The sequence below is a fragment of the Sphaeramia orbicularis genome, chromosome 16 (assembly GCF_902148855.1).
Source record: "Sphaeramia orbicularis chromosome 16, fSphaOr1.1, whole genome shotgun sequence".
Classification (NCBI taxonomy): Eukaryota; Metazoa; Chordata; class Actinopteri; order Kurtiformes; family Apogonidae; genus Sphaeramia; species Sphaeramia orbicularis.
Window position 1 is genome coordinate 32322568 of NC_043972.1, and position 72089 is coordinate 32394656.

Sequence of the window (72089 nt, forward strand, 5' to 3'; positions counted from 1 at the left end):
ATGTTGTGTGACTAGTTTGGGTGGAGGCCGAACTGTGACAGATCCACAGTGCTACATCACAGTTTCAACAGAACAGCTCAGTGTAGACATTTTGTTGACTGAACATAACACACTACTAATGTAATGTAAGAATCTGTTACCCGACCAGACCGGAATGTGTGCCCACACTGGTGCTAAGAGTCGTGACAAAGCACTTCTTTTGACAAAGCGGGAAATCACCATACATGTTTGGATCATGTGATACAAATGCATTGGATGCCACAGATTGCAGCGGACTGAACTTAATGGCAGTTCCCCTCATTTTTTGAAGTTCAGCTGGCACTGCCACCTCATATGGCCTGGTGTTAATCTGCCATGAACAAGCCTGCATTATGCCAAGAGTCTCGTAGAAGTAAGTGGGAAACAGGTGGCCTCGACTCTCTCTCATTCCTGGTCTGAGCTCTAGCTTCAGGACGCAAACTTGGACAGCTCACATGCTTGGGGAGAATTTCCTCCAAAGCCACTTTATTAGTGAAGGGAAATCAAACCTCATATATTACCCGACTATTTATATCTGTACATTTTGTGCAAAAAGACTGGATTTAAAGCATGTACTGGCACATTTCATTGCATTCTGAACTGACGGGATAAAGGATTTATGTTAAAGCTACTGTAAAGTGCACATTCAAGACACATTTGGTGGAGATATAAAAAAAAACGCAAAGCATAAAGATTGTCACATAAGCAGCTGCGGTTATAAAATGAATGGGTAACATTATATATAAGAAAAAACAAAGATCTAACACTGCTGAGGTTGATTTACACAAATACGGAGGAATTAGAAAAGTGAATGGCAATGTTCAGTTCTTCCTCTTGTACACTCACTTCTCCAATAATGTTTAAAGAGACACTAAAAATAAAATTACAGAGAGAGACTTTTTTATGTTCAAGCATAACCACATACAGTATAAAGAAGTAAAAATATGCGGTCTGGTTATTGTGCTGTGTAATACTACCCACTATGAAAGAGAGATGCTTGATTGCGTAGATCTTTGTCATCTGAATACATCTTCAGCGAATAAAATGCTTATTGTTATACCTAAGATAAAAAGAGAACAAGGATATTTCTGTACATAAATTTTCCGTCTATACATGAAAGACAACAGACATTCCCCTCTGAAGAATTGTCCACATCATATCTTCAAAAGACTTTGTCTACTGTTATCACTTATATCTTGGCTGCAGCACAGAGTGTGATTCCATGGATCTGAAGAAATTGATAGCAGATTGTCTGCAAGTCTTCTTCTGGCACCGAGGTAATGGGTAGTAACACATCACGAACGACAAAGAGGTAAAAAAGCAAAGGCTCATTTAGTTTGTGATTTGATGAGGATGAAAGATTCGAACTGTGTGGGCTTTTGGAAAATATTCAAATGGGAACTTGAGGAGAGTAGGAAACGTGTTTTGGTTCTATATTCAGATGGACCCAATGTGAGTTACAATTTTAGGTTACAGTTTATTTGATTGGCTGCTACATGAGGAAAATCTCTTTTATCCCCTATAAATGCAAAAAAAAAAAAAATCATTGGCAACTGCAGAAAGTGAGTATTTCTTAAACGATTGCTGGGCCCTCTGCATCATTTCTGTACAGGTACTGTGTTGTAACTCCAGCATGTCACACTAATAGACACAGTCAGGTGTCAGTCAACAATACCCAGACAGCCTGGGGAGTCATAGCAGGTCCAATCCTCTGGTGCTGCGCTTGGACTGAGATGAGAGAGCAGCGGGAGAAGAAAGAGGTCTGCTTTCCATAAAGTTCTGGTATCCTGTGAGGCAACTTCACTTCATAATCATAAATCGTCTAAATGGAAATTGGGGGTTCGTCATAACCCAGCATAACAGGAAAGTTTCAGAATCAAAAGATGGAATGGCAGTTTAATATCAGAGGAAAAATGTTAAATTTCCCAAGGTTTCTTTTCTGTTTCAAGTTCTGCAACAAGAAAAGACAAGCTCAAACGTTTGGAGTTCAACTCAAGTTCATTTAGTAAAAGCCACTCTCTTTTCATGATGGACATATATCACATCTCTCCCCCTCAGATCTAATGGGTGTAAAATTCCTGATATCTGTGATTCTGTTTATTGTATGTCCATGTGGTGACCTAAGTCCTTCATATGTCTCCTGGAGGCTGTGAACGACCCAAGTCCCCAGCCTTTCCATGGGTTGTGCTTCAGCCAGCTCCAGCCCATGCGTGTAATGCTGTTTGTAATGAGAAATCTAAACAGGGAACAGCAGTGAGGCATGACAGGAATGTGTTTCCATTGGAGAGAGAAGAAAAAAAAATATAAGAAGAAAAGTTTGAGGCAGAGATGTGTCCAGAAGGAGCCCTCACTTGGGCCAAAGCGGAAGACTAATGTTATTGTACATTGGCTGTCACTCTGCCAGCCCTCCCTCACCAATTGGTTCCTGGTTTCCCTACCAGTTTCTCCCTCCCTCTTTCTTTGCTTCCCGGGTCTGTTTGCTCAGGTGGACAGTGACACAGTTCTCAATGAGCCCCAGTCGTCCCCCATCTGCACGCATGGTTGTAGACTGTGTCATCAACTCAGGGTCCGGAGGGGCCCGCAGAGAACTGGAAGTTGAAGCTCCAACCCAGGTTTACTCTGGGCCAGAGGGAGCAGGAAGCTGTGGGACAAACACTGGAAGTATAGGCAAAAAAAATGGAGGGAAAATGCAAATGTAATGACACGAGGGGTAGGAGGCGACAGGCATATAGAGGAGGAGAAAAACAAGAGGAGAGAAGAAAAAGGGGTTAAAAAGTATAAAAGGAAACAAAGAACGAGTGAGAGGAGGGAGAGATGAAAAAAATCCGACCACCCATTTTGAAAATTAGAGAGGGGTGGTTTTAGTCCGTGGAGGCTGTCTTGGTTTATGGTCCATGGAGGATGTCTTGAAACACTGCTGTTTAGAGTTTATTTTATCATGCCACGCCGTCTCAGACCCTCTGTCAGGAATCTCATTCTGCAAAGACTAATTACAGTGTAAACACTACATTAAAGTCCGTAGGCCACTCCGCTTCACTATTTACCTTTTCTTCCAAACAATCCTGACATCCCTGCACAGATTGATTTTGTCCACACAAAACCTCCTTCGCCTGTGTTTATTTGTTTTGAAACTGGCATGCAATTCATGCTGAAATAGATGGATACAGATTTCAGTAAGAACGTGGATAACAGCTCAGTTTGAGAGACAGCAGAGTTGCTCCCACCTGCAAATGCAACTACATTTCACTCTAAATCTGAGAATAACCAGGTTTCTCCACAAAAAAGAATGTAAAAAATACTAGCATTAAACTTGCCAAACATTCAGCAGATACAGTCCATTATATAACTGGTGACTGTCAAAGTTGTCCAACACTCAAGGGAGGCAATCGCGCACACAACTGAATATTTCAGTCTTCATAAGTAAAAGAAAACCAGGAAACTGTGCTGTTCCCGGCTTCATTAGCACATGCATGGGTGCTGAGGAGTGGTCACTCAGTGTCAGTCACCTGCGTGGCTGAGTCAAGGAACTTAATTACAACCACATGGGCCCAAAGGGCCGGAAGAGAATGCTTTTAAGGCAGCCGGAGAGTTATGGCCTCCCAGATCTTTTAGCATATAAAATAAACAGGGGACTGCTACTGCGTGCGAGTATACTTGCATATGTCACTGTTTGTGTTTTTTGCATTTTATTTCTAATTTTATGGTGACTGTAAGGCATACCTTACTGGGATGGATTGTCTGACAACCACATCACAATTTTTGAGTTCAACTTACGGTGGACTGACAGAAAGTTACCACATGTGGTAATAGAAGAACTACTGAGATCTTTAATTTCAGTTAAAGTAGCAAAAATATATACTGTACAAATGTCACATATGTAATTTCACACATTAGAAGAGCAGAAGTATCAGCAGTAAAATACCACATTTAAACACCAAATGTAAAAGGGCTGTTTGATGCTGGAACAGATCTCATTATGGTGTTATTTTCTTCATTTATCGTTCATGTTCTACTTATGTATGTGAGCAACACTTTAATGTTTGTGACAAGGCCATTTCATTTTGACTGAACTGAGGCACTATTATCTGGTCTGTTAAGTAAATCTGGATCTTAAATTTATTAAGTAACTTGCTCACATAATAGCACATGAATAAAAACTCCATTGGTGCTAGAAGTAAAAACTAGCATAGCAAAGGGCAGTTACCTCAGGATTCATTTGTTTTGTTGGTTTATTTTATAACTAGTTATATTTTAATGGAGATTTGACTGAATACTAGTAAAATATTTTATGCTGCCAAACAAAAATGCAACATCATCGTTGTATTAAACAAAAATTTGGTGATTCACTGTAATTGTAGTATTATTAATCATACTTGTCTTTATGTATCTGCTTCAAAACTAAGCTTAACCAAAACTGAAATGACTAGTGTTGGAGTTTGCTGTGTAATTCTGACACTGACACCTGAGGAGTGTTGATATTCAGGCTGGGCCAGTACACCGGCAGCTGCCTGGGAGGTGTAATAGGTTGTCTTACAAAGCATAGACAGGAAATGAACCCTGGTATCTAGCTTGAATAAGCTACATCTGGACTCAATTATTCATCGTGGTTGTTTTTGGCCAGTGATAAATGATTTAGTCACACTGCTGACACCATTTCTCAAGTACAAATATAGCTATGATATAGCTCAATGAAAAAAATGTGGAAAATGTTGAAGTAATTCACCTGCAGCTGCAAGAACTATTTAATTAAAGACAAAGAACGTCTTATCATTACAGAGCAAGGTGATTGAACGTTTGTTAGGTTGAATCATCATAAAGTGTTCTCTGTTGTGTGATTTGTGTGTTGTTTCTGTTGTGAGTAACTATGCTCTTAGACAATAAATCCACACTATGCCTTCTGTAATTTGAAAACAAAGTGAGCACACTATTATCCTTATCTTGACTTGATGATCTGATGAAGCTGATTTGAGTATTTTGTTGCACTTGCACACAGGGTGGAGAGGAGCAAAAACATTCAAATACCTTTCCAGGCCAAATCAAACACTGGCATTTTCTGGTGTGACCACAGGAGAACGTTTAATAGCTCCTTGGAGGTTATGAACTGTTGACAGTTAATAAGTCATAAAATTTCCCCTTGAAGAGGATGCTAGATTCCATCTGCAGGGCACCCAGTACAAAGAACCGGAAAATAAATATCTCGCTGTGGAAGTGGACTGGAATCTCTCAGTGGCTGCTCATGTCAAGTCTCTAGAGCATGTCCCTCAAGGTTTCCTGATTTCTAGACACATGGGGGAAAAATGACCACATTACTGTGTAATTTTCCCTTAAAGTATGCCGACTTTTTTCACTTTTGCTGAATATTGAACCTTGAGTGTGGAGGCAGAGCATTGCAGGCAACTGACCTTCGTGATTACACCTCATATTATTGTACTTGTCAACTATTTTCTTTGGCCCTCGGGATGTTTGCCATGGTAACGGCACACAGTGGGCTGTCTGGGCTGACCCATGCTGTCCTCTGCATTTCCCAGCTCAGCTGTGATGAAGGGAAGTCTCTGCCCATGATCCCTAACCCCTGATGAGAAGGGTTCTCAATTTCAGCTCCAGGTCCCGGGCCTCATATCCCTCTCTGCTCCTTTGCCACCAACATCCCACCCCCACCTAACCACAAAGGGCATCCCTTTCCGAGTATAAACTGCTATTTTTTAAGCCAGACTGTAACAGATTACCCAGGCTGTCCCTTCGGTCCTCTCAAAAGCCCAAGTGGTGCTTGAATGGTGCCGAGTCTGAGCCATACTTGACGTTTTGTTTAATGGTGCTTGCTATAGAGCATGACTACCTGGACTTGATTTTTCCTGTCTTTCTGTCCAAAGTAGCAGTGCTAAGACTATAATTACACTGTACATGGTGCTTTGACAAGTGTAAATCACTGGTGATAAAAAGTGGACAAACAAAGCTCCATGATGATGACGAAGCACAACAGATAGGACCAGGTTCCAGACTTACATAATGCATTTACAGCATAGATCCAACTGCTTAGATCAGCTCACAAAACTTTTCAGTTCAAGACATAAAAGATACATATGGCGTCTCCAGAATAGATCATGAATTGCCACACTTGTACATTTTAACTGATTCTTCCATCATCAAAACATTTCATTTTCACTGAATACTAAAATGTCAGTCACAGACAGTAACGTAATGTCAACAATAATAGTGTTGTCTGGGCAGCAGCACACTGTCACCAACTAACAGACATGTGAAACAAGCTGTTTAAATGCCAACACGAATAAACAAACACATGACTGACTGACTTTTCCTCTGGTGTTTCACATTGTTTCCATCACGTTGCAACTTGTCGGTTGGTTTTGATTTGTGACATTATGACATTTTCATTTTGTTATGTCTCTTGCATAATTTAAATTAAATTAACCCATAAAGATCCAGTGCTACTTTTGTGGAGGTTCCCAATAGAATTTTTCTCCAGATTTAACCTTTCTTAAGTGATTTATCACCAATTATTACCATATTATCTTCAGTATTTTGAATTTTTTTCAGTGAAAATCATGTATTTTCCTGTATTTAATTCACTGATCACGTCGAAGTTCATAAAAGGTCAAATTAAAGTTGAGGATTATTATATCAGAAACAAATAAAACTGAAGAAAAAGTGACTTTTTAGACTTATTATTTACTAAACATAAAAACAAGTGTCTCCATCCACTGTCATTGATCCAATTCCATGGAATTTACTGGTGAATCAATGTTGTAGAAGATGACTGTGTTTCCATGCTAACTACGGAGCCTCTGAATGTCCAAATGGGTCATATCTGATGACCATGAAAAGATGAAAAACTGCATTTTACATTAATTATTTACATGTATTGACAGGATTAGTGGATCAGAAGTTATTAAACATTTTAGATCAGTAGATGATTTTGGTCGGTGGTGGGTGTTTGGGCCTTTATGGGTTAAATTGCATCTTTTGTTGTTTTCGCCTATAATTGTGTTTTTTATGACCAAGGCATCTCTGCATTTCACATGGTTTTGATGGGGTTGGCGGTTATATGATATTTACTCCTGAGAGCACACCTCCTCTGTTTTAATTAGGAAAGTAATTCACATATGTTATTGTTATGTATTTATTTGACAATCCTGATGATATATTTTGGAAACTCAGGCTGGGACACAATGTATGATGATATTATGGCATCATTTGATACAAAATTTCAGGTAAATCTCATCAGTATCAGTGCATAAAGCATGCACATAAGGATCTAATGGCTTTTTTTTTTTTATTAATCACATTGTGTTGACAAACAGCTTCAAATTGTAGTAAAGTGGTTTAATTTTTTATGTCACAAGCTGCTATGAGTTCATAAAAATGAGCTGAAAAATAAACCGAAGATTTGCACTAGAACGTGTAATGTAATTTTCTTTTTGTTAAAATTGGAAATTGGCTTAAAAATAGTACTGTTTAGGAAGCTGTACTGAACCCAAAGTGTGTCAGAACCGATATTAAAAACCTCTGAATTGTACTCTGCCAGATCCTGATTCGGGGAAGAGGAAATCAACAGAAAAACAGACTCACACAGCTTCACCTGAGATTAAAACTAACAATGTTTTGGCTGACTCCTCTCAAATTTTAAGACATCCTTATCCTGGGATAGCCAGAGAAGAAAAGTTGTGTTTTTTATGTCCTGTGGGGTTGAAAGAAGAAAATCTATTTACAAAAGCATGAAAATATTTTATCACTAGCAGCAGGGGCAGGAGTGTTTTAATGACCTGATCCACAGGGCCCTGGCTGGCTGCAGGCTTTCTCAAACTGCAAAGGGCCCACTGGTCTGCCTGCCAGCCCTTGGGGCAGCATTGAGATGAAACAGATAAGATAATTGTCTCTAATGAAATCCAGATCGCTAGGTCTGTCTGGACTAGGACTAGCTAGGCTCTTTCTCCTTTTTTTCCCTTTTTTGAAGGGGCTGTTCTATATTGATCTTGAATTTGAAGAGAGGCTGTGGAAGTCAGTCGCTAATTCAATCCAGATCTCATGTACCAGCCCTGGTGGAGCTTTGATACCGTTTGAAGTTCTGCAAGCGAACACGCCACCTTCAGCAAGCTCAACCCTGTTGTCATGACAACCCTAATTATCTTCTTTTACGGCCTAGTTTTTACACAGGAAAGGAGCCATTATGTTCTTTGGGTATTTGCATATCTCTGGGGCAAGTGTTAAAGGTCAGGGAAATGAACCAAAATAACACATAATATGAATACAAACTTATGCATGTGTGACTCACTGCAACACTTAAATACTTTGGCAGACATTCCTTTGTTAAACATTTCTTCAATTACTTACTTAAACATATGGACTCAAGGACACACTCCAAGTTTCTGCACTGTACTTTTTTAGAAGGTTGAAATGAAAAGCCTCTGCAGTCCATTAGATGTTATTTTGCATTGTCTTGCTAACTTTATTGTACAGTCCTCTTATGGTCTATTGTGCTTTTTTGTATTTTTTCTCTCTGGGCATCAAAACATTCGCGTCCGCTGAGACTCTATAAATTCCTCATCCAATAAAAAAAAGAAAGAAAGACAGAAAAAAAACACAGGAAAATTCATGCATTGTGCAATAATCAGCCTTTCCCGGGTTCAGTATTATTTTATTAGTACTTTGAGTTTTGTCCTAAAGAAACAGTGGTCTAATCACAATACATTATTCATTCTTATAATGTGATAATATACTTGTAATACAAAATAAACACAGTGCTGTTTTTCCTGATGGGTTTCCAGTCATGATCAGACGCAGCCCGTGGAAAGTTAATGTGCCACATGTATTTCTTTGCTCATGGATAATGTACACTGGTACCAGACTGTTTGGTTCAAAAACAGCAAAACATGGCCCAGACTAAACTACTGCTTTCACATGCAAGGTAGTGTCATTTTGACATGTTGACATCAGACAGAGAAAAATGAGTCACTGAAAATCACCTGCATCAAAGTAAGAAAGTGATCGCAATGACTGGATGCGTTTCAGTTTAAAAAAAAAAAAAAAAAAAGTCACCCACAGCTTATGACTATTTTATACAGTAAAAAATTATGTAATATTTTAATATAATCATCAACACTTCAATGTGTTGAATATAAAATTTAAAAAATGATCTTATGTGTTCAATTCTTCCAAGTAGGAAGTACGGTGTCGCTCGTAAAGTCAGAACAGTTTTATTTTCAGACACATTCCTCTTTTTTTCCTATTTATACACATCAGTAATAACCTTTGACTTTGTCTCAGTTTCACTTAATCTATCAAGCATAAGTCACATGGACACAATCATTTCATAAGAAGCAAAAATATTTTATTCCAACTTTATTGGCAAGAGTGTAATTTCTTTTGCAAATTGAGCTTGATTTTTGCATTTGGAAGACGAGATATAACCAAAGATTTTAATGTCTTATCAAATACTTAAAGGATTTAACCATCAGGCATTTAACGTCAAATCATTTAGCACCCGAAGCTTATCAGAGTGACCAGTGTGTGTCAGAATGTGAAGCCTTAAGTGTTGTCGCTCTGCCAGAGGTCACATAGAGCTGCGAATCAAAGGGGGAGCCAGAGGTTGACCAAACACACTGTTCTCCCACTGCCCTCATGTAAAACTATCTGCCAAACACCAGTGGTTCTCTTTGAACTTGATTTAGCACTAAGGTCACAAACAGCCCGTCCTCTTTTGTGGAGGATGAAGTCAGCACCCTGATGACACGCAGATATAGGACACAAGACGAGGTTTATGTTGTCTTACACGCAGACCGTTAGTGGCTTTTTAACAGGGCCTAATAAAGGAATGAGTGGATGAGCAGACGTACTCTACTGTCGGTGTTTATTCCTAGAGTTCATTATGTTAAGCACTTTTTCTTTTTTTTCTTGTCACTTGCTTGTTTTATAACCCCAAGTTGTTCTTGAGTCCAATTTTGACCCCATTTGACACTCAACAGAAGGAAAAACACCAGGAATTGTTTTTTTATGCCTGAAATTTGATGAGTTTTCCTCCAGTGGCTCAAAATTAGCAAAAGAAAAATAGTAAAAACAGCACTATTTCCTTTTGTTCAGGGGCTACACATTATGCATCAAGGCTATTGTGAGTCATATTTGTTGAATTAGTATCAGATCCAATGGTGTGGCACAAAGTGAAGGGTTCCTGAAACTGTGAAGTTGTACATGTACAGCTTTACTTACCCTGTTATTCCCATTAAATTAAAAAAAAAAAAAAAAAAAAAAAAAGTAATTAAATATTAAGGAAAAGTTATTTATTTAGAAATGTTAAACACTGGGTTGGATTGAGTTGACCCTCAGAATACAGCAGCAGAATTAAAACACTGTTTTACAAAGTTAATATCATCACAGTTACAGAATGTTCTTGTTATATTCAGTGTAAGTTAAAATCTTTATATGTATGTTTTCATGTCTTAGCTAAAAAGGACATGATATTGTACAATGGTATTTTTTTTTTTTATCCATGAATAAGTTTTGTGCTACACACACCCTGCTCTGTCAAACATTCATTGAGGATGAGTCACTTATTTCTAAAACAGAACAACTCTGTGATTGAAATATGGTATAGAGGGTATTCTTTAAATCATGTTAAACTGAAAATGAGTATCATGCAAGAGTTAAAGTAACATGTATATACAGTCCGTTAGTTTAGATGGAAAAATCCAAAATAGAAACATTCAGTCAATTTCTTTTTCTCTATTTTGCTGATGCTGATATATAAAATACATCTATAACAATCAAATAGACAAACATAAGAAGGAAAAACTGCGACATTGTTGTTCATATTGATACTTCTGTGTTTTTTCCTTGTGCTGTTGGGTGGAAGGATCCAGATGCCACGTGTGAAGAGTCAGCGTCCTGTAGCAAAGCCCCTGCTGGGATATGAGAAAATACAAGATGAGTCATAACATATATAGAACATTAAAAAATTGCCTAAAGCAACACATGTCGAAAGTGATCCTGTTTATTGCTCAGAGACTTAGTCTTTGGCACAAGAAAAGAAAAAATGAACCCATTCTTTGCGCACAACAGCGAGGTGTGCGGAACAAAACACTGCTGCCTTCTAAGAAATCATCCAGTGAGAATAAAGTATTTAAGACGGTTCTGGAGGAATAAAGGGATCATTGTAAGTTGAGGTAACAACACATCAATTCTAAGTGTGACATTAGAGTCTTGGTATTCAGTATTGATGGGATTGGTGGGCCAGCAGGTTAATGAAGGCAATGGGATTAATACCCAGGGAGTGGAGGGCCCTCAGGGCGCTGCATCATTAGAGCTCTATTAACCTACACAGTACAATACACAGGACCTGCATGTTCCCCTCAGTGCACCATTAGGGGACAAATTGTGCTCTGCCCCTTCCTCACAACCAGAAATTCACCTCAGACCATAAAGTTTCAGTTTTAAGCAGTATTATGAAAAGTGAAAGTTCCAAAGTAAAAGCGTTTTCATGCACATGTGGCAGAATGATAATGAATGAATAATCATCATGGAGTGAAATTTCACTGTTTACGAACGTTTACTCAGACTGAGCTTTAACTCTGTGTGGTTCAGTTTCCAAAATAAGTGAAACACTCATCACACAGTTTACATTTTATAGTGAGGTTTTCTTTTTCCCTCTTCCTTCAGAAAATAATCCTTTGTATTTCATGCTCAAATTGGGGCTACAGTTTTATATATACATATATATATTTTCTCCATCTTGATTGAACATAAACAGGAACGTTTGAAATCACTGGGTTGGACTACAACTGCTCTCACTTCATCTGTATGTTTATACTTCCTGTGAGAGGCCCTCTATTTATGGACAACTGAAGAACACAAATAATCATCCCCCTCAAGTAAAAAATCTGCTTTTATTATCTGCAAACTTTTGCAATGCCTTGTGTACGCTCACACTGCCTTCTGATTGCCTGTTTATTATTACAGTGTTTCTGCTGAGCCAATGGGGATCCGGCCAATTCCATAAGGTGCCAAGCCTTTTCCAGCCTTTTCTGTCTGTGACATCATTGTGTATTCCCCTAAAACACACTGATCCGTGTCTTGTCTGCAGCTTGGGTGGCACACATCACACGCAACAGAGGTTCAACACAAGGTGCACACATTTTGACAGTGCACTTCGACGTGTAAAGGGCATTTCTGGTTTCTGCACACAATCAGATTGCGTGCCTGAATTATGGCGTCATTCTTCATGACCAATGTGCCTTTCACCAGAATGAAACACTGACCTGCTATGGCTTCACATCTTCAGTTGAAATATGTAATTTGCCAACTTAAACACCATGTGTGTCCAAAAGTTGTCATCCTGCCTTAAACACACACACATTTGACTTATTTCTTCCGTTGTTTTCACTTTCATCCAAATATCTTGAAAAATCATGTTTTGGCACAAACTGACATTATTGGTTTATATTAAATGCACAAAAAAAACAACTTTATATTGATATATTATCTCAGAATAGACTGAAGAGGGAAACGAAGGAAGGAGGAGTGAGGTATTCTAAATAATTGCTTTAACACAAAAGTACAGAATGTAAACAAGTTGTCCAGGTTTTGGAAAATCAGGGAAGTTTGAGTTTATCTGAGAGCAAGAACAAACTGTAATTAGTAAATCAACAAAAAGAGAAATCTGTCAATAATTCAGCCAAATGCTTTCAAACCATAAATCCACTCACTCTTCACCATTGTGTTCCTCTCATATGTTTACATAAATCAGAGCTCCACAGGTGTCTGCACTGTTTAAGCTTCAAATGCAGCTGAACCTGTACAGAAATGTCTGACATAAACTACTTTTCTCTCTTCATGCCAGGTAAAGACAGACTATGGGCGCCTGTTTCTGATCACGCTGGTAGGATTTAACTTAAGGAAATACTTTTGGGAGCCAGGTTCATATGTGTTTCAGCTGACAAATTTGTTGAATATTTCTTTTAGAGTAGATTATCTGCTGTTTTCTCAAGGAATCACTTGAGACCCACGTATGTGAAAAAAGCGGAATTTTTGGAGCTTTTTAATGTAAATTAAACTGCAGCAAATAAGCAGCTGTGATTTTAATAATAATGCTTTATTATTATAAGCGTGTTTTGTTTTGTTTTGTTGTGTGTGTTGCATCTCTGACACACCTGTGTTTGCACAGTAAAAGGAGTCAAACTGCGCATTAGTTTGATTTAAGAGACTTTTTTTTTTTAACACAAAATGCAAATTCATCTTCATCTTGCACCTGAGACAATGGGGACAAAACCACTTGAATAATGCAGAAAAAAATCTATCAATACGCTCTACAAACTTCATCACTATTTTCCTGTAGCGACTAGTGAACTGAGAAAAGCAAATAAAAATACTGTTTTTTTATTATTTGTCACAGTTTGCACGGTGTAAACCTCAGATCTTACAGTGCTGCCATGTAATTTTGTCTCTTATTTTCCATCTCCTATCTTTTAACGGTAAATGCAAGTAAAAAGGGATGTGTTGCCAAAATAAAGCCTGTCACAAACTTCAAAAAAACATTTAAATAACAGACTATTAATGTTTCACTCCTTTCATCAATTTTATGTAAAATCAAGCATCTCATTCACGTCTGCTTTCAGTTACAGTCAGTGATGCACACTATGGTCCCTTTTAACTGAGATATTTTTGTGGACAAAGACTAATGTTTCACATGTGTATTAAATAAAATGCCCTCTCAACAAAGAACTGCATTATAGATGTAAATATATTCAAACAATCAGCAGAGCCCAGATGCAGGAGGCATGCACTGGAGCTGTCTGGTTCTGTTTAGCTTCTCCTCTGTTTCCTAGCCTCCAGTGCAGTAACTGTACACTGATTTTGTCTCAGTGCACTTCACCTACTCCTGGATTTAATATTCACTTTCTGTGGCGTTGTTAAAGGTGTGCATGAAAAACTGTGTGTGGGCCTCTGAAGGTTTTATTCCCAACCATTTCGCACTGGAAACCCAAATGGAAAATTGTGCAGTTTTTAGCTCTTACTTGTAATCACTGAACCTGGCAGCCAAATCTGCACCTGCTCTGCTGTGTTTAGTTACAGAAAAGCAAACATATTTATATTAAAAAATAAAATTACTTTTAGGTTGTCTTGAATAGTTGCAGATCAAGTTAAAGCAAAAGACTCTAATATAATAATTTATCTTTTATTTGTCTTTTTTAACAAGGCCTGAGTTACACTTGCATAAAAAGTAATTAAATAAAACTTAAAAGACACGTTAACGTAATTTAACATCATCTGATTCAACAGAAATGTATTTTTAACTTAATTTTTAATTAATTAATTAATTTATTTATTTATTTGTTTTATGAGTAACCTGTCGTGCATAATTTATCACCTACCGCTGCGACACACACATGTTTAATGTATCTAAAAACTTTAAAAATCGTATGGAGACAGAAAACGCATGGTGCAATACATGCAAAACAAAAAAAAATTAAGACAGCATTATTTAATTATGTGCATTAATTAATTAAACGCCAATAATAATAATAATAATAATAATAATAATAATAATAATAATAATAATACTTTTTATTAAGATCACGGTTGAAATTGCTGTTTTAAATGATTTCCATAGTAATAACGCAGTCGTAGATTAAGCTGAAATTAACAGAATCTACTTTTTCATTTAGTTTTTCGTTTGACTTATACTATTAGTCAGAGGTTTATATGTGTCATACTTTTTTTTCTCTCTCCAAAGAGCCGGATGATAAATGTTCGTTCGTTTCTCAGTTACTCCCCTCCTGTAAGCCTCCTCCTTCCTCCCAAACACACACACACACACACACACACACACACACACACACACACACACAAACAGACACACAACTCCTCTCTTCAAAGAAGTCTGAAACTTTGACGGCTGTAGGCCTGTTAGTGCTGCAAGATACAGAAAAACCGTCCTGATATTCCCATCTGATCTTCCAGCTAAATAACACAGTTTTCTGTGAGCAGCTCCACATCTTACATAAGCACACGATGCCCCTCTGACTAGTTGTGCACATTATTCTTATGTCCTACCTCGGTGTCGATGGAGTCAGATGCACGGTCGGATGCAGGTGGTCCTTTTCTTGTTTTTGTTTTTTGTTTTTTTTAATCCGTTTTAATGATCAGACTTAATGCATGAGCTGAATGCACACCTCCAGACTGTTGTCGTGTCTGAGGCAAACGCAGCTCCGAGCTCTCTCCGTCTGCAGAGTAATGCACTGCACGGCCAGTCTCTGCACAGTCTGAACATCTGCTCATTTCACGTGACTTTCTTAAAAATACTAACATCTGTTCTAAATAGGTTTCATTCTGTGCCTCTGCATCGTGTCAATTGCCAACTCCTCTACTCTGAAAAAACTAGAGGAAACTTATTTAAGACCATAGGAGTTGAATTAGACACTGTTTTGCAAAGAAAATCCGGAGGTTTTTTTTTTTGCGACACACATGCCACAAATGGACTCCAGATTGTTGTTTGGTTTTTTTGTTGTTGTTGTTGTTTGTTTTTGCACACTTACATATTATTTATCTGGTATTATGCAAAATCCTTTACATTTAAAAGCGTTTTTGAATGTGATCTTTCCGTCCAGGTTGTGTTTGTGACGCATTTCTCCTCATTTCTCTTCCATGTACAGATACTTGCCTGTACCTTCCCGGCCTCCTTAAGTTTCATAGACATCTGGGAATTCCATACATGCCTCGCAAGTCAATTACACACCTTCAAACGGACACACTCTTTGATTTGGACAGTGAGAAACACTTTCCCAGATCACTGAGATCAATCACCGCAGGATAACACTATGAAAGATTTATTTAGTGACAATAATCAGGAATACCTTTCATGGCTGCAATAACATCCACAAATACTCTGAAAACCTTATCACGTCATGTTTTACATTTTCAACTGGGATAAAAATCTGCAAAATTATAAGGTTTGTTTTTAATATAGATAATCGTACGAATTATGCATTAAACGTTGCTTTATTTTGTCTTCATATTGTATTGTTTTGCTACAGGATAATAATAATGCAGCATGAAAATGTGATATTTTCATTGAATAATTTTGTTCAACAAAATGATTATTAACTGTGCATAAAAAAAGACAGTAGCATGTGTGGAATGGCAGGTTGATATGACCTCAGTTTAACTTATTTTCTAATAATGGTTAGTTTAAGCCCAGTCCTTAATCCAACTCTAAACAAATCAAAGGATAGAGAGACTCAAAGATACTTGCAGGCTTAGAGTTTGCAATTTTAATTAAAATGGAATTTTAACAGAGTTTATATAGACTGGCTTTCGTTTCTACTGTTATTTATTTATTTATTTTAAAGTTTTTCTGTCTTAAAAGTGTGCTTTGAGACTGGATTTATCTGTTTTACTTGTTAAGAAAAGAATTTGTCAAGTGATAAGCTTAGCCTTTTTTTTTTTTTTTTTTTTTTTAACTTTTTGGATTAAAAAAAAGCTGCATGTTTCTGTTTCCCTCCCGTTTTTCCTCGAGCCAATAATAACGCCATCTGTTTTCCCAAGTGACTGGTGATAGTGGAAGCTTTTGTCATAAAATCTGATGTAAAGTGTTGTCCGTTTTAACTAAGACAGAGAGCTATTTATCACAGTTTACATATAATCTACGTGCATTTATTTCGTTTTCAATCTGATGCATTTGTAGAAAGTATGTGAAATATCCTTACTGTCGAATAAAATAGAATTAAACTCACATTCAATAAGACAAAAAAAAAAAAAAAAGCCAAACACAAGAAATGTCATCGTAATTTTCTTTAATGCAAAAAAATACAAATATTTACAAAAATGATAATAAAAAATAGGAATGTATTTGTATTTCAAACACAGGATTTTTTTCCTCAATGTAACACGTTTCACCAATAAATAAATAAATGTATTCTGAAAATATTTTTTGCACAGGTTAGATCCACAAGTCAGCCTAATGTGAGCTACACCACCAGTTGACAGTCTCACACAAAAACCGCTTCAAATGCACTTTGACCTCCACAGAAATAAGTCCAAAGGCATGCATTTAAAAAAAAAAAAAAAAAAAAAAAAATCCCTTGTCTTTTCATATTCAACATTCGTCGTCAACAGTATGAAAACACACCATGGGATATGGGGTGTTTGGAACTATAACACACGGCTGCAAGTCCCACTCGGGCCTCTGCAAAATGATCCCCAGAGCCTCTGTCGTCTTTGGTTTAAATAGTGATCCCATGTATCCAGCATTGGACTCCAGATTTGTCCCGTCAGAATAAAGAATCAGCAGTCACCTGTAGGGTTAGACATGAATGAATAAACTCACACAGAAAAAAAAAAAAAAACACTGATCAGATTTAAAACAAAAGTGTGTTGGTATAAGTTTCAGTCCCATCATAGAATTATTTCATCATTTAAGGCTTGGATTTATGCAACATGGGTCAAACCAAATCGTACCATTTTGGGCATAATTCCTCCAGGTGCTAGTGAGATGTTGACATGGACCAAGCACCCTCCATCCTCCAAACAGAGAAGGCGTAGCTCAGCCTCTCATGAGCCACATAACTACAACTTGACATTTTGGAGTCCAGCTCGTCGCTCTGCAGCACCTGGCACAGAAAGTCGATGTATCTGGCTGCAAGTTTAAGAGTCTGTATTTTGCTGAGTTTGTCCGAAGGCAAAGTGGGGATAATTTTCCTCAAAGCTGCAAAAGCCTCGTTCAGAGACTGGGTCCTCTGTCGCTCCCGGACGTTGGCCATGACGCGCTGAGACTGGAGCTCCTCGAAAGACTGGGGGCTGCTGCTGCTGGACTTCTTCCCTCTTTTCCCAGGGGTAGGGCTATCTGAGTCCTCCCCGTTTTTCCTGCTCGGTCTCCTCTTCCTCCCACATCTCTTCGGCTGCCTGTCCAGCTCCCCCTCGCTGTTGCTCAAACTGTCCACAGGAGAAACAGGGGAGCTGCCCGAATCTTCCCCCATATTTTCCTCAGACATCACCACTTTGGGTTGATGGCGGCTGCAAAAGCTCCCAAAAAAATGATTCCCCTCTCATGAAGTCAAAGAATTAGTCCACCTGTAGGGCTGTGTGACTCTAAAGACACCAAAGTATCCATAGATGGGTCCCTGGGAGGACAAATCTTTTCTGATACTTGAGAAACTTAGGCAGTTCTTATAGGGTGCATGGCGTAAACTTTTTGGGGAGGGACAGGATTGGCTAAGACGATGCATTACGTAAATCGAGGGGTGGACGCATACAAGGAACTATCAGAAAGGCTCTTAATACAAAGTCAGAGCTGGAAAGGATAACTCTTCTGTTTCACTTCATTACATGATAAGCAAAAACACAATAAAATCTCACTTTTAACATTATTCACTTTCACTCGCAAGTTTAAGACATTCAACATTAATGGTTATTTAAACGACATGTGTAACAAAATAGAAAGAAAATAACCCCTCAAATCCACTTTTTTTTTTTTTTTTTTTGCTTTTCTGCGGTTTAAAGCGTTGACAGTGGGATCTTTTCTCATTCATTATCCTCTGGCATTCAGAAATATGCCCACTGCCATTTCACATAAACTTATGACAGCATATTTATAGCAGCAGTGATGTGTAGAATTCATTTACTGCTCACAATAATACACATATAATGTTAATCTTGCATTGTATTGACTCAAAAAGCAAGTTCGCAGGTCTTTGTAGAGCAAAGCCAAATGGATTCTGAATTTATGATTCCATATAGACCAGCAGAGATAAAAGAGTCCTATAGGTAACATATGAACCAAATCTTATTTTTGACATACAGCCAGTACTGCTGTTATAAACCTTTCTTTGCTGCATGCTCTGATTATATTGCCCACAAGGGGGCATGTTTTAAGAAGGGGTCATTGCAATTTGCCACAGCAGCAACATGCATAAATCTAACTCTATATTTCCATTTATTTTATTTGCCTAAAGAAACAAAACAAAAGGTAATTATTCCCTGTTGGTGAAACGAGGAGAGAGGATGCTCTGTGTGCAAATCTTCCAGATATTTACTAGGATGGTGATACAATATCCATCTTGTTTAGTGGAGGATTACTTTGTTTAGGTTGAGACGGCTGTGGTCCACAGGAGCAGCATCTGGTTCAGGAAACAGGGGGGCAGTCAGGGCCAGAGGTCACAACACCAACGAACATCCATTTACATCTTCGTGGAGGCCTGAGACTGAAGTATTGTTCCAAGGAAAACCTCGGGGTAACACAACACACAGGGTTGTTTAACTGGGATGTGTACTGTTTCTATTTTAACTAAACATGTCAAATCAATGAGGAGACACACTTTAATTCTCAACCATTTCAAAATTCTTTATTATTTTTCTGCAAGGTTAATTTGGATCTCTAACTTGAAGTTTAAGTGTTGTATTAATGAACATAAATGGACAAATAACACAAGAGACGTCATATTCATCTTCAGTCTTGTCCAGGTGTGTGCACCTGGTGGCCCTGTCCATGGTGCTGATCTCAGCACAGACACTCTGTACCTGCTCTACATCACACCATAAAGCTCTGTGTGCATTGGTTTTCTCTAAATATTAAAAATAGGGAAATATTTTCATTTAATAGTCATGTTTGAAGCTAAAAGCATATGTTGACTTTTTATATGTAGATATGTAAAGAAGTTAAGCAAATATGTAATTGTATTGTTTTGGAGGTAATTCTGTCCTCGTATAAAACAGATCATATATACAATAATATTCCTATGTTCTTTAAACAAGGGCATTTTGTGATATTGTGTCTCTTTGGTCAATTTCATTGTTAAAAGTGTAACTCCACCTCTACCAATTGTCCACTCTTCTCCTATCACAATATTAATAAACAACAATAAAAGTCACATATTATGACCTATGTTGTCCCCCATGTTGTCAGTTTTGGCCACTAATTAGTTTATTACTGTTATTTTTTTATTGTAATTAAGGGAAATAAATTTGCATTTTATCTTAAAGAAGTAAAATAAAATTGGTATTTAGTACATTATTTGCAGAATAATCATAGTCTTAAGTAGAAATATACATATTAGCTCCTTTTACACAGCACTTCTGTTCCGGGAATATTTGGCCTTTATTCCGGAACAGTGTCTGTGTAAACAAAATGGTGGGATCATTTGGTCCCACCTTTATCGCAGCTTTGTAACACCTCTGGAGGTAGTAACAGAGCCGTGATAAAGGTGGAATCATGATTCCAGATTATGTAAAAGGAGGAACACCTCTCATTCCACAACCAAGGTGTGACATTTTGATGAAGTTTTGCGTGTGTGACCCCCGTGCCGAGGGGATTTAAAAATGAGCACAGGCCATGTACAGTAAACAAACATATCAACATGACTAGAAAGATGTCCAACTGGGGAGATGTTGAGATCCGTGAGCTGTTGTCACTTTGGGCGAAGGACTCTATCCATACTAAAATTTGTGGAACGGTGGAAGACTCTAGAGAGGAGCAACACCACTATGCTTGGGGTATTTCCGACGTGGAAATTATATGTCACACTATACCCTGCGCTGCATCACCGCCCCTTTGATTCCAGAACGCAGGGTCGCTGTGTAAAAGTCCAGCCTGTCTCACCTCTGCTACTCCTTTGGCTTGGCTGTGTAACTTGGTCAATGGTGGAAAAAAGGAGGGATCACCATCTTGCCTTTTTTCCAGGATCTCTGTGTAAAAGTAGCTGTTGAGTCCAGTTGTCCAGTCCAGAACTTCACTGTATCTAACATTGACAAGATTTTGTACATTCTGATAGGAGTTATTTAAAATGTAACTTTAGTTTAATTTTACACAGGATTTCCAGAGTTAAAAAGGGTAAAACCTAATCCTAGCATCTGGCCTTTTTCATAAACATTGTCTAAAATCTAAGTGGTTGGTTCTTGGCCCATGCCCTCCTCTTCCACTATGTTTCATGAAAATTGGTGCTGAAGTCCACATGTAATCCTACTGACAGACAGAGCAATGAAAACATAACCTCATTGGTGGAGGTAAAAATAATAATGAAGCTAATATTATTGAAGCTAAAGCTAGTAATTAGCCACTCTCCATTTACATTTATTGGCAAATTTCTCTGTAGAGCTCAGCTTGTTGCTGCTGAAGTGACTCTGAGAAAACACAGCTGCTCCTTGAGAATATGATGTCATTACAGGACAACTCCTCCAGTGTTGATCTTTAATAAAGGCAAAACCTTCATCAGTCAGTTACAGGCTGTCACTGCTTGACAATTACTAAAATGAAGAGGAGATACGCTGATTGTTTTCCAGTGTGAGTTAATGTGGATTTCTGTCCTTTTGGTCTGTAGCAGCAGCAAATACTGATGAAGAAAGTCTTTGTCCTTATCGATGAGCAGCGAGTGGGTGTTTTGATAAAGTCAAGTGTATGTTAGTGACTCATGCAACTTGACACACCAGTCATGAGTGACCCCAGAGCGCCATTAACCACCCCTCCCCGAGGTCACATCAAGGCAGACACAACTCAGGTTCTCACTCAAGTCTGAACCCGAGCCAGATCCACAGAGACCTGTCTATTTTCTCTGCTCGAGCCTTGGAAGGCAGTGTTTCTCTATCAGCCTACTCATATCTATTGAAATAACAAACCACAGTCCTCCACATGTACGAGGCTCCCACCATTGACAGTGATATTCATGTTCACTCCATTAAAGTTTAACCGCAAACAGTCCAATGCCAGTTCGCCAAGATGGATCAGCTGCACGCAATGAGAATAGACAGGGGTGCGTTCTTCAAAGAGCAGCACCAGATATCCTCTAATCAAGCTTCAGGACTAACAAGGTCAAGCAGCACGGCTGGATGATAGCATGTTTCCTTGTTAGATTCAGTAATAGCCTCAAAATGTCCCATTCTGTGGAGAAATCCAGACACCATATCAGGAGGTTTTTGATAACAGCCAGTCCAGCGGTGGTGAGAGAGGATCTGGGGTGTTGAATTGGGAGGTGAGGATGAAAACAGGACTTTATAAGCTGTCTGGAGCCAGGACTCCTGAAGTTAGCTGTAAAAGAAAGCCTTTGAAAACCAGGGACTTTGAAGTTGCAGGTTCTAATCGCAAGTTCAAGTTGGTACTCCAGTAGCAGAGCACAATTTAACTTTGTGAGGGAAGCCATTCCTGCTGTCTTATCTCACAAAAGTATTGATTTTTATAGAACGGCAGACACTGGCTTTGTGAGTGACTATTTACTCGTGTATTCTTGTGTGTGTGTGCATGTGTGAGCGCAATAGATGCTCTGTTTAATCTATTCACGTCACTCTAATGACTCTGTGGGATATCACACAGCTCTACCGCACAATGACACCTTATTAGCCACTAAGAACCAACAAACCTTCAGTATGTTTTCACAGCTTGGAAGTTTGAGGTGATGTGGGGTCTGTGGAAGAACTGGCATCCCAGCAGTATAATCTGTTTAAAACACACACACACACACACAAAATAAACAAAGGCCTTCCACTGAGAGCTCGAGAAAAAGTTGCACTGGTTTGACTTTACTCACTAAACAACAACATGATATTGTGGTGAAAACAAAGCATATGGCTGTCTTTCTGGGTTCTACATATTTTAACCCAAACAGCCTCACTTGTAACAATCTGTGAAGACCGTTACTTGAATATCCGCTCATATATTTCATGCCCCTGCCAGTACTAAAACTTAAACCTCAACACCACTGAGCCATGCCTTCTGCTGCCTATAAAGCACGCTGCCACCCTGCAGACCACACACACTTTCAACCAGGCCACGGCTGCATGGAGACCAGTGCAGTGACCCATGCAATGAAAATATCTGTTCACAGAGCTACAGTAGCTTTACCAGATTTTGTCCGGACGAGGAGCTTGACAGGTGCTACTGCAACTTTCTGCATAGTTCATGAGGACAATTGTACTAATATGCTTCCTTTTGGTACAATGTGTGATAATTTAGAGGGGGTTTCAATGATATTTATTTTTTAACCGCCTTTGTAGGTACATTGTTGCCAAAAAAGTTGGAATTAAATATTTTTACCTCTTCTCATGAAATGATTGTGACAATGTTATCTATTCTTAACAAAGTGTAATGGACTCAGAATGTCATTGCACCTGATCAAAGGTGGTTACTAATATGTATAAATAGAAATAAAAACAGGAATGTGTCAGAAAACAAAATATATTCCAACTTTATAGGCAACAGTGTATGGTCATTTTTGCATGCTGTTATTGTAGAGCAGTTTAATTGCATGATTATACCAAGAGGTGTTTCTTCTAACCAACGAACTTTCAGAATGAGGACATTTTGAGAAGTAGCAAAAGCATTACAAAGATGTATTTGACTGTAAAAGTATCATGCATTCAGTGAAGGGCTTTAAATAGGAGTTAAGAGCATTTTAAGAGGAGAAAATAGTGTTGGCTTGCAAGTGCTAAAATTACCGAAACAACAAAAATACCCCCAGTGATAGATTTGTGTTGCTGTGCTCAACTTTAAGATGTTTCTTGCTGAGATTTACCTTAACACTAATAGAAGACATGTAGTGCATAAAACATCTAAAACAGTGTCTTGCAGAAACAGTGTCCCAGTTACTTGCTAATACACCACTGTCAGCAGATTTACAGTTGTGTTCTGGAGATGGAAATGTGCCAGTGAGATGTATGTAAATATAAAAAGCATATGTCACAGTTCATCTGATGTGGATATAGTTACCGTAAAATTAAGACTCTGCTTAAAGTCAACAGTTCATAGTCACTATTTCATTTCAAACAGAATGTGCTGGAGTCAACACAGTAAAATTACTGTCCAAATATGGTTTCATTCTAACTACCCTTAAATTCTACATTGAAAACATCACAATAAACTAGAAAAGGCACCCAGAGAACACAAGCCCCTATTATGGCCAAAAGTCCACTATTATTGTTTTTCTACAATATTATTAAACTACACACAAACCATAAAATATTACCTATGTTTGCCCCTTTTTCTCACTTGGTCTTATTACCAGGTTGTAAGTTTGCCTGGGGCTCTCTATTGTTAAAGAGAGTGAAAAACACATTCAGCCTCCACCCTTTTTTCTGGATGTGCTCCAAAATATAAAAGGTTCATCCTTGGCCCATGCCCCGCTCTTCCAGAAAGTTTCATGAAAACTGAAAATGAAAATTGAGTGATCACATAATGTCCTTGGCTGAGATAAAAATGTATGGAATCTTCCATAATAGCTGTATATATAAGTTAAAAAACTGATCTGTGCCTCTGCATTAATCTGTTTGTTTGTTTTTTCTTCTTTTATTTATATATATATATATATATATATATATATATATATATATATACAGTACATAACTCTCTAAACTCACATAAACTCACAAAAAAGTTCTGCTGGTGCATGCTGGGTAACAAATGCTTTAATTGTTTCATATTGAAGTTTATCAGACCACATGAGGTTGGAACTGCCATCGCTCACATCATCAAAAATACAAGAGAAAGACAAACAGTCTGGAATGTAACAGCAATGTTTTTTTTGTTGTTTTTTTTTTTTATCTTAATCTGTGGCTTAAAGCCCAGAGAAATAACCCTGGCAGTGTACACACTGGAAAATGCAACATGCCTTGTCACAAATACTTATGCAAGTGATGAGCATAATGTCGGTAGTCCAATGCGGTTCTTCGCTCTAACCACAAGTGCTGTGAGGTGTCCCACCACAGTCCCTGTTAATAAGGACTGTGTGAGGAGAGAGGAGGTCAAACAGAGTGCTGCAGCTGTGTATGAGGATGAATAGCGTACAGGGAGATGATGGGCAGAGGTGTGGGGGCGGGGTGCGAGGACCTGGGGAGTGATCAGGACAGAGGAGGGTCTCCGATCCTCCACCAAAAACAACAGGAGAGCATGGTAGACATACACACATAGATACATCTATATGCATTATTATATTTTTTCAGAGGTTTGTATTTGTTTGTCGGATGTTGTTGTTACATGAAACTGTATTTTGGAGAGGAAATAATTAATTCATATCAAGTCTAAGTGTTTTGTGGTTAAAGTAGTGCATCATCTGCTAGGATGTGAATTAACATTGCATATTATACAGGGTGGGGAAGCAAAATTTACAATATTTTGAGGCAGGGATTGAAAGACAGTGTATGACCAATTAGTTTATTGAAAGTCATGAGAATTTGCCACAAGAAAATTGACATAATAGAAAATGTTTTTATTCTATGTGTCCTCCTTCTTTCTCAGTAACTGCCTTCACACGCTTCCTGAAACTTGCGCAAGTGTTCCTCAAATATTCAGGTGACAACTTCTCCCATTCTACTTTAATAGTATCTTCCAGACTTTCTTGTAATAGTTTTGCACATAGTCATTCTCTTCTTTACATTATAAACAGTCTTTATGGACACTCCAACTATTTTTGAAATCTCCTTTGGTGTGACGAGTGCATTCAGCAAATCACACACTCTTTGACGTTTGCTTTCCTGATTACTCATATGCGCAAAAGTTTCTGAAAAGGTATGGATAATAGTGTTAGGTATGATTATGACATCAATATATGCTTGGTTTCAAAGCAATTGACGTAGTGCCTGCTGAGAAAAAACAACTAAATGTTCATTGTAAATTTTGCTTCCCCACCCTGTACATATTATATAAACATGCCTTGGTACAATAAAATAAACTTAGTTCTAGAAAAATAGATAGATAGATAGATAGATAGATAGATAGATAGATAGATAGATAGATAGATAGATAGATAGATAGATAGATAGATAGATAGATAGATAGATAGATAGATAGATAGATAGATAGATAGATAGATAGATAGATAGATAGATAGATAGATAGATAGATAGATAGATAGATAGATAGATAGATAGATAGATAGAGATAACCCCAATACCCCTCAACCCTAATGATCTATTTTCACTATCAGATACTAATATATTCCCTATCCACATTCCTCCAAACAGACTTTATGCAGATAGCTTTAAACCCAACACTGCACCACAATAAATTAAAAGACTCTAAAACAACCTTTGCAGGCAGTCATCTCTGAATTATGTGAGGTAGTAACAACACTAACTCTCCTCTCAACCACAGCTGTGTTCCCATCTCCCCCAGATTTCTGCTCACCTCTGCTCCTCCCAGTGTGTCAGTTAGAGGCGACCTCCTCCTCCTTAAGTCAGACCAATCTGTCAGGACACAATAGGCTACCTCTCCAGCTATGTTGTTTTTGGAACAGGAACCTTTCAGCCTTGCTTGTTCTCCCTCGTGGTTGACAGAAATTAGCCAAGAAGACACTCTTTGACGGATTTATCTCTCATTCTCTCTCTCTTTCTCTCTCTCTCTCTCTCTCTCTCTCTCAACTCAGCTGACTGTAGTTTCTTTTGCTCTCGGGGTATTGTTTACTTTTGCTCATCAATGTGGAAGTTCTGTGATCACGGCCACCCAGCTGGGGATCTCTTCAAGATGTGAGACGATTTAGCTGTATCTCCCTTGAACAATTACTCTAAGAGGAGAATAAACAAAACAAAACAAAAAAAAAAAACCAACAAAACGAACACTAGTCTGCATGTTGGACTGCATCATTATCCTGACTTCACACATGGGCTGTTTCCTTTACATTACTATAATCAGGTGCTGTTATGATGAGTGAAGGTGCTTGTCTTTGCTTTATCCAGATACTGAAAGATAAAGTCTGTCAAAGTCATCAGCTTATGTTGTGAAGCGCAGACACCTGCAGTTTATGGCTGTTCTCACCATCTGCTCTCCATTCCAAAAGAAATAACAGGTAAAACAGAGAACACCTTTATCATAAGGATCTTACAGAAGAATATAATCCTGACATTATGTGCTACTATAGAGGTATTTAGATTTATTTACATGAAACAGAGGTTAAAATGTGGAAAATCCCACTAAACCTCGAGACACATTTTAAGCCACATTATAAAAGGCCTAGTTGCAAAATGCTCATTATCTCAGTGATGTTCTATTTTTGCCATCCCTGTGTCTCATTCCCATTCCTCCTCCATCTGGTTTTTAGGTTATTGACAAACTGTGGGCGTCACGGTTGGTATATCAGCCTGTCAGCAAACACGTTCTTTGCGCCTCCCCCACACCACCGTGCTTCACCTGACAAAACTCTTTACCACAAGATAGCTTGTGATCACATCAACAAAAATAAACCTGTCTCCTAAAAGTGGGGACTGGATAAAAGCAGATATAACGTGTGTCATTCCACTGATGGCAAAGTAATCTCAGTAAATCAGGGACTGACTTTGTTGTGGTCTGAGGTGCAGATGCATCCTCGGATGTTTATCACAAAGCGCACCAGTTATTTGTGTGTTCTGATTTTCTTTAATCTTTATCAAAGTGTTTGTGCCATGACGAAATTCAGTTTCTACAAGGTTGGTCGATGGAAAAAGTGAGAGTGAGAGGAAAGCGAGGTGTCCAAGGATGTGGATGGTGATTACTCACAAAGCGGCTCTAAATGCTGCCAAACTCTTCAGGTTGTTTTTTTTTTTTCCCTGTGAGTCATTTGGTCGTAGAGCTTCCTCCTTCCCAGTGGTGGTCATGGGAAGAGGCTCCGAGCAGACTGTTAGTCAGAAGAAAGGTATTGAACTCTGAGCAACGTTCGACACCTTGTAACACACACACACACCACTAACATTTCCAGCTAAAACTTGAAACATCCAAATCTTTAGGAGTTTATGAACCTGCTACAAAATCAAAGAAACATCCAGGCATCAGGCACAGATAAAAATAAACCATGAATTGCCAAGAACAATTGGAATATTATTCAGTTTCAGTTCGGTGTGGTTTGGTAAAGATTTTCAGACATCATTTCCGTCTTGGTTGATTTGCTTGGTCTTTTCTGTGCATTAGTCCACCCTTACTGCAGGTTGTTGTGGTCTCAGTATATAATCCTTTACTGACTGACTAAAACACTAGTGATAAATGAAGTGCAGCCATAGAAACAGTAAACCCAAGCTCTTTTTTTGCTGTCTTTTCTAATTGCTGAACTTTCTCTGCTTTCACATCATCTATTACCAAATTATAAGGGTGCAATCTGAAAAGGGTTGAGGATGGGGGGGTAGGAGACACCAGCACCTCTACCTTTGCAGGATGCATAAATCACCAGGCTAATAAATTGAAAGCTAAATGACTTCTTGCCCTCAACATATATCATGGAGGCAAACCAAATGAAGCCTTATATACCCTAGAGGACAGAGGAATGCTTCTGTTCATAACAGTGATTTGTGGACGGGTCCCATGGCTGCTGGCGTCAGAAATCAGAGTCAAACTGTTTGGGCCACATGCAGCCTTACTTATAGCTGTATGTTTATGTATTTCAGATAAAGATAAAGAAAGATAGAAGAGTCTGTTTACTTTGTTTTTTAGTGTTTTGAAGAAAATACAAAAAAAAAGTGTTCAACATTTGTAAATGGTTGAAAATACATAAAAGATGGTCACAGATAATCAATGGTGTCTTTGCTTTATCTATTTTCATTTATTTCACACCTCAGTTCTTTACACATTTCTTCCAACAGCTTTTTTTTCTCATTATTTTTGACACACTATAGGTCCTACTTCTATCATTTTCCTTCCATGCTTTTATGTTTCTTTATTTCTGTTAAAGTTACATTTCTAATTGCCTTTTTTCACATGAAGCTAAAAAAAAATCTGATAATGTGTGGCAGTTTATTTCATTATAAATACTGACAAGGTTATGAAACCAATTTCTTGTGTAACTGTCATTTGAGAATGTTTTTCCTGATGTGAAACAACATGAATAAACAAGCATTATGTGGGTGTTTTTTCTCCCTGGGTAAGTTTAGAATGGTAAAGGCACATCACACAGTGAACACAAATATGCAAATTAGACGACTATGGTTAACCTTAAGATTGATACAATGACGCCCCCTGCAGGTTTAAAACTGTTGAATATTCGCCGTGAAACAGAAGTGGATTACAAATACTGTGACTTTTCTTTATGTTTGTTCTTTAAATCTAAAACAAAACAAACAAAAAAAAAAAGTTGTAATAAAGATTTAAAATATATATTTATATTAATAATGAAAACATCATAAACATGGGGCAGAAAAGTAATTGTGAGAAGGTTAATTCATCTTTCATTAGGCAAGTTTGTTGGACATGTTACTAAGAAACTAAACATTTTTAAGAGGGGAGGAAATTTTTATGGCACCAAAATAATATTAATGGTAGTCAGCATCCTTTCAGGAGAGAATCATCAAAATTTTCTTTGAGAAAATGAAAAAGCAGTAATGGTCAACATTTGTCTTGGCAGATAGCTGGGATGAGAGCCAGAAGAAACAGCAATTTCAGCAACTTTTTCTTCTTAAAGAAAATAAAATCCTGCCAACCTTCATTTAATCCCACCTGGATCACCGCAGCAGATGGAGCAGCTGAGATGGGCTTTGTTTGTGAGGTCTCACCTTGTTCATCGTCCTGATGAGGAGTAGGATCTGTCTGGTTCACTATGGGATCTGTGGTTAGTATTTGCACTGGATAAAGCATTCAGGAAATATAAATGAAGTATGTTGTGCAAACATAGCCAATCTCAAACCTCAGCATCTTGGACGCGTGCCTAGCTCAATACATTACTGGAACTGTTATGCAGCCGTCATGTAATGCACTTCAGATATGGCTGAGAACATTCTCAGTTTGCATAATATCACACTCTTGTCTGCAAAGAATTCACATCAGTGAGAAAACACTTGAACGTGTATTTGCCTTGATATATTTAGAGGCAATACTCAGTATTAGTACAGGTTTGGCAGGAGCTTCAGGCTTAATGTGTGATCTAATTAATGTGTTAATGTGTTGATGTGTTATAAGGAACAGCAGTGGCTCCTGTTTTTCAGGGTAAAATATCATCAATCTGGAGATGCACAGATATAAACATATACTCTGATGTTCATTTTCTGTCTTAAACATTTAGTTTCATAAAAGTAAAAAGGTTTTTTTTTTTGTTTTTTTTTCCAGTAAGACGCTTTGAGATGTTCTACTCAGCACATCTTAAAGCTAAAAAAAGTAGTTTTGTGAGGCAGACGGTGGTTAAATGGACAAAAACTATGGTGACATGAGTCATTCTTCTGCCTATTCTCTACAAGTGGATGAGTAAATGTGGTATGTTAGAAGAAGTTTGATGCTTCAAGGGAAGTGTTGTGGTGGAATTGTTGTGGCATTCTGTGCATTCTCATGGTTTGCATTTCCTGGTGAATAGACTGGGTAAATACCAGAAAACTCCAAGCAATAGTTGTTTCTGATTGAAATGGAGTCTTTCACAATAACAATGTTAATGATAATAGTGAACAAAGGCTCACTTATAGTAAAAAAACAAACAAACTGGACTCTAACAAGGAAACAGATTCTGTTCCACTTTACACCACCCACATCTAAGAGGGATTAGGCAAGCAATGTTTTAAAGTACATTTTTGCTGATGATTAGCTATTGTGTACAAATAACAATGATTTTCTGGAATTAGAAGTGTAATCACACTGTACTCTTTTGTTATGTAATATCTAAAAATCGACCATGGAATTTACTGTGGGTGCACAAGCTGCTCTGAAAGACAGGGGGCGACATGACGCTTTGTGGCTGTTTGGGTTTATCACTAACATGCAGGTTTTGTTTATGCAAATACTATGCATATGGTGCACCTCAAGAGGGTTCAAGCTCAACAGAATAGAAAGTAAAAATAAAAAACAAACAATCTAAATAAAATTGAGGAAAGAAATACCTGTTATTTTAATACATGACACATGACCTTACATTACATTGCAATTTACAATATTTATGTAGGAGGAAAGTGAATGTAAAGCCCCTGGCAGGCACCAATAGTCACTATAATTAACTATCTGCGCTCACATACTGCTGCCATAAAATGGTCCCAAAACAAAAGTGGTCACATTTCATTAGTTGCAAAGTTTAGCGCCTCACTGCCTCTGAAAAATGGAGACCGAAGACGGCAGCAACCAACATGCAATTTTCATTTGTATTCCTCCTTTTTTTTTGGAAAATGTTATAATCTGTTCTACCATTAAAACTAAAACTACATTCTTTGAAATCTATACATACAAAATGAATACTAAAGTTAATTTACAAATCATCCAAGCAATGCTTATACAGTGACTACAGTGACATATTTTTACGATTAATCCTACAGTAACAATTTTCAGGTTTGACAGCCTAGTTTGTCTGATGTCTAAGGCACATAATTTGACAGATAATTCCTCCACTGACCCTCATTCATCTCTGACTCTCATGAAAACAGAGGATCTTTGTCCTGTCTGCTCTGCATGAGACAGAGTGAGTACAGTGTAGTGTCCTACAAATGAGTGCAGCTCCATTTGTCATGTTTCTGAAATCTTTACAAAATGCACTTTTAAACTGCATTTTACATTTCAGCTGTTTAAAACTATAACTGAGCAGGTTTATATTTCAAAAGACACGCGAATGTCCATTTAATCTTCATATTCTTGTCATAATCAGGAAATTGTTTTTATTTTGACAAAGTGCATGTCAGTAAATTATGAGGTCCATGCAAAGATTTTTCTTTACTCACTGCCAGAGAAGTGACATAATGTTGGCTGACGAGGAGGCAAATGGGAAATTAAGGAGAGAATTGAAAAACAATATACTCACTTGATCTGAGGGATGTTTATACATACAATAATAAAATAATATGCAAAACCTGTCTTGTTTTGCCTCTCCCTTCTATTCATACAATCTTCACTCATTATAAATACATTAAACCCAATGTTTTGCATCACTGGTTTAGCTCTACACATAAAATCATTTTACATTGTTTATCATTTGCTCTTATTATTTGAACAAGCACTGTGTACATACTCACTCTCAGTTTGGATATTGAATCAGTGCACTTAGTTCCCAGACATTGCTGGATACCACTTCTCTTATTTGGTTTTTGTTTCATGAAGTGCATTTTCCAAGCCAAAGTAAAGTCGGTTCAGGATTTTTCGCTCTGTTTGATAGGGAACAGCACACAATGCTCTCAACTGAAACTGGCTAAAACAAACAGTGAAGAGAAATGCAAACAGTCAGAGAAAATCAATGGAAAGCACTTCAGTGAAAACTTACTGGATTTCATGCTGTGATTTCACTGTTAAAGTGGAAAAACTGCACACACACACACACACACACACCATGATGTTCATGTTATATTGAATGTTAACTAATAAATATGTAGTTTGTCATCACTAAGTTGGGGCCAAAAAAGTGTAAGATACTTTATATTTATTTATATACATTTACATCTTCATTCCAGTGTGAAATACATTCATCATCATTTAAAATGACAGTACTGTACATGGCACCACACTGAACACTGAGGCTTCCATTTGGCATCAAAAAAACACAGTTAATATGCACCAGTTACTCTTTATATCCCATGAAATAATCTGATTTAGACATATAAAATACAGTATAAAAATAGCAAATCCAGTAATATTTAGGACAACAATAGTTTATGACACACATACATAGTTACAATTTGTTTACTGGCAATGTGAAAACAGAAATTTCACACAGGTAGAATTCTCACTCTCAGTGAGATGAAATATATATTAATTAGAACTGACAGAATTAGCAGACTGTTAGTCAGCAAGTGTTCACATTTAAAGGTTACCTTACTATGCATTATTCTATGCTCAGAACATGTTCCTAGAGAAAACCTACAACTTCCACTGATACAAATACAATAAAATAATTTATGAACTTACTAAAATTATGTATATCATGTATGAAAATAATAAAGTCTAATATGCACTACATAATTTATATGTATAATATCCCAAATTAGATCCAAAGATAAAAAGGATTAAAGAATACCTGCTACCTACTTCTACTAGATCCTCTATATACTGGTTTGTACAATATTGTATCTTCATGACTAATCTACTTTGAAAATAGTGAAGTCATAGCAACGTACCTCATTAAGATAAATGTGTACAAACTCATTGGTAGTGATGTCTATTGGTAAAGCTCACTCTGCACATGCAGGAAGCATTTCCAAAAATGAAAATGATCTACCAAAATGAAATTTTACTCTGAGGACAAACATATAGAAAAAGAAGTTGTTACTTTTTCTCATATTTGCTGAGTGAACTGTCATTCATTCATAGTCACTCAAGTCAGATTTATACATATAGTGCAAGTCTTCATAAAATAATCCTCCTGCTTCCAGAGCTGTAAGACTAAACAAAACTCAAAGGTAACATCTCCACAAAAAAGTTGTTGTGTAACAAAACTTTCATTGTACTCTGCATTTTTAAGTTTTGGGGTATGCAGAGGCACGAAAGATATCGAGGCAGTTCACTGTGATGAGAGCACCAGTCAGGTGCCTCCACTGTTTGGTTACTGGGTTTTTCATTTTGTCCAAGACCAGGTGGAGATCCTGGATCATGTCTCTGTAACTGTCTCCATACCTCAGGCTCCAGGAGTACAGGAAGTCATAGGCAGGCTTCCACATCGACTGCAACAAACCATAAGTACAAGAATTCATTAAGAGTGCACTGGTACATATCAGTAATGTGACTTTATTGGTGTTATGTACAGTTTATCCATTTATGCTGTGACTGAAACTGACCTGAGGTCCCACTTCACCATTTTTGCCTCGGTGCGGAGCTTCATAACCTGCGATTTGAGCACTGGAGAGTTTCCCGATCTTCTCTGCGAGTTCTCGCCACCGAACTCCAAGTTCCACAGCGGTGGATAAAATGACTGTGGTCTGAATCAGCTGAGCCACAAGATTCACAGAGTCCATCTTCAGTAGACCCTGTGATGATAAACACATGGAGGCTCAGGACGACAGAAGCAGTCACATGGGTCAAACTGTTCTGGATTTTACACTTGGACATTATTTTGTCAAAAAAACTGAGCTGGAAAACATTAGATGGAAGGGAAGCTCAAATTCAACACACATCAAATGATACCCTTTATGGCAATTTTATTCATTTGGAAGATGCTGCATGTTCTTCCACATGGCAGGGATGCAGGTAGTGATCTGATTAATATACTTCATCTGAGGAGCCTTGTTTTGTTTCTGTTCTGTGTTTATACTTGGCTGCTACAATCCATTCAGTTTAACTGTTCTATATGGGGAGCTATAAGGAGTTCTGTGTTTGATTTTGGTATTTTAGGCCACATCAATATCCATATCTAATATTTGTAATCAAATACAAGTAGGTACCTTAATTTGTCAACATATAGTGCAGCATATAGCGAAATAAGCCTACCCATGTAGTCATTTTTCATACTATTACATAATATTAAGAATTTATTCAGTGAATTCCCTGAAAATATGTTGCATTATGATATGTATCTCTAACTGGAAATTAAGTAGCTTATGTTAGGTTGAGATTTTGATCATATTACATATCCCTATTTATGCATTCTCTTTCATGAAACACATGAATTCAGAAAAAATACAAAAATGCTGTCATATTTTCTACTTACAACCATTAGCTCATGCAGAAATTTTTTCTTGCTCTTCTCAGCGTGACAGTCTTCCTTCAGTTTTTCCAGCACACTGGCCACCTTGTCAGCCTCGGTTTCAGCGTGCCTCCGTGTGATGGTATCCAACAACAGGTTACGGTACCCTAATGAATTGGCAAACCCTCTCCAGCTAGTTATGTGTTCAGTTACCAGTGTCTGGATGGCAGAGTACATATAAGTGAGCTTCCTAAAGGGGAGCGTCATGTTGTCCAAGAGGACCTCGGTGGTGATTTGAATCCCAGTGAAATCAATCACCTGGTCTCTGGTTATGAGCTTGACGTTTTTGTAGTGAATCAAACCAGTCCTGCCTCGGAGGAATCCAATATACCACTCCTTTACCTTTGAATTGCCCACAGATCTAACACTCTCTCTGGAGAGGAGGGCCACTGTGTCCCCCTTGAAGTACTCTAAAAGGTACTCTACACGTGGCTGACGGAGAACAGACTTCAGCGCTACACCGTACCACTGCACATTCACTGGTTTGTCTTGAAATCTGGGGAAATCTGGGACACTTTCCTCAGGAATTGGGGATCTTCTCGCCATTTCAGCTCGTCTGTCTATTTGCCTCGACACTCGCTTTTCTGACCGCATTGGTGCTGCTGGTGGTGATTGGACTTGAAACTCTGCAACTGTTACAGCGTTTGATTCCTGTACTTGTAAATCTAAAGTAAATGGGGTCATTTCTGAATTTGCAGCACATGATAATGCCACTGGCAGATGCAATACTGTGCCTATTTTAAGCCGACTTTGCCTGACTTCTTTTACTTTGTCCTCGGATTTGATTTTGAACATTGATCCTGTGGTGCTAATTGCAACATTTAGGTCATTCAATTTGTCTGGTTTTATCTGATGCTTTCCCCACAGCTGCAGCACAAGTGGAGGCAGGTTTTTGTTGCCTCTGCAGATGTCAGAAAATGGGAGCTTAGGGGGAACGTCATCATGACAGCAGACCACTATTACAACCTTGAAAGATGGATGGATGTACCTGGGACCGTAAACCGCCACAGTAATTTGGCGGTCAAGGTAATCCCACACTGATGTAGCAGGTGTCTGGATTGCAGAAGCTTCTGCCGAGGCAATAACATAAAAATGTGTCTTTAGCTCCTGTAGTTTCATCTGCATCATGTTCTTGTATAGATAACAGTCATTTACAGGGAGATAAGGTCCTTCTCTTTTGTTGGACACTAACCCAACCACATTGGTCATCAGCTGACTGGAGGGGTCACTCTTTACCTCTGCAGACAGTTTCATGTCAACAGATATACACTCCTTTGTGTTGATGTTGCTGAGGACCACTTCTAGGAGTGGACTGATGGTTGTCGTGTAGTTGTTGTTGAGTCCAGGAGGAGGGTCGAGCATGGCTTTTAGTGTAACTTCCTGGATTTCCCCTGGAGGTACATGGCCCTCTGGGAAATGGATGCTGATTTCTGAGTCTGGTAACTGTACCGAGCCTCCGCTGTGGTCGATCTTACAGATGACCTGAAAGGCAGTGGCTTGTGTCTGAGCCCACCCAGGACTTTGGCTCATCAGGTTTAAGTCCAAACATGAGCGGGTTAACTGCCTGTGGCTCAGCCAGGCCATCTTATAGGCCTCTCTGTCATTCTTCAGCCACTCAAAGTCTGGGTTCAGAACCGGCCGAGGAGGTTTGAAGCTGTTCTCCCGCTTTGGCTGCTTTCTCTCCAAGTCGTCCAGAATATCTGAGGCGCTCCTCCATCTCCCAGAACGATTGCTGGCTTTGTGCTTGTTCTCCAAAAACTTCCCCACATTTCCTTCATCTGAAGATGTACTTATGGCATCATCATTACTTGAGTCCACATGTTTTTCAGTGTGTAGTTTCACATTAGAAGTGTTGGCATTCTGTTTGTCTGGGCTGCTGTGTACAATGTCGTCTAAGAAAGGATTAGAGCTGGAAAGTTTGTTCCAAAAGGGATTTTTTAACGGAGATGATGGTGTGACTTCAGGCTGTAAGAGTGGCCACTCTGAGTTCTGGGTCATTCGAGGCACATATCCACCTGAGAAAATATTAGCATTTGATTAAGATGTCTACTAACCCCCTTACTGTTTGTGTTTCGAAAGGAGATTTTACCATTTATGTTGTTGGTAGTTGGGATATTGTCATCCAGATCAATCAGTGTGCCCTCAGATTTACTCCTCATGAGACTCCCCACACGACGGAAGGATCTTGTTCTTCCAGCTGCCATGTTTTATCTGTAAAATATAAAATTGTTTTATTGAATTTCTCCCTTCTTTCCCTCTTGATTTACGCTTTGTTAGGCCTTTACATCAGTCGATCCCAAACATTTTCAGCTTGAGATCAAAAAAGAAAAACTGTATGTTTCCTTGGGACCCAAATTTACAAAAAATATGAAATGAACTACTATAGATCTTCTCTTTCTTGGACTCTTCCACTGTCATAGCATCTTTTGCAACTGAATCCCCTCTGCATTTCACACAGCTTTAAGTCTTTATTTATGACCTCTCCTAGAAAACACTGTTTTAATTAAGAAGATAAATTCACAAATCATATTGTTGTTGCATATATTCACAATTGGAGACCCATTTTACATCTCAACCCTCAATTTGGAAAAGACAGCTTTAGATCATTGATTCCCAAAGACTGGGAAGGGAGCTTCCTTTTTTTAAACACTACCCCTCACTACCACTTTAACCATAACAAAAAAAAAAAACTAACAGGAGAAAACAAGACAACAGAACAAGATATGCTGTTTTTAATGATATAACATGCCCTAAATCCTTATGTAATGTTCTATAAAGTGTAAAAATGGTTCAAAGCTCATGCATAAATTCACTCGACTCATGGTCTATATACAATCGCAGAAAAAATTATTAGACCACCCTTGTTTTCTTCAATTTCTTGTTCATTTTCATGCCTGGTACAAGTAAAGGTACATTTATTTGGACAAATATAATGATAACAACAAAAACAGCTCTTAAGAGTTTAATTTAAGAGCTGATACCTAGCCATTTTCCATGGTTCTCTTGATAATAACCAAAATCACTTAAGTTCTTACATCAGTATCTATGGGATTGTACTGCCAAAAACTGTTTTTAGGCATTCCATGGTTTCTTTTCTGTCGGTTTTAATCACATGATACACACAGGAGTTAGTACTTGATTGCATAACCATTGTTATTGATGACTTTTGATGGTCTAATAATTTTTTCTGCGACTGTAGTACAAGGCCCGTTGTGAAACTAGTCACAGTGTTTTCACTTTTAAAATGTCTTGAAGAAAAAAACACAGCTTTGGTTAAATTTATCAGGTTCACAAAGATACCAACTTTGTGATTTTTAATATGTATAACAACTACTGGAAAGATTATTAACCCATTTGGATAAATGTAATACCTGCCATAACTTCTCTTTAAACAGACATGCATTAGCAGACCTTGAACTAATGTTAGTGTTCTGTCTGAAACAATGTGAGCCTCAGGCTTTCTGGAAGGCTTCTGTCTGTTACAAGTAACTATTCCAAAGCATGAAATAAAGCTTGAACTCCTCAGTCTGTCACTTGTTTGCGTAAAAAGGACACTACCCATTCACAACCTGTCACAGTGAGTCAGTCATTAATTATGTGGTTTCTTACACCAGTGCACAAAAACAGGTTGGTCTTGTCAAGCCTATGACACAGTAGTCGCTCTTCTCAGCGGTTGTTGCCATGATCAAAGTGTATTGGCACTGGTCTCCTGTCAGTAAAAATGTCTACTACGTTGAAATACTGCTTACTTAGTATGCATTGTATTCTGTTTCCTGGAGAACTCTGTCCCTGTTTAATATTAGACGAAACAAAGTTATGATAATAATCTTGTGCATGTTCTATTTGTTTGTATATTTAATCAGCAAAACACACACACTCACAAAATCCTGCATGTATTATTAATCTAAACACATAAACAGTCTGCAGCACAGATTCTGACATATTATCCCTAATCTCCATCTTCACAAACCACTGTAACAAGTCAGCGGTCAGACTGAGAAGTACCAGTGACACCGACAGAACAGGTGTGTGTACACTGTATTTACATATTAATAATCTATGCCTTCTTTATTATAACAAGTAAAGAGAAAAACAACAAAAAACAGCCAAACAGGTAACAAATAAAAAGTTACTCCTTACCGTCGGCATGAGAAGTTTGTAGTTTTGCTTCGGCGCATTGGTAGGAGAAGAGGCCAACACTGTCATTTACACTTTTTTCTAGGGCGTATCTGAAGTTCACCTCCTCACGTTACAGCTCTTAACTCTGTTTGCTCTCAAACACGGAGCATTTTGGGACTGGGAGTTTAAAACGATCCCAACAGCGGCACCGTAGGAGTGGCCTCTCAGGTTTACAAACTACAATACCCAAGATGCACCTCTGTGTTTACGCGCTAGACTTGCAACACCTGAAACTCGGCGATAGGCTACCTGTGGTTTCGACAGTGCCGTGTTTGGTGATAAGCGTGCGAAAAAAGAGACTCCAAATAAACCTTATCACACGGCTGGAAGACAACTGATACAGAAACAGACGGGAAACAAAGTTAACCCATTCTGTAAGCATTTAGATGAATATGAATATGTAGCATTAGCATAAAGCTACACCGACAACAGAGTGAGTAATGATAGCAACACAAACAGGTGCAGTTTACGGTGGTTAAGTATATTAAAAAGGGACATGTAACCATATAGAAAGGCCAAGTGCCTCTTTTACTTTGTCATTTATTTGGGATGCTTACAAATAGGACTCACTGGGTTTTATTGATTTTGCTGTTTGTCAGTATCACTGCTATTTTGAGTGACTAGATCAACCAAACAGTGTCATCACAGACTCAGATCATGTTATCTCACTGTTTATACACATGCACTGTGATGAGCATGAATAGATCATAAATTGTTAAAATGTTAGAAATAATAGTGGAACAAGACCTTTAAAACATGCTACATTTGCAGAAAATTTGGAGTAGATCTTTTGAATGTTACAGCCACATTAATTTAATTTAACAGTTATTTTTGCTGATGAATATGCATGCTTAACTTTAAACAGTCCCTGTTCTGACCACAGCACTGCTGACCTCAGCAACCAAAAGGAGTTAGTGTTGAAGGAATGCAACTAAGTACACTTGAGTAGATTATAATAGTTGATTTTTGTGTTCACTGTTTGCAGCAGCAAAGGTTTAAGCAATACTATTAAACATTTTACAAATCATTAGAATAAATAATTTCATTCAATCTTTAAAAAACCCTAATGGTTGAATATGTTCAGTTTTTCACTTTAATATTTTGGCTGTTGTGTATATATGCTATAGTGCAATGGATAAAATGTACATGCCTTCCACATTCCACAAAAACACAACTGCAGCAATTATAAGCTCTGATATGTGAAAGAGAGGACAAATCTTAGCAAACTACTGATATTTTCTTTACAAATTCACTTCCACGCTTCAGACTAGCAACTCATCAACAAAATCTAACTTCTATTTATGTTATCAAACTATTGAAAGTGTGTTGTCTGAGTGGGAAATTGTCACAGTAATATAGTCAGTATATAGTAAGTCAGTAGCTCAGTAACATTTTCTAAGCTGTAATGCTGTATTCTCCTGAGACCTAGGAAAGTGAAAGTTTTTAGCTTTTTTACATTAAACAGTCTTGATTGGAAACTGCATAATGTAAAAGTTTTTTCAAATACATTTTAAAAATTAAGCCTATTTTTAGGTATTTTTAATGGGATGTCCTTTTGCAATGGACAGCATTATTTTTTAAGTAAAACTGAAACTTTTCCTCCTCCAGAGGAGAAAAATGCATTGCTGTGTCAAAGGAGGATATTAAAGCGAATAATGATGTTTGAACTCACATATTTGCACCACTTGGGGGCGCCATTTCTCTACAATTGCCTGCTCGTACCAGTGAAGGATTTTTTTTTTTTTTTTTTTAATGGTAGAAATTAGAACTAACAACAACATTACGGGCACAAGCTAATGATATATATATATATATATATATATATATATATATATATATATATACACACATACATATGTGTGTGTGTGTATATATATATATATATATATATATATATACACACACACACACACACACACACATATGTATGTGTGTATATATATATATATACACACATACATATGTGTGTGTGTGTGTGTGTGTGTATACATATATATATATATATATATATATATATATATATATATATATATATATATATATATATATATATATACACACACACAGCAACAGGTAAAGTGAGAGTATGAGGTCACACACAGGGACAGTGGAGTTTCATGGACACAAAGATCATGATGTTTGATGTTACTAATCTTACAGGATTTTTGTTGTGTTTTGGTGTCCATCTGTTTAGTCACTTTTAAACCTATAATGTAGTCACTATATGTTTGGCCACCATTGGTGTTTAAGATTAAGAAAAAAAAAATTTAAAAAAAATCTTAGTAACATTAAAAAAAATGAAGAAAACTCCTGCTGATTCAGTCTTCACCTACTGTCTCACAGCTTCGCATTGTAGGTGGAGTAGTCTGACACTTATTTGCACCCATGACTGTGGCAACTCACTGGGGCAGTTTTTTTGTTTTGTTTTTTTTGTAGTCCACGTTGAACAGAAATCAGCCCACGTTTATTTTTCATTCAATAATGTAATAATGTCATTAAATCAGGGTTGGAAGTGTGAAAACCAGCAGAGTTTGTCACAGTGGTGGTGGAGGTGTTTTAGTCAGACAGGTGAAAACACCAACTGAGGTAAATTAATCAAAATTGCCGAAAACATTGTAAAAGGATGCCACTGTCAGTGTTTCAATTACTGTTAATTATTTTTGACTAACCTCTGGTTCTTGTCAAATTCCTTTTGTCGGCGCACTGGTTGGTTTGATGACAATGACAGAGCAGTAGGTGGGTTCAACCACAGAGCTGACCACAGATGGATTGTCACTGAGGGGTATTACCACAATACTGTGATTTGCAGGTGGAGCCAAAAAAATCCAAATAAATGTAATCATATCGAGAGCATCTGGCTTTTCTGTGCACCTTCAATTCAACCCCAGTAGAGACCATGGCTCTGTTTTAATTTCATTAACGCATTATACACATTTACCATAATATACCTGATCTGAAAGTGGTGTTTTGCTATTTGTGTAGGTCCGTCTTTTATGTTTTCTAGATGACTGGATCAGACTGTGTTTGGGTGCCAACTCACTCTGTGCTCTAACCATAGCTGTTATTGTGGCCTTCATCCACATTTGGCAGCGTACCGTCCTCATCATGGCATGTGTGTGGACTTCACTGAGGCTCACCAAATTCAGATGTGGTCACCTGCAGGACGTTCCCCTGAGGACCACGTATGTAACAGATTGGAAAGGTACTTATACAACACAGAGTTCTGTTCTCTTACACACAAAACTGATCATATTTAATGAGCACTTTATTGAAAGCATTACATTTATATCTGTCAGAATGATCTACTAACACTGATTCATTTATGCTTCTGTAATGTACTTAAGTGTATTTAAAGTGTGTTTAAATCGTAATGAAGCAGTTTAATTTAAAGGTGTATGGGGTAGAAATGTCATATTTGAATTATTGTGGACAATATTGCTTGCTTCATCATCAAGGAAAGATAGGGTACTTATTTAGAGGGTCAAGTCAGATGTAGAAACTTAAACTAGCATAAAAAATGCAAAAACATTACAGTTGCTGTGGAAAACCGTGTGCATGTTTTCCCACAGAACTTCTCTGTGCTCAGTATCACTACACTGCAAATTATTTGGTTCTTACCAAGATAAAAAAAAAAAAAGAAAACAACAACTTAGATTTAGAGGTGTTAGATAATTTATCTTGTTTTAAGAGTTCATTTCTTATTTTAAGTGTTCCTACATCTGTAGACATGCTTATTTCTAGATTTAACAATTTTAATTCAAGAAATCTTGTCAGGTGAAATTATCTTGCTACATGGACAGATATTTCGCTTGTTTTGAGTACCTTTTTCCTCAGATTTAATGTTTTTATCTTGTTTTTAGACACCCTTTTTTGTAGTGTGCATACAAAATAACAGCAGGGGTTTTTTTTTTGTTTTGTTTTGTTTTTTCCCCCATTTTTATTCTCAAATCACCCTAAAAACTATCTTAATTTGGCCCTTTAAACTGAAGCATTTTGTACTTGCACAGGATGATAATGTGAAATGAATGTGATTTGATTAACTGCAGCCCTAGATTTATTCCATCCCATTTCTGTTTCAACTGATGTACTTGGACTTGTTACCTTTATTTATTCACTTATTTACTTACATACTTATGGCACCCAGCATTTCATCACAAAGTCCAATGTAGAAATCCACTGCAAGCACTAAATAGTGCTATTTTTTTTCTTGCTTGTGTCTTTGACCCTACTGAGGCGTAAATACTCTGAATTCTGCTCCTCTGCGTTACTGTGTGCATAGGTTTAACATAACAACACTGAACCTAACTTCATCTTCTCTTAACTTGATTGTTGCAGTGTTTTCTGCTCGAATGCATGGAACGAATCATGAGAAAAGAGGAGAACAATCTCAGGAGGAGCTTATGGAGACGGTACCAGTTCTTTATATGTCTGTGTTTTTGCACTCGTATATTTGACAGAAAAAGGGGGGTTGACGCTCAGTATAACATAGCAGTTTGGAAAAATTAGTTGAAAGGCTTATCCGTGAAGAGTCCATTTATTTTCAGATTTTTTTCACAATTGTGAATGATGTCTCATGGCCAGACGGGATGACAACACTTGATCTCTTTTGTACAAAAAGAGAAAGAAGAAGGAAAAGTGCAGGGACTTGTGATCACTGTTGCTGTTTTCGATGCTTGTATCTAATGTGTAACACATTCAGGATTGTTCCACACGCTGATCTCTTAAGTGCATTTCATTTACAAAATTTTCACTTTTAGTGTCGACCTATTGCACAGTTATGTAAAAGTGTGCCAAGTGACTCACTGGCAGCAAAATTAAGATTGTGTAAAACATCTCAGCAGTGCCTATCCTAAAATAAAACTAAAAATTAAACTGTCACCTCAAGCACGTACAAGAGGAATGGTTCAGGGTTGGAGTAATTTTAGCCATTGTTGGTAAAACTTACAAACGCTGGATGGCGCTATTAGTCTGAAAATAAAAACTGTTCTAACAACTTTGAAGGATACTGGATTCAGTTTGTCTTTCACAACAGGAAACAAAATTCAAAGAGCTTGAAAAAAAAAAAAAAAAAAAAATATATATATATATATATATATATATATATATACATATTTTTAAAAAAAAAAAAAATATATTAGCAACTGTAATCTGTTTTTCTGACATTTTAAGGGAAAAAAACAGCATCATTGCGCAAAGTGTAATACAGATTGCACGATTGAAATTAGGTGCGTTAATACTAAAGGGAAAAAATTATATTTTCTTTTTAAAGAGGGAAAAATAGTTGTTATATTGTGTACTAGCTGTACATAAAAGAAGATACAATTTCCAACTCATGCCCAAATGTAAGAAAATGCGTAATTCTGAAATCCATTTACAGATATTATACCCAGTGCGCTACACATCATTTCAGAGGTTTCTAAGTTTTTAAGTACATTGTTTATAACATAAAATTCTACAAAATTAATTTATACAATATCCAAACTTGTTGAAGCATGTGATAAGTGATCATGCTGAATTTTGGTAGTCAAATATATGGTCTCAACTTCAGATAATGCTAAAATGGATTCATTTTATTAATCTAATTTGTAATATTTTAATTTTTTTTTTTTTTTATTTCATCAGAGACTACTGTCAGTGAAAACAGCTTTTATGCAAATATTAAATCTACACCATATTTTACCGCTAAAATGCATGCGTAAATTGCAACGTTCAATTGAATAATATCTGCAAACCCAAATAAAGTTTAAACCTCAAGATGGGAAAAAACGTTATTTATGGTGAATATCTCTAATAGAAATACAGTAGGCCGTTTAGTTTTACAAATACGGTCAAATACAACAACTTTGAGCGCACTCTGTTGTACTTGGACTGATTTAACATGAACAGGCGTGAAGGTTGACCTGTGTTGACTTCGGCCTCAACATTGGTTTCATTTTCATGCTCTGAAGAAAAGGACCGAGAATAACGAAGTTCTACCCGAATTTTGCTTTATATGAGTCAGCATTTTAGAAAATGAAACGTTCAATTAGAAAACAAAAATTAAATAATTTTCTTGAGGCCCTGCTAATGTTAAAGGCCTTTTCTTCTCTGGCCTCATGAACCTGTAAAATGCGCAAACATACATCAGCGCAATATTTATACCTTAAACAAAAACAAAATAAAAAAATACGTGTCGTGTCATGATAATATTCAAAACTACTCAAACTAATCATTTCATAGAGGAAAACCCGATTTTATCGACTCAACAATCAAACAAACTGAGTCGATCAACTGATTCTGAATCCATACTGACTTTATTGAGTGGCTTACATAAAAAGCCATTCTCGGGGAAAGAAAATCATTGTAAAATTAAAAATCACTTTACAACATGCGTACTTAAATTAAATGAGTGGGTAAACAGTAAATGATTTCAAAACCTTACAAATAAATTCAAAGTGCGCCTAATGATAGACCCCTAAATACAAGAAAACTCGTGGTTAAATATAACTTCCCACAATACATTTCATATCATGTCAAAGAAAAATCCAAGTACATTTCCGTATATTTTCAAATATTTACTAGAGTCAATATACAACTAGAAATACCTATACAAAATCGTCTCCTGGACAAATACATTACTCACCTTTACATTGGTCTGTAATTATTCTAACCTACATTTCTCATTATATACAACACATTTTGCAGCGAAGTGAAAAGTAAGTTACTTCGACTGGCCTACTTACAAACTTGGCTTGGCGCACATACTGTGGAGTGAATAACAATATGTGATATAAACCTACAACTGCTCTCACATTATCACTGGGCTGATGGGATTAGACAGATATAAGAAAAGTATCCCATCATCCTATTTCTTACCATACTCTACAGGTACAGGCCTGGTTGTTCGAACAGAGGGACAGAAAAGAATCATTTCTGCTGGATAATAAAGTGCCAGAGTTTGGTTTTGAACAATATGTATGACAGCAAGTAACACAACTTTGCAGGTTCTAATTTTCCACAGCAGCGTGTTTCTGTCTTTTTTATGTTTAGTACCCTGGGAAATAAAACATCAAGGGTTCAGGATAAGGCTGCAAAAAGTTGTGCGCCCTTTGTCAACTGTGCGCACAAAAACTTGATTACACTTCCACACCGCAGATGGATTAATGAGAAGTTTGTGATGGTACAGCTATGAAATTATACAATTAGTAGTCTGAAACACTTGAAAAAGTCAAAGAAACGCGTAGGCCTAATCTCTTATCAAATGACAACACTCAGGGTGAAGCATTTTCGCACACACCGAAGTATGTCCACTTCCACGTCCACGTCCCCACGGACAATTCTATCACAACACCGTGTTGTTTTACAGTCTGTCCTTCACTGAGGAGAGTTAGAGGCCGTTCATGCCTACTCCCTGGGTTGACTCGGGTGGGTGCAACAGGTCCGGGGAATGGCACGGAGGGCTTCCCGGTGCGCTGTGCTCGCTGTCGGTATCACTCCCCCTCTTCCCTCCGCTGCCCCCGGAGCCAGAGCCGGCGGATCCCCCGGCGCTGTGAGTTTTTACATGTTTACTCAGGTGATCGCTCCGCATAAATCTCTTGTTGCACACCGGGCAGGCGAATCTTTTCTCCCCGGTATGCGTGCGTAAATGTCGCTGGAGCTCGTCGGAACGCGTGAATCTCTTTCCGCAAAAGAGCCAGTTGCACACAAACGGCCTCTCGCCGGTGTGCCACCTCAAGTGCGCCTTTAGGTGCGACGTTTTCCCGTAAACCTTTCCACAGCCGGGAATGTGGCAGCTGTGGAGTCCTTTTCTCCGGAGGCTTGCGCCCGCCGGTCCCAGTCTCTCCGCCTCCTGACAGTTTGGACAGTCGCAGGTGGCTCTGCCCGAATACCGCCGAGCAGATGACCTCGGGGACCCCGCCAAAGACGCAGGTGGACCCCCGGAGAGCATAGTCCCCCCTGCTCCGGTTAACGGAGAGGGGCTGGTGTCCGGATAAGAGGATAAGACCGGCTTGAAACCGTCCATCAGGTGCTGCCCGGTTGTCAACAGGTGTGGAGAGGGACTTGTACTGAAAGCAGAGTGACTTAAACTGGAGTAGTCAGAATTATATCCGCCTAGAGGAGAGTGCAAGGATGTCTGGAGTCCACCGGAATGTAAGGATGTTTGTAGTGCTGCTCCATTAGGGTTCTGAACATCAATCCATCCCGCTCCCACATCCCACCACGCAGAGGCTCCGGTGGTTCCAACCTCTCCTGTGGGGATACCGGGATGAGACGACTTGAACCAGGACTCATAGGGATGCGCAACGCTCATCCTTGGATAGATGCCCTGCAAACTGTCCACCGAAGTGTGCACCTTGGAAATGAAAACCGGCTGGTGACTTGACTCTTGAGAGCTGCTCGAAACGGAGGCTTGGAAAACAGAATAATCGTTTCCAAAGTGGGAACTAGAAGATGTACCAGACGTGAGGGAAAAAGCACTGGATCCGTTTGAGCTGTTGGTGCCGAAAGAGTCCGAGATACCGGATCCATTACGGGACACCCCGAACCCGGACAGGCCGGATCCCAGGCTGCAGCTGCTCGCCGCGGCTCTTTTCCACGGATGGAAGCCTTTTCCAAACGATGAGGAATTATCCGAAATAGTTGACGGTGAAGGGCTCGGGCTCCCTATTTTATTACATGTTGCAGCTAACATGGCTAAAGGAGTCGATCCTAATCTCGGCTCCTCCTGAAAACACAAGAAAAACAAGTAAGTGACGGCTCAGTCTGACAAGTTAACAGGTTCATTACGCACGGAATGAAATGCAATCGGCTATTTTATCCAGAAAGAGGAGGTTAAAAACGGATATTACTAGGCTGGGATACCAAAAAAAAACAACTCTCCCAACCTTAAGGGTATCAGCTCTGGAAACTTTTACCACTTCCTACCTGGATGAACACAAAGCAGACAAGTCAAATACGACGGACAGCGTTTAGAAATGCATGCCAAACAGGACACCAAGCAAAACATGCGCGTTCTGGAGCACCAACTTCTAACTTCTATTCACTCAACAGAGCCTCAGCTTTCTCCAACCAAGCAGCTTTCGGGGAAAATATAAGTAACGCACTGCCTTTGCTGCTACTTTGTGCAGGCTGTAAGTTTAATCCCTCTGCGCCGGACAATGACAAGAACTAATTAAACCAGTAAGAAAGTCCTTTAGACTCACCCCTAGAAGTGAAGTTGCCATCACACAAAAACACTGCCCTCCTCAGAGGATCTTTTTATATTTATGAATCAGAGCACTGTTTTTTTAGAGGTGTGCAATACAATGATGTGTTCCGCCCATTCTTCCACAATTGTAGGCTCCTCTCCGGCTTTGAAGTGCCGCTGTGACACGGGCGACCAATCAGCGGCCTCGTCCTGCCGCACTGCCACATTTTACCGTGAGGTCATCAATAGAGCGCCTCAGACAGCTCTCCACCCCCCCCTCCACCCCACACCGCCCCCTCCATAAGAAAAGACAGCGGAAGGAAGGTAAAGTTAAATGACGCTGAATTAGGAAGGAGGAATTAGGGGGCCACTTATTGAAATTTTACAGAACATCACATTCCATAAATTAAATAAAACGCCAATGACGACTGAGAGTTGGTGATGACAAAGTTATAGGTTAGATTAAAAAAAAAAGTTATAGGCAACAAACTCCAGGACGGTAGATAGCATTCAACTTCCTTCAATTAAAAAAAAAAAAAAACCTTCACAAATTATCACTTTTAATTATTTGTGCTCTAAAACTTTTATCCAAACTCATTTCTGTCAAATAAAATGTTTTTTTTAACTTGTTTCCAACTTCACTACATTATAACCTAATACGTATGTGTTGCAGGCCTCAATACCCTATTCTACGTTTTATTTGAATATATATTTTTTAATGATTTAATTTTTTTCCATCTTCCTCATATTCTCCCTTTTGCGTGTTTTAACCTCTTAAGAGTTAATATACACACAAAGTATTACTCTACATATAAAGGCTGCATTGTTCCTGCCGTGGACTTATATTGCGCCTTCTCAAACTTTCATTTTACTGTAATTGTGTTCAATTATCTTGACAGTTTTGATTAAAACCAGCGCATTCCGGAGATGGGTTATTCATTTTATTATGCCCCATATTAGTCTGAAAGAAAGGCTAGAAGGTCGATGTGGTTGACTTTAGAATTTTTTTTTTTTTTTACCTCAAAATAGCGAAATTTAAAAGAGAAAAGGAAAATTTCCAGGGGTTATTGGCAATATAGATAATGTTGGTGGCGCAGGTTAACTGAGATTATTTATTAAAGTGGCCTAAGTGATTGCGCACTGTGTCAGAGTGAAAATAAAATGATAAGCTGGTTAAATGGAATAGGTTCATCACTTTGCCCACTGACATTTAGTTAAATCTATAAAGGAAGCTCCTGTTACATAATAAGAACTAAGCAAAAAAAACGTGTGTTGAACCCAGGGACTCAATCTGAGCGCCATTAACATGCAGTGTGCACAGGAAGCATAAATTTCATTTGAATTTCAAATTTAATAACGCAGGAGGTTTTTAATCATCCGCAGTTTTATTTGTTTGATATTAACATGCTTATTGACCGGGTCTGTTGACCAGCTTGGTCATTACAGGACAGGGAAAAGTTAATTAAAACGACCAGGGATTATTCATCACATCATCTGCCTAACCCATGTCGCTTCCTTTATTACACAGCGTGATAGATGGACTATCTGATTAATTCTTGTGTTTCTAGGATTGGACAACAGCTTTTTGGATTAATTTACAATGCTTTACCTCGAGGTGTAGAAAAAATAAAAACTGCAAAAAGAAAAATAACTGAAACAACTAAAATTATTGTCAATATCGAACAGGTTTAAACTCCATAAACAGACGCAACATTTATTCATTGCATATTTCTATTTATTTTTAACACATCCATTCTTTTCTTAATAATAGCCTAAAATATTGGGACACAATTCCACAATTTTTACGCACGAGTCTGTCTCTAAATTAGATTTTCTATAAATACTTTTAAGCCTGTTTCCAAATTCTCAAACTATCCATTTATATATATAGGGAAAAAAAATCTTCATCAATAGGAATAAAAAATACTCAAAACGGGGTCAGACTTTATATCATTCGAAAACACACCAACACACACATTCGCTTGGCTTATTGACGCTGGAGATAAGAAAGAAATTGTATCGATCCGTTTTGCAGCTCGTCTGTTATTTTATTTCCGTCAAACTAACCCATCATGCAAGCTACCGACAATCAGAACAAGCGGGGACATTATGTAACTGTTTGAAACGGGGAAAAAATATGACAAAGTAGGCTAATGATGAGAATAAAACCCACATACCGTGCTCCGCTCCGCAGTGCATTGATTGACCCTCGACGTTTGCTCTCAGCAGAATAAAACACTACATCTCTTGCTGCCGGTGTGACTCTGAACCTAGCAGATAAATGTTACACTGGCAATTCAATTAGGAATAACCTGGGGAAAATCCACCGGCCGCTCTTCCCTCTAGACGCATCTCAAACTCATAAAGGTAAGCCTTGCATTGAACACATATATACATATAATATTGCAAATTTGTGCGCCAGTTTTGCATAAAATAATCATGCATTTGTGATGCAACTGTTTTTTTTTTTTTCTCCTTGCTTTTCTTCCTGCAGGCATGGCCATCGTTAATTTTATGCGCAAAAGTGATTTTATGTATTTGTAAGGACTATAGCTGCAGGGGACGTGTTGGCCTCTGGTGACAAATTACCAAGTGATCATACCAGCAAGACGGATGTCAGGGGTCAGTGGGATAACTCGTGGACAGGAAACATCTTGCTGCTGCTGCAAAGGGATGCACAAGAGGATATTCAATCCAGGTGCACTTCAAAATAACCCGCTTCTCTAATTTACACTTAGGGCAGCGCGTCTTCTTCCACCCCTCCTTAAAAAAAAAAAAAGTCTTTTGTTGCCTGTTGCGTTCAGGGTCGGTCCTAGTTCATATGGTGCGCACAGGTTGTTCTTATCGCACGGCTGTAACTGTAAGCCGCACTGAACAGATGTCCCCATTGAAGGCTTTCTTCTACTACACACATGGGCTATATTACCATCATGAAATCAAACTCAAAACCTGTCCCCTTCGCCACCATAATGACCGAGTTATTCTGGGCCGCTGAGCACGAACAAAGTGTGTTCAATATTGCGTGCTCCAGAATCACTCCGCTTAGAGAACTCCGGAGAAAGGAGTCAAGATGCAGAACTATACTTTAATATGGAGATTTACAAAGCAACTCGATAATCTCAAGGAGTTCTCATCAAAGATCGTTCTGGAGGAAAACAGAAGGTAATCACTTGTGGCTTTTTGCAGCTATTAGACGACCGATGTGGTTCAGGCAGCATGGCCATAATTGCTCTATTTTTCCTGCACAGTTATATTTAGAATAAGAGAATCATAAAGGGGCCACCATCAAGACACTGGCATTACCTCATACAAATTAAGAAAAAGGCTTTGCCCTGCAATTTAGTCCACTCTTATACTACTTATACTCTAATGTACCCATATTATCTTTCAAATGTGTGAAAATTCTAATGATCTACATAGATAGATAGATAGATAGATAGATAGATAGATAGATAGATAGATAGATAGATAGATAGATAGACTTGTATTAAAATGTTGTAAATGTTGTAACTGTTCTCAAAGGCGCGGTGTAACTGTATGCAGTGAAGTAGAGAGTAAGAGAGCAGGGTCTGTTGGTTGTTTTCTCTATTCACCAGGAGGTTGGAAAGAGCAGATGTCCGTCTGCACAGTGAGCTGCCAAGTGGGTCCGGAGCAGGGCAGCCACAGACACAAGGGCCCAAATGGTGTGACAAAAGATGTGCAGGAAGCCCCTCTCCGCCTGGATGAGCCGCAGAGAGGGTCTCCCTCTCTGCCAGCCTGCAGGGACCCTCACAACACAAGCCAGGGTGGTGGCAGCAAAGCCATGTGTTACCGACTGGGATGCATGGTATACTAACACTCAGATTCACACAAACAAACACACATGCATATGCAGGAATGTGCAAATGCAGGCCCATTCCGTCCTCCATCAGGCAGCTGCACATGCATATGTTCAGCTCTCTCTGAAACATACACACATTAATGTTTTTCTCCGTAAAGATTGGGGTCACTTTTATCTTTCAAATTAGCTGCCGACAATAATGTGAAAAGTGGTGCTATGAATATTAATAGTAGAAATGCAGCAGAAAAGTAAATAAACAAATCTGTGTTGCTAGCTGTCAGTAATTTTGGTTAAAGTGTTGTCTGGGCCTAATGGGTGGTGTTGGTGTGTCATCCTTTCTTTAATCATGAGGTCATGCAAAGTGGGTGAAGAGGCCCTGAAAGTGTTCCAAGCACAGGTGTGCAGCATGGCCTGTACTCAAGGGGTTCACTGAACCATAAACAATGATATAAATGTCTGGCAAATAAAATGGCTAGTTAACAATCTTTTGACTGCTCTAACCTCTGAGCTTTTGTCGGGTATCGATCAGCCAGCTGTTCCTGGCTTTGTGTGGGAGGACGGGAGCCTCTGGTTCCTCCTGGGATGAATAGAGTGAGCCGCCAAACTTTCCCCTTTCTTTCAAGTTCAGTCTAAATAAAATAAAAATCAAAACAACAGGCAGTTCATCACCTCCAGCAAAATAAAATTTATATAAATGATATACTTATCAAATTAGATCATAAAACCTGTTTCAAAGACTTTCAAGGTAGTTAAATATCTAGCATTTAATTTAAAGTTGCTTGTTATATTTAACAAGCCCAGGCAATGGCTGCTTCTTTGTTCAGAGTTACCATGTTGTTGGTTTACATGGAAACCATGTAAATGGTAATTTGGATGGGCATAATTTGTCTCCCTATATTAAGATAATTGTATGTTAAATAACGAACATCTTCAGAAGTGCAGTGGGTGTCGTGTGATGGGTCTTGTCACGCAAATATGTCAAGACAGGGTGCTAATGATCCGTCTCAGCACCTGTCAGTCAAAGCTTGCACAACCCCAGCAGTGAAATTTTCAGTCCACGACTTTATATTGAGGTTATAGCGGCTGTCATTGCTGCCATTAGAGCCCACAAGTATTTATCTAGATTGTATGTTGTTCTTTCCCCAAAATGTTTTTTCATCTATATTCAAAGTAAATGAGTTTAATAATTCATTTGTTGGATCGGTTTGTTGGATGTTATGAACTGTATTTCCCAAGCCACTTGTTTGCTTGGCTGTGGTGATAGATTACAGTGTTTCAAACACAGGCTGTTTATGATAAACAGAGATAACAGTGTATTTTGCAGCCATTTGGCTAGACTGCTACATCTGTGGGCCATGAGGTCTTCTTATTGACTTTCACTGAGCCCAACATTGCACTTTGTCAGTGTGAGCGGCAGTCTAAGAGACAGGCGGGCGAGGCAGTCATACAAAGTGAAGTACTTAGGATTAGCCCTGGCTCTTCAAGTTTCAGTAATTATCCTCCTGGAGGCATTCTTGCTGTGTTGGATAATAATGGAAGTCCGGGTGTACGCCTGTCACCTCTCAAGTGTGGGTGGAGGAAGTCAACAAGAGGCGCAGGACAGAGAAATGTTTGCTTTTCTGTTATGTCATCCGAGGAGCACAAGAGTAAGGCAAACTTGTATTGTTGGCTGAGCACAGATGAAGCTGCACAACAGCACCGATTTTCCTCTTCTGAACATGTGACGCACAACTTGGAATCCTTTCAGGTGTGGACGTGATAATGAAACATGTTCTCTAAAGGTGATAATGTGTTTCAAGATCAAGTGTAATTACCAAGTGTCAGGCATGTGTTTTTGATAAACAAATCTGTTAAAACATGCACTTTGTTTGTTCAGTGAGTATCATCTGATTGGCGCTGATTACATTTGCAAGTTACACAAATATATACAATCCCTCTCGCCTATCTTGTTACATATTCACACAGGAAGAACAATAACGTATTTTTTCCTGTCTTGATGTGTGTATCTGCCACATTATGCTTAAAGTTTTATGCAAGTGGATGCTGGACTAATAGAAAGGTCCTTCTATCCAGCAGAGAAAACACAATGCTTTAATTAAGAGTCAGTCCGATTTCCCAGAGGGGAGATTGTCTTTTTCCATTAACTTAGTTTATCATATAATAAAGAGGTTGCCTTGTCCTTCCCTACCCAGACAATTGGTTTTAATCAGCCAACAGGCCTTTCATGGCTGATAATTTATGCTAAATTGACAAGGGTGGAGGATATCACGGAAAATCATTATGACAGAGCTCAGGTCACTGCCTGTCACCAGCGTGTTTTATCCTGTCCATCGAGCTCATGTGCAACAACAAAATTCTTAAAATGGCAATATAATGTGATAGAAATCCTGCCTTCTGAGACAGCACAGCTTACCTCTTCTGAATATTTTTAAAATCCAAAAAAAAAAAATCTTCAAGTTTTGGGCACTTTCATAGAGATAGTAATGTCAGATAAAGGCCAGGGAGGCAGAAGTGATATGTTAATTAAAACATTTTGGGAAGGAAATTGAAAATTAAGATATACCAAAAGAATCAACAGGTTAAAAATAAAGATTTAGTAAACACAGATTTCCTGAAATAACAGTTAAATTTCTGCTTCAGAGGAGAAACAACACTACACAGCAACAGATCGCACAGCGATGTCCAAAAGTCTGTTTTGACTTTGGCTGTTGAACGCCAACCATGCAAGTGAGAAAGTACAAATTGTGATTTGAAGTAAAGGGGCTGGGGGTGGGGTGGGGTTGGGGTGAAGTGTGGGAGATGTGGATGAGCCTGAGGAGGAAGCTGGGACACACTTCTCGCCTTGCAATTTAATCACTGTATACCCAGGGAAGTATTGACAGTTGTCCTGTGGAAGCTATTAAAGTTGCTGTCCAAGGTTAAATGAAATTGCAGTTTATCAAGGCAGCATTGAGAAAATAAGGGAATCTGTTCATGGCTGTTGATTAATGTGGAGCGTGATCAACACAAGGGGTTCATTAAGCTATACATCACCAGGGTAATTTAACATGTCATCACGCCTGCTGTCGCTCCCCTTAGCACGTTTTGTGCATTGTGTATGTTCTGTGTGTATGGTGACTATGAAATCAAAGGCTTCGACTGCAGGTTCGGTGGCATGGTTGTGCCTTTATGCCTTTGTGTGTGAATCATATGCAACAAAGTCACTCTGTTATCAGTGGAAACTACACAGAATTCCTCGTACAACAAATAGCTTACGTTGGACGAGGATACAATTTAAACAGCATTTAATTCATGTGGAAGGATTCAATCAAGCTTCAGCCCAGAGGGGAACTTGTCTGGGTCGAGTAGAATCAATTTATTCCAAAAATGTTGTGATGTAAAGTCTGAACAAATCAGACCTTAACAACGTCCTGCTTTTGTTTATATACTGATCATCATCCATCCTTATCCTTTTATCAGCGTTCTGTTCATCTCATCACTGACCTGCTTTCATCAGTTGTAGTTGCACAGCAGCTGAGGAGCATACATAGAGGTATGCTAATCAGGCCTGGGACCTGGAGCTGTGTTTTTTTTTTTTTTTTTTGCCTGGCAGATTTGTTTACTGGTGGATAATTGATGGTGCTTGAGGGACAGGCGTGAGTCGGACATGAATCACAGGCGACATGGCTCATGATAAGGAGCTGAAAGTCGCCTGTAATTAAGCCGGGCACTAGAGACCAATTGTTTGTGGAATGATTTGGTCGGGGCTAATTGACACTAATTGTTTAATCAGATTTTCTTCCCCTCCATACTGCAAGCAAGTGTGTTCTTCCAGCACTTCATCCGACAATGCGCAGAAAGACGCCCATGCTCTTGATATGAGAATGTCGATGAGGCTTGGCATGGTTTAAGCTCCAGTTCAGTTCATATCTCCTTAAGTACTTAACTGCTTTTACATTTAGTCATAGAAGAGTAATGTTGAGCCTCTAAAAGGGAAAAAAAAACCTTAAATTGACCACAATCACTGTTAAAAACTTTATTTTTATATCAAATCTTAATGTACTATTTGGCTCTTTCACATTCTTCATAATATAAGAATTTTACAAATTTTTACACACAAGTTTTAATATCAGTGGATGTCATGCAAACTATATGATTGATAGCTCGCTAATAGATTTCTCCTTATGAATGGTGACATCATCCAAAAGTATTTTCATATGAAGAGGGGTTGATTGATTTTGTGTGCGCAGTAACCATGTTCTGTCCTGTAACAGCAGTGGTGTTGATAAGCTGTTGAACCGTGCAGATTTATGACATTTGGAGAAGGCTCATAAATTAGCACAGTAATACCCATGATCCTCCCACACTTGCTACAGGAACTGTCCTGCTTAGTGTACTATTGCACAACAGCTGGTTTTGTACTCGCTTGCAGCACCGACTAAATTACAATGCAGCACATAGCACTGGGAGACTATTTTTGTAGGATGGCAGATAATTGTTTTTTAATACCTGTAATACTTTATGGGTGTGGGTCAGTATTGAAGCCACGAAAAATTTTATGGCTCATTTACCAAACCTGTTACAGTCAGATAACTTTTGATAGTTCTTACACAGGGATTTGACTTTTTTTTTTTTTTTTTTTTTTTAAATTTCAGTCCCTATAGTGATGCTATACTCTGCTACTGACTTTAATGCCCAGATGTTCACGTTTAGGACTGGAGCCAGTTAATTTTTGTGTGAATTCAGAAAGAATTCGAGTATAAACTTGTATACTGACTAATTATACATGATATTTATTATATTAGAGCTCCAAATGTAATTGAGTTTACATCCTGCAAACCAAAGACCTTTGAGAACAGAGAGAAATAGACAAAAGCATACACGATTTACACTTGCAACCTTGTACTTAATTAACTTAAAATAAAGTACACAACACTAGCTAGCACAACACTTAATGGCAGATTTCAGTCATCAACACTTATCTCAGCTAAGAAATTTTACAAGTTGAGGCTGCAGTACAAGTGAGGAGCTGTTTTTGTAAAATTAAATGATGAAGCGGAGCAGATAATTAGAGACAAGACTTCTTCTCTATCTGATTAAATCCAGCAAGTCTAAATAATGAGCTGCTGATGGGTGGAGCTAAACATATGAACATGAGATCTAACATCATTACATTTAACGGCAATTAAACTTGTAGCTTTTTTAATTAACGCAACCTATGATGGGGAATTAATGGTTATTACAAGGGGGGCAGAGGAGGGGAAGATCAGGGTATTCCCTCACCTCGTGTCATGCAAAAGACTGTATAATCTGTGGCTGGTTGTAATCTAAGATTTAAAGGGCAGGTGCAACGAAAAATAAGATGGTCAGTGGATTTTAGTTTGTGGTTTTGGAGCTTTTTTTTTCACAAGATTAAGAGCAACATTTCTGTCCAATCGCTGAAAAAATATCACCATCAGAGACATTTCCATATGATTGTCATCCTGTCCCTTGTTTGTCATTATTTTTAGCACCATAACTGACTCTCTCGTTTAGAACAGATGCTGAAATCTCAGAGACAAATGTTAAAAAACCAGGATATATTTCAGTGGGTTGTGTGAACTGACACTTCCATGAAAAATCCATACATGCAACTCTAAAACTCCACTCCCCTTTGTGTGATCATGTTAGCTATAAGCTTTCTTAGTATAGTTATCATAAAATCCTTAAAGCCAAAATAATTACACTCATTGAAAGTTTTGACTTCTATATGTTAATTTATCCTGATAATTTCAGTAAAACAAACTAAAAAATAATATATTACTTTCAGTCTAATAAAATGCATCTTGAGCTGGACAGATTTTAGTTGACTCTCTAAACTGGAAACTGTCTTAATAGCATTGTTTTTAGTATTGCACATCATTCACATTCCAATTAGCATTTATCTTGTCTGTGTCGCTTTTCAATAAAGTTTTCTGATTTATTGTGGAAGGCTGCCTTTACTTTGTGCTAATAATTGGATGCTATTGAAAGGATGAGTTTCATTGATTTTGTGGATGACTGGGAGCATTACTGGCCCAGACCATAGATTGTCAGCAAGGTCTGTGTTGAGCTGGGATCGATGCCGGTGAATCTTCCCCTCTGGTTTTTATTTACTTCTGTCTCCATTGATTGAAACATGCAATAGTTCAGGGGCTATTATCACACTGACGCTAAGTTTCTCTGTCTCCCCATTGAAATAGCTCCCTCTGTTCCTCGGCAATATCTCACTCCAGCAAGAGCTCCCATCTTTCCCTTTCTAACTAATGAGTTAAGAGTATTGCTATGACCTGTAAACATCAATCATGGAGAAACAGGGAGACAGTGACTAACTGCTCCAGCAGTACAGGGACAAAATGAAATGAAAGTGTACAATAAAAAAAACATCCAGCATGTTGTTTACTAAAGCAACAGAAACAAATAATTGTAGAAATAAACCACAACAATTATCAAACAATTATGGTAGGAATTGATGAAACTGATTATGGTAAACAAGCTCATATATGAAGACAGTGTTAAATAGTCTTATCAGTTTAATGAAGGATAACTAATAATACCCTCAAACTTTGCTGTATTAAATGCAAAACAAAGTGAAACTTTTCGTTCAGTCATTGTGAATTCAGCGCTGTGTTCTTAATCCAATTTAGTGCTCTGTGAGTCTGAAAAAAGCCATGCATTTCTATTCAACTGTTAAAATTAAACGTCTTTCAAACAAATAACATGAACAATCTGCCTTGTAGTGGCTGCCTTGGTAGATTGTTTCCACAATACAACATAGAGATTGTCCTGTGTAAGTGGCCTCCGCTGCGTTTACATATCTTATTTCCTGACAAGACAGCAGAAAGGTCAGTGTCTTATCCAACTGGGACTCTCATGATTGAATGTAATCAGTATGTACTTGTTATTCTGAGTGCCAGGCCTTTCTTTTATTTGCTGGCCCAGAAGTTAATTTCCCTGGTGACCTTTGTGTAATAAAACAGTATTATCTGTTTCTGGAGCCACAACAAGGAAACAAATTAGCTTCCTCAGCAGTGTTTTGTCACTGAGGAGATCAGTTATAAGTTTATTTACTTTAATTAGATTAAGGGTGCAGTAAAGGCATGTGTCTGTGTCGGCATCATCTCTTGTCTCCTTGCATTATCTGATTGTCTCAGCCAGTGAATTGGACAATGGTTACGCATTTTAATGATTGTTCAGACTATGCAATTGACTGAGGACACTTGCCTATATTGGAGAAGTGCCTCGTTCCCCCCTTTTTTTCTGTTATACATAACATTTCAATCTGTGTAGTTTCTCAAGATTGATAGGCTCAGAGACGTTTTAAAAGTTGAACCACACGTTTTTGGCAAACAAAGCACAGACAAATTATGAGTGCGCTGACATTTGAAAGGAAATAATCAAGCAGCTGATTTCTCACACTTCTGCACGAACATATGTCACCTGATACTGAGGAATTCTTCTAATCCTTCCCGTAGTGGGAGTGACGCTTTTCCTTTTAAACTGGATCTCTTTTTCTTAAGTGCACTCAAACAGGCTCAGATGAACAGCTTACGTTCCCTCTTAAATATGTTCAATTTGTACCAGTACAACTTCTACTAATAGCAGTAACCAGAGAATAAACGTGTCATTAATATCTGTATTTTTAACATAGTTCTCCTTCTGCTGCTAAGTATTAACGAACGGCTTCAAAAGCATTCACATTATAAATAAACATTCCTGCTTAATTTAATTTCTAGCCTATTAGCAACACTTGCACTTTGCAGACTCATTTACCATTTCACATTTATTCTATAGCTAGATGTTGCAGTTTAGACTAAAGGTGAATGCAAGAGGAGAGAGGCTGTGAGCTGTGGAGGCCAAAGTGAATGCAATGCTTTACTGACCCGAGGAATCTCTTTTATTATGGGCTCTTTGTGCCTCTCCCTCCGCTGCTCTGTCAGGCCATTCAGACCCAGTGGCAGCCACCTACATTATATCCTGGATAGGCAGGACATTCATGCCTTTTTAACCCATTGTCCTTCCCCCTGGGGTGAGGGCCCGGAGCGGGATGTGAGAACCCCAGGCTGGGTATTGTGTCCCTCTTCGCTCTTCACACACCCGGCGGGGGACTTCCTTTCTGGTGTCACCGAAACCTGTGTGGTGTAATCCGCAGCTCCCCGCTGAGCAGGATGGGAAGGTTATTAAAAGTGCCTCTAATGTCTCGTTAATAAATCGCTTCCATTTTCCGCTTCATTTCTAAGTAATCGTGTTGGGAGTGTGGATAGGAAGGAATGTGTACCCGGTCCCATGTTTTCAGTATCAAAGCAGCATAAAAATTAGCATTTCTTTTTATTGTGAGCTACACATATCACAGACACACGAGTACAGATCCATTAGAGATGTGACCCTCGCATTAAAGATCAAGTGTCTGCACTGCTGTGTGACAGGGTCAACCTACAAGGTGTTGATGCTGCTGTGATTGCCGGAGAAGAGATTTTTAAACATACTGAGTCCAGCCTAGAGGTTCGGGGTTAATGGTGTCTTATAGTGTGACCCGGTGGATACTGCGTTTAGATCTCCTCTGGGGGTAGCTCTATAAAGCAGCAGAGGTCACTTCAGTTAGAGTGCTGCTGTGTTAAGAGGTTAGAGAGCAGAGGTCCCCACAGCGTGGTATCACAAGCACTCTCCATGATGCGTTAAGGATGCTGATGCCTCTGATTGCCACAGTGGGACCTGGAGGTGAGGTTAGCGATGGCTCAGGACTGCTGGGATAATCCCATTAACTGTGACTCCTGTAGCCCTCTCTCCCAGTGTGTGTTTGTGTGTGTGTGCGAGAAAGAGAGCAAGTGGAGGAGATAGTGTCTGTGTGTGAGTGTGCAGGCGGTGACCCCAAAAGACATTAGCCGGCCCTGGAGGTTAAAGGACAGACGAAATTAAAATACATGTGAATCATTCATCAAATATGAGCGTCTCTCCTGCTGTCACGAATTGCTTAGTGTGAGTAATTACCTGTCAGAACTTGCACACAATCAGGCTTCAAGTTTGTTAACATTGGCCTTATTTTTCACCTACGTTGCTGAACAACAGTTCAATATCTTACTTTTAATCTGTTCTCATTTATAGTTCTATATATGGATTGTTGACCTGTTTTTATTGTTAATTTCCTTAATGTTCATGACATGTACTATATATGTTTTGAATGTAAACTTTTTTCTTCAAATGTGTTGTTATTTGACAGGGTGCCTCAGTCAATATGAAGACAAGTGGCAGGATTATACATTTCATGCGTTAATGCAGAACTCACTGATTAGTTTAGGCACAAATAATCTCTGAGAACAAACAGTTTCAGGTCCAAGATTACTTGTGGCATGGCTTGTCATTGGTTAATTGGCATCAATTAACACATGTCCATCATTTTAATGCTTAAGAATTATCTTTGGCTCTGGCTCGAGTTGCACAAAATATCTATTGACATCTTTGACAGCCGCTAAGACATCAGCACTGAACTGGTATTAAGAGCATTGTTGAAGGCTAAAAGATAGTGGTTATTATGTGGTACGCGCTGTTAGGATATCTGCATCACAGGACTACGTCTGTGGAGATACTCCGTAAGTGGGGCAGTTACAGCAAACAAAAAGCTATCAGCGTTTCTGAAAAGAGAAAAACATAGTAAGGGGGTCAAACGTCAATGGTAGGGAACAGCAGAGTGTTTGGTGTTGTTCATAATGGATCCTCTGTTCTGGGGTTGGGTTTTTAACTGTGAAAAGCTTCTGGTGAGTGGGATGTGGTGGGACGAAAGTCTTTCACGCAAGAGTGCTATATCATAGGCCACATAGGCTGTACATTTTGACAAAGCAGAGCAGTTAAAGAGGTGATTGAATTGTGTTTCCTGTTCCTCTGGGATCCCGACATTGCTAAAGAATATGAGTGCTTAATCTTTTCTCACATTTAACGATTTTGATGAAATTTTCTTTCAACACATACTTTTTTCTTTCATGAAATGCACTACATCCACATCAGTTGAAGGGTTATTGAGCCACTGGCTACAATCAAGGCATTTTCAAGATTTCCCAATGAAAGTGAATGCTTTTTGCACTCATGCTCCTACAAATTTTATAAAAGTACAGGGTGGGGAAGCAAAATTTACAATATTTTGAGGCAGGGATTGAAAGACAGTGTATGACCAATTAGTTTATTGAAAGTCATGAGAATTTATTTGCCACAAGAAAATTTACATAATAGAAAATGTTTTTATTCCATGTGTCCTCCTTCTTTCTCAATAACTGCCTTCACACACTTCCTGAAACTTGCGCAAGTGTTCCTCAAATATTCGGGTGACAACTTCCTCCATTCTTCTTTAATAGTATCTTCCAGACTTTCTCGTAATAGTTTTGCTCATAGTCATTCTCTTCTTTCCATTATAAACAGTCTTTATGGACACTCCAACTATTTTTGAAATCTCCTTTGGTGTGACGAGTGCATTCAGCAAATCACACACTCTTTGACGTTTGCTTTCCTGATTACTCATATGGGCAAAAGTTTCTGAAAAGGTATGGATAATAGTGTTAGGTATGATTATGACATCAATATATGTTTGGTTTCAAAACAACTGACGTAGTGCCTGCTGAGAAAAAACAACTAAATGTTCATTGTAAATTTTGCTTCCCCACCCTGTACATTTCTTCTTAAACCAGTAACTAAAATTGGGCTGTTGCAACTCTGACTTTACAATAACTATTTTGTAAAATATAATTTTGATTTGATTGTTTGACAGGGTGTAATTAAGGAAAGTGATATTTTTCAGATACACGCATCTCTCTTCTCTACAAACCAAAAATAGATTTGTTTGTATGAGCATTGACACATAGGATCATCCATATTTAAAAGGGCACATTTAATTATTTGACTGTAACTAATGCAGTTGAGACGGATATTCACTGTTATTGGTATTTGGAACAATATGGTGAGTGTGTGTATTGATCAGACTGGAGTCTTGTCGCGTCTGTCAATAACAGTAGATGAATCTAATTATGGTTCCTCTAATGTCTACCCAGTTAACTGTCGGCATGGGAGCCCTTAGCCTCTATAAGCAGGGTGCATTAACACACACACCAATAGCTATCACAACATTAGGACAGTTGGCTTAGACTCCCACCTACTTCCTTAGCATCCCCTCATAAAGCCTTAACTGTGGTGCCAAAGTATCATACACCGTTACAGCTGCCTTTACTTCAAAACCACAGTTAAGACTTTATCTAGTGTGTAGTCATCCACATCTACTAACACACATGCAGGTTAATGAACTGGAAAAAGAACATCCTGAAATTGTTACTATGTATGTTTCTTTTATTTATTCCTCTAAGACAAGATGATACAGTATAATCTGCCTTTGTTTTATTTTATTAAATGTATTTCAAGCACTCTAGCACCTAGGGAATACAATAATTATTTAACTAAATGATAATAGACAACTTCTTTCAAATGTCATTAATGACCTGAAAACACATCCATTTCCAGGAGTAGTGTTGTACATCTGATTAAAAATCATACCATGCCATCCAGAAAAAATAGAGATGGAGTGAACATTTTGTAAAAGTGAATTTAAGTGTCTGTTTTTAATGTAACTTGGAGAACAGACGGTAGAAATTATTGTTAACTTATTAATAAATGGAGGACATACATAAGTCTCTGTGTGACATAGTCAGATTTTTTGTGTATTGTTTTATTTTTTTTTTTTGCGCAGTTTTGTTATATTTTTGTATATAGACAAAACTGGTAAATCAGATTTTTTTATAACAATGTATGTAACAATCAGTTTTTAACCTTCATCAGAGTATCATATTTAAAAAAAATTTGCCAAAGGTTTAGCTGTTTGCAGGAATACACAAATTTATCGGCTGTAGGTCAGTATTTACCTTGTTGACTACCATCGGATATCTGTAAATAGGACATAGTGACAGTGGCTGCCATTTATCTTTTTTTTTTTTACTTTTTTTTTTTTTTTCTTTTTATTGTAATTGTGCTCATTGAAGTGGGTCAGGAAACAACAGTTCTGTTATTTTTAATAAAGTTTTTTTTGATCTCTTGGCACAAAATGAAGGGTTAAATAACAAAAAAAAATAGAGGATAAGCATATCAGCTTTGGCCAAGTTGTTATTTTAAACATTAGTATCAAAATTGGCCCAGAATTGGACAATTGATGCCAGTAGTTTAGTAACAGTATATCTCTGTACACACATCTTTTAAGCCCAAGAGAAATATTTTCATACAAAATATTCTTAAACAACAGGTTAATAATCCCTTTTGTCAGTGTATTTTGTCTCAAAGTGCCAGGGAGTAGTGCCACCTATTGACAGAGTGACCTGGCACCTATATGTCATATAATCATCACTCTCCCATTTTCAGGGATTATTTATTTTCCCTGGGATCCACACCATCTCACATGAACAAAAATAAGCTTTACACATCATCCACAGCCAGCTCCACACAACTACACACTGAGTCACACAAGCATGTGTCTTTGTTTGTTCACTCTGTCACTTCACACAGCCGTGTGCGGCCGTTTAGGGACTCCCCTATCTCCACAGGTTTTCTAGGGAAAGTCGTTTGAGTTTGAAATCTTCTTTGGCAAGTGCAGCACTTCATCAAGGGTGAAGACTCCCTGGCTATCAGAGATGTATCAGTTGGTCTGATAAAGCCTTTGCCCTGGTCCCCGCACAGCAACATCCCATCATAAATAAAAGCAGCAGAAAAGAGGCCTTTGTCACTGTTTATCTGGACTGCTTTTCTTCCTCGCCCTTGATTTCCTCTTCAGAAAATTGATGCACCCTTAAATTGAAGCAGAGAGCTTGACAGGTAATGGTTAGTGTGATAACTGCTCAGATTTCATCAGCCAGGGCTTTTTTTTCTTTGTGTGCAATTGTTGGAACTTTCAGCTAGATTACCTGTCATCCAGTGCATCAGATAAAAATGCAGAGTTGAGGAGATATAGCCAATACTGGAGCAGATAGGAAGAAAAAGATCTGGATTGTGAATGTTGGATGTGAAAGGAACAGTGAGGGCACAAATTTACATTTATCTGATAGTGTGGCAAATAGAACATATTATTATCATCACAATCACTGATGGTTTCCTCCTGGCGTAGAGGTTTGTGATTTTTATTATGCGGTTTTAAATGGTGTACATGCTACCTAGGCATATGATTAACAGAACACACACATAAAAAACATGTCACTGCCTGCACTGGCTTTTCATGTCAGCGTACATTTCCACTGACATTTAAAACACAAAATAACATCTGAGGTTTTTTTTTTACAGTTTTTAGAGTTTTGAATTTAAAAGATATAATATGTAAGATTTATTTATACAATGTACAATCTTTCCTCAATCTGCAAAATGGCACCTGCTTGTGTTTTTTGCTGAGAAAATTGTCTCTTCGTTGTACAAGTTTATTGATTATTTGTCAGAGAGAGACAACCTATTCAAGTCTCTAAAAAGTCAAATCTGCATTTGGTCTTTTGCTCCATCGGTGTTATGGTAACCAATAGAGCTGAAATCTTTGGCAGATGTGTGGCAGCAATTTTTTCTCAGCTATTATAGCATTATAAACACTCGGTTAGAGTTACATAAAACATGCATATTTTTGACTGAGAAATTTTCTGACGAGAGAAACAGCTGTGCTGGCCTTACAATGCATTAAGTATTTCATCCCTTTTAGATGGTTAAATTGTGCATGAAATGTTGCTGGCGCAGGGTTCTCCCGAGCTGGACTGATTAGGCAACATCTGTTACATTGGGAGAAATCCGTGTCGTTTCTAATTAGCTGTCAGGCTGTGGCTACGTTGTGCCTGATGGTGCCGAGGATCTGCCACAGGTTCTTCTCCTCGTCCTGTCACCTGCTTGTGTACCCCCCCCCCACCCCCTTCCCCCCAGCTCCTCTACTCCAGTTCCCCTCCCCCTCCCCCTCTCCCCCCCTTCCTCTCCCTCACACACACACTCATCAGCTGTAATTAGAGAGCAGGGTCCGTACAAAAGGAGCGAGCTGGGAGCCAGCCTCGAGCCCATCTGTGCAACCCCATCATCAGCAAGCTCACATCTCCTCCAACGCTGGGGGCCGCTCCCGAGCCAGGCCCCCGCATACAGATCATCTGAACACACAAACTTTCCTCCCTTGACTCCCTCCTCCTTGGCTTTATCTTTCTTTTCCACTTTGCTCTCTTTCACTCTGTACTGAAAGAAAATCTATAGCATCCAGGTTAATTCATCTTGCTTTAATAAGACTCAGACGCTGGTAAATATTAAATACACTAAAGTGAGGAACAGACAACACTGTGACTGCCTATTGACAAAATGCAAGACTGGAGGACGGAATGAGCTGAAATCCATAGAGACAAATTAACAAACACAGACACTTCAAACAGACACTCACAACTGATGATACTTTGACTCACGTAATTTATATCTCCTGTTTTAATACCATCTGTCTTCTTAGATCTCTAATTGTTGATTTTTTTTTTACCAAATACATAAGATTTAAGTTTTGATATTTTATATTGTTGCATGACACTAATATTCTTTGAGTCTTATAAAGCAAAAGAAACATATGATGAGGTTACAAACTTTTTATTATTCTACCATAATGTAAATAAAATGTCCAGTATGGAGCATTTAATGACATTTTTCTTATCCTATTTATATTTCACTTATAAAATATATGGAGAAGTACGTTTAAAATAAATAAAGCAATTTTGTGTTATATTATATCTCAGGCTATTTGTATAATTAACTTTCTTTGAAATACTTTGAATAGGACTATTTAACCTTTTAATGTTTCTATCATTATAATGTCTATATTATTTAATGCTTATCCTCCCTTGAGGTTTGCTTGTAACTTCAACATCCCCCTGTAGCAGTTTTTCATGTTTCAGGTAAATTTAATTAAAGTTGCCCCTGACTGATTTAAAGTGACAGTGCAATCTGTCTACATAATCATACAAAATGCTTCTTTTTTTTTTTTTTCCTGTCATATTGTTGATCAAACCCCAAACTTTTGTGTGTCATAGAAAGACAGTCGAAAGCCACTCTAAAATAAAAAGAAGAGCATAAAAAAGGTGATGTACAGTAAAAAAAAAAAAAAACAGAAAATCCAAAAATGTGAGCTGCACCACACACTAACATAAAACACACTCTAATTTTATATTATTACTCAAACTATGCAGCCTTTTCCTTGTCATGGAATAAAACTTCTTTCCAAGCTTTCAAGCACTTACTCTGTCATGACATACACGTCTGTCCCCTTTGGCATTTTCTGACAAGTTCAACTGAAAAGCCAACGAGACAAGAGGAGGAGCCGCTGATCTGAGCCAGAAGTTCTGCTCGAGTGGTGCCTTAAGGCGGCAGATGAGACACAAAGATAATGTCGAGTGGTTATCATAGACAGTTTACCACAACTAAGAGATGTCCTTCCATGTAACATTCAAATCAGATGGTTGTACGTGTTCATTTTGAAACCTGACAAGTGCTTTTGTCACGTAGGAAAGAATTAGTAAGTCTTAAACCAGGCACTTGGATGTTCTGTCAATGCTAAGTCAGTTTGTTGATTGACTAATACAGTCTGAATTATGTTGTATGTAGCCACTTTTTATTACAGTTGTTTTAAAAGACTAAATACTAAAAAGATGGAGGATGTAAGGACAGTATGCAGAAAGATAATAGCTTTCAAATTATACACTTCGCACTGATATAAAATTAATGTTTTTTTGACTTTGCAGGAAATCTTTTCACACTTAGACCCAGCAATATTGTTTGATGTATAGTTTTTTTCTGGCTTTTTCAGTTCCTTTTTTCAATTGTTTTTAGGGGAAATCTTCACACAGCGAGGCCATATACTTTGAAATGGAAAACTATCTAAGCATGACTGTGATCCACAGACTCACAATGTTCTTCCTCTGGAGAAAGAAGAAAAAGTTAGAAGCGAGAGAAAAAAAATTTGTCTTTAAAGTAGACGCAAGGCTGTCGCAATTCTGCTGCGAGCAAATCAAGGCAGAGAGGAGGAAAAACAGTCTGTGACCAAGAATGACAGGCCTGAGAGAATGTCACAGCAATTGTGGGGCCATCACTGGCAAGAGATGATGGGTGATTGCTTTGCGTTCCACGGCAAGTCCATCCTGGAGGACATTGCGCACCCTTGCTCATCTGTGGCCCAACCTTTGGCGCTGACATTTAAAGTGTTGATTTTGGAGCACTTATGCTAATTGTTGTAATTTTCCTGATGAAGCGCCATTCTGATACCTTGATGTGGCCAAGATAGTTTCACATTTTCTATGTGGTCCTCTTTGCCATTTGCACCGTGTAGTGTCAGCTCAGAGTGCTACTGAAAGCAGACAAAATTGCAAGCAAATTGCATCAGATTGCCAACATTGTGAAAAGGTAAATTGCTTGCAAATCTATTTAAACCACTGGCCTATTTTCATCAGCTATGGTACTTGGTATTCATGATTGCTTAATTGGCGACCTTTTCTATTGTGTAGTGCTTTATGGTGCGATGGAAAACGATCTTTACCAAACCAATTACCCTTTTTTCTCCTCACTACTACATTAGAGCTGTGATTGCAACAGCTAGTCTTTTGTAAATGAACTTTCTGGTTTCAGAGAATAAAGTGTCATTTGTTTGATATGATGTTGTTGAGTGTGTGTGTGTGTGTGTTGTGTTTTTTTTTTCTTTTAAAGACGACTGAAAAGATGGACTGTTTTAGTTATATGCCAGCTGTGTGACAGTAATAATCCCATAATAACCTTGTCTGTCTGAGAGTCTTGTTAAATATAGAAATATTTTGTCACAATGTCAATCATAAACCTTTACTACTACTTATTATATCTAAAGTGTCATTCAGTATTTAATTGAATTTTACCTTTTGTTTCCACATGTGTTTTCTTTTTCTTGTCTTCTTCCTTTTATCCATCTTATGTCCAGTTAGTTCCAAATCATTGTCCAGAAATAATCAAACAGCACAGATGTCACAACCTTACTAATCTCCTGAATACTGAAACTGATTCTGTTTTAATCAACACATTTTTCATCAGTCCAGCTGTCAGCTATAAAAATCCACTTTCATTCATTAATGTCTCAAAAGCATGATCATAAGACAGTCCTTCCCTCCCCAGATTGACTCAGTACTCCTACGTTGAACATACTCGAGGGCCGTCAGTCTGTTCGCATCTCCTCTGCCAGGCGGGCCAATGGAATTAACCTTAGATTAACCCACCAGGCCCAAGTGCAAGGTAATGGCCTTGGCTAATGGCTGCATGTGTCCAATGCCAGGTACCATCGCCTCTCTTTGGCACAGTCCCTTCCATCTAAGGGGCAGTATGACAGCATGGCCATTTCTGTACAGCTGGCGTCCGTGCACTGCCAGGCAGGGATAATACTTGACCATGCTGCCCCTCTAGGATCACAAGGAGAACTGCTCTTTAGCCTTGTCTCCATCTTGACAAGCATGGGAAAGGATCCTCGGGGAAGGCATGAATGATACTGTTTTTCCTGTTTGTTTTTTTCTTTTTATATAGTCCAACAGATATTTTAACACTCTTCAGAAGGCTAACGTGTTAAATCCTGACAGTCTTTCATATGTTAGATTGATGGGCGGTTTTGTAGTTAATCAAAAACGAGAAAGTGCTGCTTTTGAGGTTATGACAGGCGTTATTTTAGTCTAGTCATATTCTGCTCTGGCAGCGCTGCGTATAGTTGCTCTTGTATATAAACAGCTCTCATCCTCAGTTCTTTTGTCCTTATGTCTTTGCCTGAGGTGAGGGAGTGTAATTCAGGCAGGGGGGGGATGAGAAAGAGGACTCAAATCAGTCTGAACAAGGAAGAGGTCTCCTCCTCTCCTGTAGATTAGCTTATTTTAACTGCATTCAGGCTTTTACACAGACACAGGATGGGTTTAGTGTGTATATATGTGGGTGCGAGTGAAAGGAGGGGGTGTATAACCCCTCCTGCCATTTTTACCAGACCAGAGCACACTGAATGGGAATGTGGAGAATGAAGGAGGGGGGGGGGACTGTAAATTTTCTCTGAGTCAGGGCAAAGCTGATTGATCTCTGAGTGTAAAATCAATAAGAAGACACTGTCATTTTTGTAAAGGATGAGTTGGAAAGAGAAAATAAATTAAGACTCCCCAGATCGAGCTGGATGTGCACACACGGAAGCTTTGGTCTCATTAATTCAGCGCCGTGTGTATTTTGGTAACGCTGTGTCCATAGCTTCAATCTCACAGGTGCTTAGCCATCGCAGGCTGAGCTGGCAGCAGCAGGCCCTTTATTATACTATGTATATTTCATCAGCGCTGTGCAGAGAAATCAGACATTTGCCCTTGCACCCCCTCCATGTCTTGATTCCTGATTAATCTATTTTATTATTTTCAGAAGTAAATCATGCCAGGGGTTGATTAAATCAGGAATTGAAAGCCATTGTCTTTCTTGCATGTCCCTTATCAGAACTAATGTTACAGCTGTGGTCATTTGTCTTGAGTTGTTATAAGAAATAAAGACTGGTGCACTTTTCTCTTCCACAAGATATTGCAGGAAGATTAATTTACTACTTTTCATCTCTTACCTCCTCAGTTTACTGTCTGCAGTGTCTCCTGTGATATTTTTCATGCTCAGATATGCTGTTTTCACTTATTTATTCCTGTTTCACCTTGATCTTCTCATCTATTATATTACACTTCTACTGAGCACTGAGAGAATATAGTCCTCATGGCCTTATTGGATTGATGGTTACAGAAACCATTGCATAATATCAGCTTTCAGTGGGCCATTTTTCACCATGTGCCCACCTATGTTTCGTTTGATCAGTGCTCACATCTCCAGCCAGTGTCTTTGTTTATACCCTTGTGCTTTGTGTCATGTAGGACATCACTGTCTAAGGCTGTGTATGCATGAGCAGTGTGTGTGTGTGTGTGTGTGCGTGTGTGTGTGTGTGTGTGTGTGCGTGCGTGCGTGCGTGCATATGTGTGCATGTGCATTGACACAGTGGCTTTTATCAGCTGGTCTCTAATGTGTCCGTTGTTGCTGAGGATCCACTCATCACGCCGCTGTCTCTGCTGTTCAGTGGGGCCATTAAGGACACATCAGGCTATCAGGAGGCAGCTCTTGGAGACTGGCAGGCATAAAATACACCCATTGGCCTCACTCTGAATAATCTTCAGGTCAGAGGGGCTTCTGCTATAGCTGAGGGCTCTGAAACAAGCGCTGCGGGATATAGACATGACAGATTAAAGACTCAAACAGTCACACATCATACGTGTAGGTCAAGTATTTGGTTTACAGACCTTAGGGCAGGTTTCATATCTCTCTTGGTAAGCACATATCTAACTAGATCAGACTTGCTTGCATGTGTAAATCAAGCAGAATCCAAAATATCAGAGATGTTTATCTTTGTTTTGTAACCCTAAAGAGTAATTCTAAGCTATAGAGGTGAAAAGAGATAATTTGTATGTGAAATACTCATTTAATTCACATTCACTAAGCAGGTTATCAAATTAAATCAGGGCTCTGTTAGGCCTGCCACTTGAGCTTTTGGGCCCGGCTTCATGTGTAAAATTGGCCAACAAGAGATTTGGGGGAGCACTCTGCACGCCCCTGTCACGTCATCTCTTGGCTCCCCTCAGGAGGCCGATCCCGGGGTCACGGCTTGTGGAAAGATGCCTCTATGGACTGCCACAGGGCGACAGGGCCACAACACCACCTCCAGCTGGGCAACTTATTACAGCCCCGGTCTTTCTCACCCCCTCCTCACCTGCCCCAGCCATTCACAACATCATCAAGCCATCACATATTCATGAAGCTGTGGGCTGGTGGTGTGTGTGTTTGGTAGGGATGGAGGGAGTGGGGTGTTGTGGGGGGGGTTACCAGTGCACTGACACTGTGCGGTGGTTGTGGCAATGGTGCGGTGGTTGGGAGAGTGCAGTTGCAGACTGTAGGGGGGTGAGTCTGCAGGTGGCTGTCACATCCGTAATTGCCTCATACTTCCCTCTGCAGCGTAAAATTGTTTTCATTATGTGTCATGCATACAGTGCCAGGCAAGGGCCCCTTGAGAGCATTCCCAAGAGCCAGAGGGAGGAGGCACTCCACTTAAACAGCCGCTTAGCTTCAAATAAGAAAGGAGAAAAGGAGCGGAGAGAGGAGGTGGAGGAGGAGGAGGACAGGAGAGAGGGAAGGGGTGTGGAAAAAACAGAGGAAGCTCATCATTAACTGTGTTCGAACAACAGCAGACAAGTGTGAGCTCATGCACAAAAACCAGGCAGAGCTTATCCTAAACATCTCAGTTACTAGGGGGGAGTTGTGTGGCTTCAACCACACTGTGAGCTCCTGGAGGGCTTCCGTGGTCAGAGGGGGGAGAAAAACAAGGAGCGGGAAA

General features: G+C 38.6%; 3 protein-coding genes and 1 long non-coding RNA gene across 5 annotated transcripts; 1 reads left to right on the top strand and 3 right to left on the bottom strand.

Moving 5' to 3' along the window:
- Positions 1–15928: 15928 nt before the first annotated feature.
- macc1 (MET transcriptional regulator MACC1) lies at positions 15929–38798 on the bottom strand. Of its 2 annotated transcripts, XR_003937755.1 has the most exons (6): positions 38670–38798; positions 36619–36740; positions 34494–36544; positions 33625–33813; positions 32755–33510; positions 15929–15946 (listed from the first exon to the last, which is right to left on the bottom strand). XR_003937755.1 is itself a non-coding variant. In XM_030158569.1 (5 exons), exons 2-5 carry the CDS (start codon positions 36731–36733, stop codon positions 33307–33309), a joined length of 2559 nt encoding a protein of 852 aa, XP_030014429.1. In that variant the 5' UTR covers positions 36734–36740; positions 38670–38798; the 3' UTR covers positions 32259–33306. The 2 variants fall into 2 exon arrangements, 1 of the variants encoding a protein (XP_030014429.1); XM_030158569.1 differs by lacking the exon at positions 15929–15946 and having other exon boundaries at positions 32259–33510.
- On the bottom strand, positions 16817–18143 carry twist1b (twist family bHLH transcription factor 1b). The gene is made up of 2 exons (XM_030158570.1): positions 17482–18143; positions 16817–17318 (listed from the first exon to the last, which is right to left on the bottom strand). The coding sequence occupies exon 1, from the start codon at positions 18012–18014 to the stop codon at positions 17508–17510; it is 507 nt and encodes a 168-aa protein (XP_030014430.1). The 5' UTR covers positions 18015–18143; the 3' UTR covers positions 16817–17318; positions 17482–17507.
- Positions 38799–38975: 177 nt separating the features above from the next.
- LOC115435055 (uncharacterized) lies at positions 38976–43467 on the top strand. The gene is made up of 3 exons (XR_003937639.1): positions 38976–39082; positions 41799–41910; positions 43044–43467. It is a non-coding gene; the product is annotated as an uncharacterized LOC115435055 (long non-coding RNA).
- Positions 43468–46074: 2607 nt separating this feature from the next.
- On the bottom strand, positions 46075–47911 carry sp8b (sp8 transcription factor b). The gene is made up of 2 exons (XM_030158583.1): positions 47891–47911; positions 46075–47412 (listed from the first exon to the last, which is right to left on the bottom strand). The coding sequence occupies exons 1-2, from the start codon at positions 47909–47911 to the stop codon at positions 46075–46077; spliced, it is 1359 nt and encodes a 452-aa protein (XP_030014443.1).
- Positions 47912–72089: the final 24178 nt, after the last annotated feature.

Bases quoted from the DNA above. Each gene is read 5' to 3' on its own strand.
- twist1b (XM_030158570.1), bottom strand. From the start codon at position 18,014: ATGTCTGAGGAAAATATGGGGGAAGATTCGGGCAGCTCCCCTGTTTCT.
- macc1 (XM_030158569.1), bottom strand. From the start codon at position 36,733: ATGGCAGCTGGAAGAACAAGATCCTTCCGTCGTGTGGGGAGTCTCATG. The intron at 33,814-34,493 runs GTAAGTAGAAAA...TTATCATCACAG, and splicing joins TTCTGCATGAGCTAATGGTT to GGTCTACTGAAGATGGACTC. The intron at 33,511-33,624 runs GTCAGTTTCAGT...GGTTTGTTGCAG, and splicing joins ATGGTGAAGTGGGACCTCAG to TCGATGTGGAAGCCTGCCTA.
- sp8b (XM_030158583.1), bottom strand. From the start codon at position 47,911: ATGGCAACTTCACTTCTAGGG. The intron at 47,413-47,890 runs GTGAGTCTAAAG...TTGTGTTTTCAG, and splicing joins TGGCAACTTCACTTCTAGGG to GAGGAGCCGAGATTAGGATC.